General features: G+C 47.2%; 2 protein-coding genes and 1 pseudogene across 2 annotated transcripts; 2 read left to right on the top strand and 1 right to left on the bottom strand.

Annotated features, from left to right (window-relative positions):
- The first annotated feature begins 23,013 nt into the window (after window positions 1-23,013).
- LOC141989855 (olfactory receptor 5AP2-like) lies at window positions 23,014-24,062 on the top strand (annotated as a pseudogene).
- Window positions 24,063-36,466: 12,404 nt separating this feature from the next.
- Window positions 36,467-46,369, top strand: LOC141989854 (olfactory receptor 5J3-like). Its single transcript, XM_074956775.1, has 2 exons — window positions 36,467-36,473; window positions 45,423-46,369. Exons 1-2 carry the CDS (start codon window positions 36,467-36,469, stop codon window positions 46,367-46,369), a joined length of 954 nt encoding a protein of 317 aa, XP_074812876.1.
- On the bottom strand, window positions 39,089-40,030 carry LOC141989787 (olfactory receptor 5AR1-like). Its single transcript, XM_074956701.1, has one exon. It carries the CDS (start codon window positions 40,025-40,027, stop codon window positions 39,089-39,091), a length of 939 nt encoding a protein of 312 aa, XP_074812802.1. The 5' UTR covers window positions 40,028-40,030.
- Window positions 46,370-72,089: the final 25,720 nt, after the last annotated feature.

Below are 72,089 nucleotides of genomic sequence, written 5' to 3'. Positions count from 1 at the left end.
GGCCGGGAGTGCTGAGTGGTGGGTTATCTCTGATGTCACAATGCTACTGCCCAGGCAGCACCAGTGGGCAGCAGATGTGCAGTGTGTGTGTGTGGGGGGGGGGGCAGAAATAGGCTTTCCCAGTGCTCCCGTTTCCCCAAATTTCCTAAAGAAACCTACAACATAACACCGAATGCACACTAGTGATTGTTCCAAACACATACTAATTAGTAGCTGAAATTTGATTCAAATTCCCCATGGCATGTTTAGAACTCAGTGTTCCAAAACAAGGAGAGACCTCGTAAAACAGAAAATTTGGAGGCTCTGGTGTATTTGTGGTTGTGTTAAAATTGAATACTGCGACTTTAAATTTTGGGCACGGTTCCTGGACCTACTTGCATGCTAGGTAGCTCAGTGGGGGCTTAGCAGCAGTCAGTCAGCAGGTACCCAGTGAATTGTGCCTCTCTGTTATAGGCAGTAGCTTCCATTCTCTCCCTCTGATTTTGGGGCTGTTGTGTGTTATTGTTCTTGCTGGAAGTTTGCAATGTCTTGCAAACTTCTCTGCTTGTGTGCAACAAAACCTAAAAGACATAATCTCATTAAAAAATGAAATAAAATTCTGCAGACAAAAGTCCTAACTTCCCCCATACTAATTTTTCCCTACTCTTACTCACAACTTCTTATCAACTGTTTGAAATGGGCCACCCTCATTACCATGACAAAAGTGATTTTTCCTTCCTTGGTATCCTACTCTTAATTCAATTGTCTCGTTAGACTGACCTCCCACTTGGTAAGGCAACGCCCATCCTTTCCTGTGCTGTGTGTTTATACCTGCTATTGTATTTTCCACTCCATGCATGTGATGAAGTGGGTTCTAAACCTCGAAAGCTTATGCCCAAATCAATTTGTTAGTCTCTAAGGTGCCACAAGGACTCCTCTTTGTTTTTGCTAGTAAAGACTAACATGGCCACCACTCTGAAAAAAATTGAAAGTTTTCCAGGTGAACATTTGTTTTCAGCTGGGAAATGTTGATTCCTTGAAATTGACACATTCCTTGGGAACATGTCCATCTCAATGACATTTCGTTTGGTGGAGGTCCCAACCAAAATGGGATCGTGGGGGAGTTCAGCGGTTGTTGTAGGGGGGGTCACAGCATTGCCACGCTCACTTCTGTGCTGCCTTCAGACCTGGGCTCTGAGGGCAGCAGACAAGAATCTTTCTGAAGTTAGATGAGGTTCTAAGATGTGCGAGTGGGTCCCTGCGTCTGAGAGCACCTCAGCTGGGGGCTCCTACCTACTAGTCCCCTGGCAAATTAAGACAAGGGCCAATTTGGGGGCATCCAGAAAAATGGACCCCTGAGCCCCAGAAGGAACTGCAAGGGAAGCCCTGAGCCCCAGCTGCAGATGCCGGGCAGAAGCCCCGAGCCCAGGCACCCAGAGTGCCGGCAGGAGTGGGTAGGGGCATGAAAGTCCTGAGTTCAGCACCCCAGCCCTGGCTGCAACCACGGGGGTCAGAAGCCCTGATCCCAGGCACCCAGAGATGTGGCTGGAGCAGAAGTTGCCAAGGCCAAACCGCTGAGCCCAACGCAGGGCTGATGCAGTGCACTCGCTTCTGCATGCCTCTGGTGCATCTGATATCCCCAGCCCAGCAGACAAACAGTTAGGAGGACCCTACTGGCTGGGGGGAACAAAGCAGGACAGGGAGATCGGATTTCACTGGGAAGGGCTACTTCGATCTAGCCAAGAAAGGCACAACAGGAACCAACGGCTGTCAGTCGAAGCCAGAGAAATTCAAATGAGACGTAAGGCACACATTTTTGACAGTGAGGGAGACTAACCCCTGGAACAAATTACCCAGGGAAGAGGTGGATTCTCTGTTTCCTGGTATCCTCACATCACAACTGGTTATCATTCTGGAAGGTGCCATGGCACCTTTTCGTGAATTACAAGCAATTGGGCTTAATATGGTGGTAAGCGTGTGAAATTTCATAGCCGCTGAAATAGAGGCCGGATTAGGAGATCAAATAGTTTCACAATCTATATCTGTATGGAAAACCCAGTGTGGGGTGAGGAATAGACTCTGCTGTTTTACTGGGTGGCCTGCTTGCTCCCCAGAATCAATAATGAGCGAGTGGGGAGATCCAGGGTGCAGCTCAAACATCCAGCCGGGCTGGCCAGGGGCAGACATCAGGCCTGCAAGGGAAAGGTGAGGTGGCAGTGACTTCACACAGGCCTTTGGCAGGAACTCAGCCTATTGGGCAAAGCTGATGAGGTGGGTGTGACCCCACAGAGCTCCCTTGACAACAGCCAGGCAGGACAGGGATGCGGGGCAGGGGGAACCTCGGAGACCCCTGTAGCCTTGCTGCAGCAAGCCTCCATCTCGCGGTCTCTCGGTCAGGACCAAGAGACGGTTGGTGTGGAGGAGATTCTCTGGGATTGTTTTCATTACTGTGTTGATTTTGTGGAAAGAAATCATCATCTGTGTAGAAGGTAAGAAAAAATATAGGCTCTAAGTAGAAGATTGGGGACTCTATCCTAGCAGATTCAAAGGCATCCCCACCCTCCCAGTGAAAAAGCTTTTCCTAATATCTAAGCTTTCCACACTGCCACTTGAGATCATTGTTCCTTGTTCTGTCGTCTGCCAGCTCTACGAATTTCATGAGAATCAATCTTTCATTAGGAAAATAATTCAAAAATACAAATACAAAAACTTGGAGTGAAATCAATCCACCCTGATCTTTCGTATCTGGGGGTGTGGGCCTCAGAGGCCAGACTGAGACCCTCATTGGCTAGGGATACCCAGGAAGCCAGCAAAATTTCCAGTCCTTTTAGCAACCAAGCCTCCATAATCCAAGGAACACCTGAGGGCTGCAGGAGACAGAGGGGTGCTGAGAATGTCTAACTCATGATTGAAAATACAGAGATGTGTTATTGGCTTTGGAATGGGGGACAAGTGTCAAATCAGTCTGGGTTGTTGCCCCAAACATCACTCATTGTCCTTTAGCGCACAAGGGCTCTAATATGCCTGACATGCTCAAATCTATTGCCTTCTTGGACTTAGAGAATTTTCGCCATCCCCATGATACAGGGGGAGAGAGAAAAGAAGTGACCTTTCTTTGGTCACACACCAAGGTCATGCTAGAGCTAGAAAGAGAAGCATAAGAAAAAAATGTTGTATGAAAATGTTTTGCATTTAAAACAGATTTCTTAAACAAAGGAAATTTGAAGGGTGGTTAGTGAACTGAAATGATACGTTCTGGTCTCCACATGTTTCTAGATTTAGGAACTCATAGATCCATCCCCTGACACCTAGTTTTTATCCATAGATTGAGGGAGGAAAAGAAGTTTGCCTGTTTTGTGAACTCCCAATGGCTTTCTTGAATTTCAACGAACTAGTCATTGAACTGAACTCTTTGAATAAACTGAAAGGAAGACAATATTTTCTGCACCTTCCAAGGAAGCTATTGCTGTCCAAAGCTGGGTTAGTGTTTCAGCTAACTTTGCTTCCAGGGCCTCAGCTATCACATCAGTGGTGTGACTGTCTTTAAAACTTGGCAGTGAACATGTTCCACTTCATGTTATTTTTTCCTCTTCTATTTAAATTATTTAAGAGATTCTCATAAATTTCTCCCTTCATTTAAAATAGATGATTTTTTTCGTCAAGCTGGGCCTTACAAATCTCTAAGGATGAAGATTCCACCACCTCCACAGGACATACTCAGATCCAGAGAGATTGGGAATAGAGGAAAATCACCAGTGAAAGCCAGGAGTCCAGACTCCCAACTCCCTGCCTCAGTCACGACAACAGGTCACACTCAGAGCCAGGGAGACTGGGAATCGAGTCCCGCTGGCACTTCCCAGCTCTGGAAGGAAGTGTTCCTCTCGTGGTTAGTGTGGGAGCCTGGACAAAGGCTCCATCCCTGGCTCCATCCCTGACTCCCTTCGCGACCCTGAGGCAGTGGCTTCTCCTGACAAGGCCTCTGTTTCCCTCACTGGGGCTGGGGACACTCCCCTACAGCCCTTGGGTCATCACGTTTCAGGAATGTGCGTGAGGTACGAGGAGACCTGGAGATGGGAGGTGTGCTGCTGGCCATAGGTCAGTGTTGTGAACCCCCGGTTGCTAGGCTGAGTTTATCCATCCCCTGGCAATAAAACATCATCTTGTTTTCACAGCCACTTTCGATCTCCAGGCTTCTACTCCCTGCTCTGCTGGCAGGGCATTGGGCAGCACCCTTTCCAGCCCACCTGGGAGATCGAGGAGGAGGTCTAGAGACTAAGCATCGTGAGTATCTGCCACCCAGTGCTTTCCCTTCTAGAGTAAGGGAGTGGAGTTCTCCAGAGCCATCCCCAGTGTGGTGGGAATGGCCCAGCAACAGGACCCCCAGCCCTTCCTTTGCAGGAGACTGTTCCCTGTGTCAAGAGTTTTTGGGGAGGGCAGAACCTGGCAGGTGATGAACACCCCCACCCCGAATCAGTGAAATCAGTGGGAACTGAGGACGATTCCTGCCTCATAGGGTTGGCACCTTGTAAACTGTCGCTGGGGATAATCCGGGTGCTGCTCTTTCTCTGGCCTGGGAGGGAGTTGGGCCTGGATGGGTGGAGGGAGCTTCTTGTCCAAACTAACAGAGAGCCGCACTGCTCTGAAAGGACGAGACTCTCCCAGTGTCACAGGGCCCCAGGGGTGAGGGGGAACATTGGGAGCAACCTGTGCTGTGAGCTGCTGCCAGTGAGTGTGGACGGCAGCCCCCATGCCCTGGGGTGGGGTGTGTGGTGAGGAGAAAGCGCCTCAGCAATCGGAGGTTGGCAGGGGTGCAGGCAGGCACGTTAATGAGCGGCTGCCTTGAGCCCAGACTCATGGCTGCTCCCCACTCAATCCCAGGATGCAGCGGCTGAAGCGGATGTTGAGGAGGAAGGCCGGGCAGGTGGCTCCGGAGCTAGTGGTAAGCAGCGGCTGGCTTGCCCAGGAGGAAAGCGGCCCCTCTGTCCCTGCGGGCGGGGAAGAGGTCAGTGGCCAGGCGAGGAAGAGGAGCTCCCTGGCCTTGTGGAGGAGGAGGAAGGCACCAGCTCCCGTCGCAGGCCCTGAGGTCCTTTCTGTTCCCAAATGGAGGTGGCCCAGGGTGATGCTCTGCGGGAAGGACACAGGAGCGGGCGGCATCTAGGCAAGGCGGCTCTGCGGCTTCCTTCACAGGAAGCAGAGGAGCCAGGAGCTGCGCCCCAGTGCCCATCGGAGCCATCCATGAGCCTGGCCACTGAGGAGCCCCCAGCCAGCCCAGAGCAGGAGCTGGGCGACTCTGGCATGGGGACCAGCAGCTCCACCTACTCCCGAGGGGCCAGCAGCCCCTCCGTGGGGTCTGATAGCCCTGAGGCTCAAGGCTCCCTCTTTGCAGGTGAGGGGAGACCCAGGGGACACGGGGGAGGACAGGGGCATTGGGGAGTAGTACCACCGTGTACCCTTTGGCTCACCAACGCACCAGGACTGAGCCACGGGAGCCCCACTGACACCAGTGGGTGTGGCCCAGCCACACTCCATGGCAGGGGATGCTGGGCAGAGTTGGGGGAGCTCCAGCCTCCCCTGATGATTTTTTGGGAGGAGGGGCTGATGGCCACGGGGCCCTGAGGCTGATGGGGCTGAGGGCGTCTCTGGGAGGGGCAGGGTGGGGCCCTCAATGCCGTGGGGTTCCTTGAAGAGGAGGGAGGACATTGAGCCATTTCTCTACCTTGCATTCCCACAGCATCAGCACAAATGACCCTTTCTCCTTCTCTCCCTGGTGCAGAGACCCTCAGTGCCCAGCTGGAGGAGGTGGCGATGAGGAGGAGGAGGAGGAGGAGGAGGAGGATGTGTCCCCTGAACAAGACACCATCAGGGTCATCCAGCAGCACCTCCAGGGCAGAGCTGAGGTACAAAAATCTTCCAGCTGCACTGCCCCCGAGTCTGTCCTGCCCCTTGTTCCATCCCCACCCACACTGGGGGGTCTTGTCCCAGAGAATCCACCCCCAATAGGGGGTACTTCTCCCCTGTTACCTGGCACCCAAAGTGGGGGGATTCGTCTCACGCAGGCCAAGATGTCCGCTCCCCGCAGACACTGTCCCAGTTACAACCCCGTCTGTGCAGGGCGACACAGGTTTTGGGAAGCAGGGCGGCTTTCTCTTTCCAACTCCATGGGGTTCCTGAGCCCTGGAGCTGGTGTAGGTGGGGTGGGGAGGTCCCTACCTAACCATCTCTCTCTCTCTCCACCAATCCCACTCTTAATGGGTGGAGGACAGAGCCAAACAGCTCTGCTTCCTCCATGCTGTCCCATGTCTGTGCTTCTCGGCACAGAAGCAGGGGCGGGACACTCTGGAGCCACAGTTCTCCAAAGCGGCCCTCATGGAGAGTATTGCGGTGAGTGGAACCCTGTGCCCGGCCCCTGGGGTAAGGAAGCCAGACATGGGAGGAAGAGTTAGTGGGGCTGGAGAGGTACAGAGAGGAGGAGGGGTTCCTGGGGATGAGGGCAGGGGAACAGGGAAGGGGAAATTCTGACACTGATGGGGAGCTGGCATTCAGGAAGTTGAAAGGCCAGAGGGACAGCTGAGGCTGAGGGGAGGGAGGAATTGGGTGGGAGAGGGGGAAGGAAGGAGTAAGTTTGATGGATGGGAGGAATGGGGGGCCTAGCTGTTTGGTGTGACACTGGCTGTTTCTGCAGAGCACTTTGGCCTCCTCCCTGGGAAGCGCCTGAGGGTCTGCAGGCCCTGAATCTCACATGGGATTTTATCTCCTTGGGGGTCTCTCAGAAGCTGATTGAAAATCTGACCAGGGAGTCTTTGCTGAGCTCCATCCTCTCCAGCTCCATGGCCGCGGTTTGCAGCTTCAGGTACCAGGACCCTCCCATGCAGCTTCCCTAACCCTGGTGCTGATCCTCTCCAGCCTAGATTACCCCCAGCCATGGCTGTTTGCATCCCCCAGCAGAGGAGGTGGGAACATCCCCTCTTTCCTGGCTGGGGGGTGATTTCACTCCCGTAACGTTACAGTGGCCACAGGGAGGGGATCAATGCAGGGGAGGAGGGTCATGTGCATGGCAGTGCCAGTGCCATTCGGGTGCTGCCAAGCATAACAAGGGCTCCTCTCTCCCACCAGCAAACTGAAGCTGCCACTTCTCCTGGAGCTGGAGTCATGCCTCCTGCGGGCTCTACTCTACACCATCTTCACCATGGGCACTGGGCAGGACACCACCTACTTCCGGCTAGGTCATGATCCTACTTCTCTGTCCCAGGAGCAGGAGTGGCCTCTGGTCCCTGCTCCCTTGGTTTGATGGAGCTGCTGGGAATAGGGGAGGGGTGAGCAGAGCTGGGAACAGGCCCAGGCAGGGTGGGGTTGGGGGGAACAACAGAAACTCTCAAGGAGGACCCCTTTCCCTCCAGAGGGGTTGCGTTACCCCTCTGTGGCTGATCCCAGCCTTTCCTCTTCTCCTCACTCTCTGCTCTGCTGCCTGGACTCTCCCGGGGATCCTATCTCCCACCCATTGCAGTTTGGCTATTCCAAACTCTGCTGGGTACCAGGCCCTGCGCAGAGAACTGCTAAGGGCAAGGATTGAAGAGCCAGCCAGCATCCGGCCATGAACTCTTGCTAAGTGTCCCTGGAGTGATGTGAATGGCAGAGGCCAGGATATGCCTTTTGGGTCTGGCTAGGGCTCCCCAGAGAGTCCTCCAGATCCCCTGACTGGGGTAGCCCCATGTCCCATGACTGATGGGTGCTCCCTCTTCTTGCAGGCTCTGCACAACACCTATTTAGAGAGCCTTGGACACCATGCTCTGGGGCCTGCTCACCGAGACCCCCACCACAGACAAGCTGCACCACCTCTTGGAGGTGAGCAAAATGGGAGGGTCTGGGGGGGAATTTCCCATGAACCCGGTGGGAGGGCTGCAAAGGAGAGACTGGAAGAACCATGTTTCCATTGTGTCCTCCCACCTCGGTCCCAGCCGGCCACACTTTCCCAGAGCCGTCAGTGCAGTGCAATGTTGGGGCCCTTCCGCCATCTGGGGTAGCGGCGGACTGGAAGTGGGGACAGAGGAGAGGAGCAGGGACTGTCCGCCAGAGCTCTGCACGGTTCCATTCAGCACTAACAGTGAGCACCAGGCCTGGCTGGGGACTGAGAGGCTGTAACCCCTGTGTGATCTGGGACACAGGCCTCTGAGAAAAGTCACTGGCTCCTTTCTAGGGAGACCCTGAGATACAGGAGGAGCCTCAGGGAATCAGCTCTTCTGTCCTAGAGACACGGCAGTTCCCGGAGGGATTGTCCTCACGGCCCCTCCATCCATCCTACCAAGGCCTCTGGAGCTGGGGTCTGGGGGACCAGGGCATGTGCCTTGATCCTGATGGGCTGGTCATGGATCAGGGGTTCAGAGCAAATAGACCAGCCCCAAGGCCGAGCTTTGTCCCAGGCTGGAGAGACACTGACAGCTTGTGCCCAGCAAGACGTGGGCAGTGTCATGAACCCCCACATGAGGAGTCAGATATTCCACCCTGAGGACGAGGTCTCAGCCCCGTGTGGAGTGGGAGAGGCTCATTTGTAGAGCATGTACGCCTGCCCGCTAACCCTCTCCTGCCTTCTTCTCCCGCATCATGTCCATTTCTGGCTCAACTCCAGGAACACCAAGGGGAGAGCTTGGGCCATACGGAGCAGCGCTGCCCTGCTCCAATTCGCCACCTCCCTCTCCGGATTTGACGTAAGTGATCATTGACCCCAGCATCTTGCAGAGCCAGGGCTTGAGTCAAATTCCTCATCCCCTGGCTAAGTGGTCCCCCCTGGCTCCGTAAGGGACTGTGATGTTCCATAGGCCACTGGCTGGGAGGGTCGTGCCTGGCCTCAGTGCCCTTGTTACTCTGGAGAAGCCTGGCAGCTAGTGCTCATAGAGGGCCCAGGCCCTGGTCCCTTTGTTCCAAGCTCCCTTGGGGGCAGAGAGTAAGGGGGCTCTAGTTCATCTCCCCCAGCGCCTCCTACAGATGGATGGGAGCAGAGCTCTGGCCCAGGGGAACTGGGGAGCTGAAGGCAGAATTTTGATGGATTCCCCTCTTCTCCTCCTCCACCAGACCTCCTCTGATTTCCCCAAGGCAGGCAACTTTGTGCTGCAGCTGGGTCACTACATCTCTGACCCAGCCAATGACATCAGTGGGCAAGCCAGGGATGGGATCTATTGGCTGCAGAGGCTCCTGCCGCAGAGGAGGGGTAAGAAACCCAGCTGGGCAATGGGACCCCGTAGAAGTGAATCCCTTGGAGACTAGCTTCAGCTGGCCATTGGGACACCAATAGAACTAAGGTCTCGTCTGTTAGACCAACTGCAGCAGGGCAGAGGGACCCCAATGGAAAGAAGGCCCCTGTTTTGGGCCCCCAACTTGCTGGCCAAGGGACCTTACAGAAAGAAGCCCCCTCCTCTGAGACTGACCCCAGCTTAGATGATGACTCACACTCATCTCCCAAATTCAGGAGAGAGGAAGGGGACGAAGATGCCAGGGAAACTGGCTGCTTTACCTCAGAGCCTGGCTCTGTCCCCCAGTCCAGGGAAATCAGCCCACCCAGGGGGCTGCCACCTGGTGAGGGGACAGGAACGGAGCTATTTAGACACATGGAGGGAACGAGCCCATCATGAGGGCAGGGGCAGGGACCACAGGGGATGGACACAAAGCTTGTAGGATGTCACCAGTTGGGTAGCTAGGGTCAGATCCTGATGTCAGTGGGTGTAGGAGGTTCTCAGTATTAGACACCACCATTAACGGGCACCCACTCCCAGAGCACAGTGACCATAAGGGTCACATGATTACTGTGATGAATGAGACAAATCCCACTTGAGGTACTAAACCACCTGGTGGGGACCCTGTGAGTCCATTGGGCCATGGATGCCACGAGGACCCTAGCCAGCATTCACCCAGCAAAGGGTAAAGAAGAAACAGGCACTAAAGCCAGATGCCAAACCTCCCCAATCGGTGTGACTTTCTCCCCCAGTGCTAACATCAGAGTGGCAAGCGATCTGTGGTGTCGGGATGGGCTCCAAGACACCGAGCGCCTGGCCTACAGGAACATGGCCAAGGTAGGGGAGGTAAGGACTCTCCGCCGGTGCATTTCAGCAGCTCAGGTGTGGAGCTGTCTTCCCCTGCAGTGAGTATGTTCTGTAAGGGGAGGGATAGCTCAGCGGTTTGAGCATTGGCCTGCTCAACCTAGGGTTATGAGTTCAGTCCTTGAGGGGACCATTTAGGGACCTGGGGCAAAAATCAGTTGGATGATTTAGTTGGGGATTGGTCCTGCTTTGAGCAGGGGGTTGGACTAGATGAACTCCTGAGGTCCCTTCCAACCCTGATATTCTATGATACTTATTTCCAGCAGAGAGTGTTCAGCTGCAAGAGGCCGAGGACCCTGGGTTGGAGCCTTGCTAATGGTGCAGGCTTGTGTGTGTTGCATGGATCGTGGCAGAAAAAGGATCCCATCAGGGGTTGAGTTAATGGAGGATTGTATCCCCAGGGGTCTGGCTCTGCTCACTGTCTCCCTGGCTGACGCCCTGGTCTCTGAGAGGGGAGCCCCTGGCTCAGTGAGTTGGGAAGCTCACACCAGCGATTGCTGGACCAGATCCTCACTGGTTTCCCTGCACCTGTGGAAGCACAGACAGAGTGTGGGATTTTTCCAGCACCATGGCGGGTCAGGGAGCAGAACCTGACCTGCCCCTGCCCTGGGCGTTGTGTGAGGGACACTGAGCTCCTTTCCTGGGCTGAGTCACTGCACCATATGTGACGCTCGTGGGATTGTTGGTGGGGTGGGGAGCAGAAACGGAAGCAGATCGAAAAGGCCCCTAACCTCTAGCGGGTGAGCTGCAGGAGATATCGCTGCTGGGAGCAGTAGGGGGCCTTTGTTGTCTTTGTGAACTGGGATCCAGAGCGCACAGACACGTTCCCAGCATGTCATGGCACCTGTGGTGAATCCTGCTCCAGAAAGAGCTATTCCTCAGTGCCTGCAACCTCTTACTGAAGGGGGGGATCCATGATCCATGCGACCCCAAAGGTTGGCTGCCCCAGGACTCTTATCCACCTTGTGAGATGCTAGAGGGATTTGGAGCCTGGTTCTGGGCAATTGACAAGGGCTCTGGTACTGTTGGTTTTAGGTCTTCGGAGAGATCTTCACGGAAGGCCAGAAAAGATCTTTCCTCCAGGTGGTGCTTCTGGCCATCCATGACCCCCAGCTCCGTGTCAGCCAGGCTGGGCTTGTGCTGACATATTCCATACTGGGGGAAGTCGGCCAGCTGATAGGGAATGAGGTAACCAAAGAAGGATCAATTGGGGAGGGACCTCCAGGCCGTTGACAGTCACTCCCATCCCATCCCCATGCGCTGACCTGGGAGCCAGGAGAGGATGAACCCAGGCAGGTGCCATTGATAGGAGCCAGCTTGTCCCCTGAGCAGCTCAAAGCAGAGCAGACCCAGCTTGGGTATTTCCTAACAGGCATCACATCAACATGACACGCTGCTATTGCTCATGCTAGGGGCTGCAAACTCCCCCTGTGAGAGTTTCATACCCCTCCGGGCCTCAGGCTGGTTCCTAGGGCCCTAGTATCATGTTATCCCAGCCACCACCTGCTCTGGGAGAACTGGAGGAGTCAGTCAGCAGAGGCTGCTGAAGTACCCCATTCCCCAGAGCTACTGTCCATGGCATCATCTTAATAACGGGGCGGGGGCGGGAGTCCCTTGGGAAAGGTGTCCACGTCCTCTCACCCCACAGCACTACTGCCCAGAGCCTTCCAGCCCCTCAGCTGGAGGGGGAGAGGGTGGCTGAGGGGATTCTGGGGAGAGGAGTTTAATCCCCGGCTGGGTTGGGAGGTAGAACAGCTCTCACGGGGGGACTGAGAGGAAGGGGGCAGGAGTTCATTCAACAATGGTGGGAGTGGGATTGGAGATCACTAGAGAGGAGACAAGATTTCATCGCAGGAGTTGGGTGGGGGAATCCATCCCTCAGACGTGGGGAGTTTTGGGGTGGAAATTTTGGTGGTTCCCGTTGCCGTTAATGCCCTTCGTTGCCATGGTTGTCGGAGTCTCTGACTGATTCTTGTTCCCTTGCAGCAGGACGACTTTACAGTGAGGATAATGGCCCACCTCTTCTATATCCGGTGCTTGCGCCAGGTTCCCAAAGCACTGCAGGGGCTGTGCTGAGTGGGACAGCCTTGAAGGGCCCCCGCTTCCCATGTCCAGAAGCTCCCACTCCCTGCCGCAGGTACTGCTATTTCTCATTGGGCCTGGGGGAGAAGGGCTGGGGGGAGTGGACATAAACCCCACAGCACTGAGAGAAACCCAGGCCGAGCACCTGGCTCCCACCACCATGTCCCACCCCGACCCCTGGAGCTGGGGCCAGGCCAGATAAGGTCCCTTCCCCCATGCCCAGAGGCCAGTTTTGGAAGCATCAAGCTGTCAGGGCCGTGGGGCTGGCCCAGAAATGAGAGCATCCTCAGAGCCAGGGGTTATCCTCAGTAACCACTGCAGTCTGGGAGGGGTGGCCCGATGTGGAGCCCCTCCCCTGTCACCACTGCTCAGACCTCCCCATGGCCCATGTCATCCCGTCGCAGTGAATATCTGACCATCCCCCACCTGGGGCCCAAGACACACACATGGTATCTGAACCCTTCCCATCCACAAATGAAACCCCCCTTAGCAACCTGGGGCAAGGAAGGATCTTCCCCATCTGGCAGGTGGGGTCTGAGACACAGAGGAAGGGCTGTGCTCCTGGTCACACACTCCTGGGGGTAGATCTGGGAACTGGACTGGGTCCCAGGCTAGTCCCTTTCCGGCAGGGGCATCTTTGTTTTCTGTCCCTTTCCCCGAGAGGCACCTTCACTTTCTACCTTTTATTCTCCCCTCCTGCTCGGGGGGTCTCTGAGTGCGAAATGAACAGGGATGGTGATGGGGTCCTGGCTCATAGCCAGGATGAGAGTTCCCCTTGGCTTGGACCCCAGGGTCAGAGACATCTTTGTCATCTTGCTCTCCTTCTTTTATTCCTAGGAAGGGAGTCCCCCGATTAGGGGTCTCTAGGGATCCAGCTGGGCAGTGCCTAGGAGAACCTGTAAGTCATCCTGGTTCCCACCTGCATGCACCACCCTGTCCTGCCCTGCCCTCCGGTTCCTCGTTATTGAATCTTGCTTGACTCTTGGCTCCGGTCTCTGGCTATGACTTTGGCATGACCCTTGGCTCCAGATGTTGGTTACCAACCCTGGCTCAGTATTCTCCTTGCCCTTCTCTAGCCTCGCTCCAGGCCCTCCACCCACCCGCACCCGCATTGCCTTCTCCTCCTGATCTTCCTCAAGCCCTCAGATTTTGACTACCCGGCTTTGACCTTCAGCCTGTATCTGGACTCTGGCTTGACACGGACTTGGCTGATCTTTGGTCTCTGGCCACCCAGCTTCGACCTCTGGCCTGGACTTGGAGTCTGGCTCTGGTTCTGCTTCTGTTTTGTTGTTGGACTCTGATCTCAGTTTTGACCCTGGTGTGTCCCTGGTCCTTGATTCTAGCACCACTCTTAGCCTAGGCACAATCCTGCACCTCAATGCGACCTGCGCTCCAACCACTGGGCCTAATTATCAGATGCAGCACGTGACATCAGGGAGTGCAACTTTTTGCAGAAAAGCAAGGTCTCTGCAAGTAAGTGGCCCATATGCAAGAGGGACACACCACACCAGGTGTGAACTATGACTTCAGTACATGAGCCTGGCCCGGGGATACCCCTACTGGAGTTGTTGAATGGAAATGACTGAAAATGTCGGGGTTCCTTGAACCAGCCTCCATCCCTGGACCTACTCCACCATTCTTGACTCAGACACCCGGCATTCCTGATAAATACCCGGATTACATGGATACCTTTGAAAGAAATGTGGACTCGTTGCCTCTGCACCAGGACTATGACTGCCCTCTTGACCTACAGCCTTGGTTGAAAGTTACCTTTGGCTGTATTTACACATTGTTGGAACCAGAATTTTTGGCTCTCCCAGCGTACAGTCATGAAAACCGGTCCAAAGGGTTTATTAGCTACTCAGTGTTTCCCACGGGTGTCCAGGGCCTTTTGGGGAAGAAGAAATGTAGGACTCTACTATGCTTCTGTTTAGACAATTGCCCCTGAAGAAAGTGATCATTTGGAACCATAACCCCCTGCTGTGAATCCCACAATTGTTGGCTCACAGGAAATTTGCAAAGGTTTTTATCAAACTACATCTGCGAGGATTTGCAATCTAACACTCATTTGGGCAGGGGACAAATGGAAGACAGATTTCAAAACACATTATGGACATTTTAACTCTCTGGTATGCTATTTGGGCTCACTAACAGTCCCCTGCCCTTGCAAAACTTCATCGGTGATGTATCTGGGGACATTGTGGATCCATAGAATGTCATCTATTCAGGTGACATACTTCTCTTTTTGGAGAACCCAGAGCAGCACACGCACCACAGCCAAAACTTTCTACCATTCCTCTTCCCTAATGCTTAATGCAATGACTTCTCCCTAGGAAGAGAGGTGTGTGGGTGTACCTTAGGCGTGGCCTACACCAGAAAATTAGGTTGTCATAAATCCACATCCCTGAGCGATGTAGTTAAGCCAACCTAAATGCCTATGTAGGCAGTGCTAAGTCAAAGGAAGAATTCTTCCATCAACCTAGCTCCTGCCTGTCGGGGAGGGGGATTGCCTACGCCAACAGGAGACTCCCTCCCATCAGTGCAGGTCGCGTTTACGTTGTAGTGTTTTAAGGGTAAACCTGCCCTTACATTAAGTGGACCTAGCCTTGAGCCACACAGGCTATTTCTATACTGCTGCTGGGAGCTCGGGTAGGCAGACTCACTTTAGCTCCTGTAGATCTAGTGTGCTACAACTTGCCATTTAGCTATTGCGGCACAGACAGTGACTCTGGTTAGCCGCATGAGTTTGGACTCAGGGGTCGCGCAGGCTTGGAGACGGCCAGCTACTTTCAGCTGCCACAGGTGCTGCAATGTCCACATTACTATTTGTAGCATGCTAGCTTGCGTGCACTCTCTGAGGTGCAGTACAGACACACCCACAGTTGCTGTAACAACGGGCTGCTTGGAATTTCTCTTGGTTCAACAGAGACCTAGCACAGAAAATAAAATCCAAAGAAGCAATCAGATGTTTAAGCATATAGGAGAGAGGACCTTTAACCAAAAAGTGCTGCTCAAAATTAATTGTAATATATAATGATAATAATGGTCCCTTCTGGCTTTAAAATCTGCAAATCTATCTTATCCCTTACACAATCTGACGTTCTGATTTTGCCTTCCTGGCTCGTGTTGCATATAGGAACATAGGCGCCGATCCCCAGCGGTATTTAGGCACCTAACTCCCAAAGATTTGGGCCATAAGAAATTATCTTAATGCATCAGATTACAGTGGTGCCCAACCTTATTACACAGGAGGGTCACATGAACCAAACAGTGGGGGCAAGCAGATTCTACCCATTTTAATAAGTTTTAAGTCGCCGATATTGATTTATATTTTAAGATCTGTCTGTTTTGTATGTCTTTGGGTTGTTTCTATGTACAGGATTGTCTATTTGCACACCTGTGTAAACTAAAATGATGTAAACATGGCGCCAAAACACTAATGAATTGGCCCATAGGTGCTGGACCTAGGGGTGCTGCTGCCGCACCCCCCTGGTTTAAAGTGGTTTCCATCATGTACAGGGTTTACAGTTTGGTTCAATGGCTTTAAGCAGCCCCACTATAAAAACTGTTCCAGCGCTCCTGAACTGGCCGTCAGTAGATTGTGTTGAAGCAGGCTGCGGACCTTACAAAATGCTCTGGTGGTCCATATATGGAGTGCAGGCCATAATCTGTGCACCCCAGTATCAGAACAATGGGAGGTATAGTCCGGTCAGGCACCCCAGCTCTTTGAGGAGAATTGCCACGTGAGACACCCGAACAATAACTCCCCTAAGGCCACAGGGAAAGTTTTCCAAAGAGACATTTTTAGTTTTCAGTCAAAAGTTTCAGGCTGAACATTTCTGGGGTTTAATATTTTCTTTAAGAAAAAACACCCCCAAAAAGAAAAACACAATTTGCTGTGTAAAAACTCCCCTGTTTTGTGACAAGCACCAGTATTTCCATTGTTCAGTTCTGAATTTGCCAAGTTTCCATTTCACTGGGGAGAAGTTGTCATTCAGCTCTTCATGGGAACCCCAGAGAATGTTTCACTGGCGGTTACTGAACTTAGAACAGAGAACCGTGCGTGAGCTGTTCAAATCCTTTAATGTCACCTGCCACTGAGCTGCCCATTCACACAACTTCCAGCTCGGTCCCTCTGAACTTTTCATGCTCATTCCCCAGCCTGGACTCACCAAAACAATTCCTTGTCATCCGCAAATGTTGCCACCCCCCAGCCCAGTTAGACAGACTCACTTTAGCTCCTCCAGAGCGAGTGTGCTAAAACTTGCCATTTAGCTATTGCGGCACAGACAGTGACTCTGGGTAGCCGCATGAGTTTGGACTCAGGGGTCGTGCAGGCTTGGAGACGGCCAGCTGGTTTCAGCTGCCACAGGTGCTGCAATGTCCACATTACTATTTGTAGCATGCTAGCTTGCGTGCACTCTCTGAGGTGCAGTACAGACACACCCACAGTTGCTGTAACAATGGGCTGCTTGGAATTTCTCTTGGTTCAACAGAGACCTAGCACAGAAAATAAAATCCAAAGAAGCAATCAGATGTTTAAGCATATAGGAGAGAGGACCTTTAACCAAAAAGTGCTGCTCAATATTAATTGTAATATATAATTATAATAATGGTCCCTTCTGGCTTTAAAATCTGCAAATCTATCTTATCCCTTACACAATCTGACGTTCTGATTTTGCCTTCCTGGCTCGTGTTGCATATAGGAACATAGGCCCCAATCCTCAGCGGTATTTAGGCACCTAACTCCCAAAGATTTGGGCCATAAGAAATTATCTTAATGCATCAGATTACAGTAGTGCCAAACCTTATTACACATGAACCAAACAGTGGGGGCAAGCAGATTCTACCCATTTTAATAAGTTTTAAGTCACCGATATTGATTTATATTTTAAGATCTGTCTGTTTTGTATGTCTTTGGGTTGTCTCTATGTACAGGATTGTCTATTTGCACACACGTGTAAACTAAAATGATGTAAACATGGCGCCAAAACACTAATGAATTGGCCTAGGTGCTGGACCTAGGGGGGCTGCTGCCGCACCCCCCTGGCTTGAAGTGGTTTCCATCATGTACAGGGTTTACAGTTTGGTTCAATGGCTTTAAGCAGCCCCACTATAAAAACTGTTCCAGCGCTCCTGAATTGGCCGTCAGTAGATTGTGTTGAAGCAGGCTGCGGACCTTACAAAATGCTCTGGTGGTCCATATATGGAGTGCAGGCCATAATCTGTGCACCCCAGTATCAGAGCAATGGGAGATATCGTCCTGCCAGGTGCCCCAGCTCTTTGAGGAGAATTGCCACCCGAGACACCCGAACAATAACTCCCCTAAGGCCACAGGGAAACTTTTCCAAAGAGACATTTTTCAGTTTTCAGTCAAAAGTTTCAGGCTGAACATTTCTGGGGTTTAATATTGTCTTTAAGAAAAAACACCCCCAAAAAGAAAAACACAATTTGCTGTGTAAAAACTCCCCTGTTTTGTGACAAGCACCAGTATTTCCATTGTTCAGTTCTGAATTTGCCAAGTTTCCATTTCACTGGGGAGAAGTTGTCGTTCAGCTCTTCATGGGAACCCCAGAGAATGTTTCACTGGCAGTTACTGAACTTAGAACACAGAACCGTGCGTGAGCTGTTCAAATCCTTTAATGTCACCTGCCACTGAGCTGCCCATTCACACAACTTCCAGCTCGGTCCCTCTGAACTTTTCATGCTCATTCCCCAGCCTGGACTCACCAAAACAATTCCTTGTCATCCGCAAATGTTGCCACCCCCCAGCCCAGTTAGACAGACTCACTTTAGCTCCTCCAGAGCTAGTGTGCTAAAACTTGCCATTTAGACATTGCGGCACAGACAGTGACTCTGGGTAGCCTCATGAGTTTGGACTCAGGGGTCGCGAAGGCTTGGAGACGGCCAGCTACTTTCAGCTGCCACAGGTGCTGCAATGTCCACATTACTATTTGTAGCATGCTAGCTTGCTGCACTCTCTGAGGTGCAGTACAGACACACCCACAGTTGCTGTAACAACGGGCTGCTTGGAATTTCTCTTGGTTCAACAGAGACCTAGCACAGAAAATAGAATCCAAAGAAGCAATCAGATGTTTAAGCATATAGAAGAGAGGACCTTTAACCAAAAAGTGCTGCTCAATATTAATTGTAATATATCATTATAAAAATGGTCCCTTCTGGCCTTAAAAACTGAAAATCTATCTTATCCCTTATGCAGTCTGATGTTTTGGTTTTGCTTTCCTGGCTTCTGCTGTATATAGGAGCACAGTCCCCGATCCTCAACGGTATTTAGGCACCTAACTCCCAAGGATTTGGGCCATAAGAAATTATCTTAATGGATCAGATTACAGTGGTGCCCTACCTTATTACACAGGAGGGCCACGTAAACCAGACAGTGGGGGCAAGCAATTTCTACACATTTTAATAAGCTTTAAAGTCACCGATATTGATTTATATTTGAAGATCTGTCTGTTTTGTATGTCTTTGGGTTGTTTCTATGTACAGGATTATCTATTTGCACACATGTATAAACTAAAATGATGTAAACATCGCACCAAAACACTAATGAATTGGCCCATGGGTGCTGGACCTAGGGGGGCTTCTGCACCCCCTGGCTTTAATTGTTTCCATCATGTACAGGGTTTAAAGTTTGGTTCAATGGCTTTAAGCAGCCCCACTATAAAAATTGTTCCAGCGCCCCTGAATTGGCCATCAGTAGATTGTGTTCAAGTGGCCTGCAGAGTTTACAAAATGCTCTGGTGGTCCATATATGGACTGCAGGCCATAGGATGGGCACCCCGGTATCAGAAGAATGGGAGATATAATCCTGCTAGACACCCCAGCTGTTTGAGGACAACTGCCACACAAGACACCCAAACAATAACTCCCCTAGGGCAGCAGGGAAACTTTTCCAAAGAGACATTTTTGGTTTTCAGCCAAAAGTTTTAGGCTGAACATTTCTGGGGTTTAATATTTTCTGTAAAAAAAAAACAAAACTACACCAGCAGCAAATTTCCTGTTTAAAAACTCCCCTGTTTTGTGACAAGCATGAGTATTTCCATTGTTCAGTTCTGAATTTGCCAAGTTTCCATTTCACTGGGGAGTAGTTGTCATTCAGCTCTTCATGGGAACCCCAGAGAATGTTTCACTGGCGGTTACTGAACTTAGAACACAGAACCGTGCGTGAGCTGTTCAAATCCTTTGTCAACAGTTAATGTCACCTGCCACTGAGCTGCCCATTCACATAACTTCCAGCTCGGTCCCTCTGAAGTTTTCACTCTCATTCCCCAGCCTGGACTCACCAAAACAATTCCATGTCGTCGGCAAATTTTGCCACCTTACTGCTCGCTCCTTGTACCAGATCGTATTAAATATTTGAAACACCACCAGTCCTAATGCAGAACATTGTGTCGACCCATATTTTTCCCTGTTGCTGTGTTGAAATTGACCTTTTATTCTACTCTTTGGCCCAGATGCTCAAAGGTAGGTAGGCTCCTAACTTCCACTGAAATCAAAGGACGTTAGGTGTCTAGATGTCTCTGACGACCTGTGCACTTGTTTCCTGTTGCGTAACCAGTTTCTCATTCTTGACAGCATTTTGCCTCTTATTCCATGACTACCTAACTTCCTTAATAGCCTCATGTGAGGGACTTTGTCAAAGAAAGTCCAAGTATATTATGTCAGATGGTTCCCCACATATTCACTCTTTTGTCGACAAAATAAAAGAATTATAGCAGATCGATGAGGAATGATTTTCCATAGTAGAATCACAAGTTGTTAGTCTCTATCATGACATGCTCATCCTGGTATTTTTTAATTCCATTTCATCATCATTACTAGAGACACACACACATTATTGCTGATATAGGGTGAGATATGTCCCAGGCCATGCCCTTCATCCCATTACTCTTGGCATCACTCTAGGCTACTGCAGCCCTTTCTGAATCCCTGAGTCTGCCAGTGCCCCTCAGTCCTGATCTCCAGCCATTTTTCCCACTCCAATCCCAGGCTTTTAGACATCTCTTGGGGGGAAAAGAAGCATCTTAATCCTGATCCATTGCATTCTACGTGGTAACTGCTTATAAAGTTTTCTATCTCTGGGCTCTCAAAAAAACAGTGTTATGAATGACTCCATTCTTATTTTCTCTGCAATTACAAAATAATTAAATAAATGTAATGGAAAATGCATTTTCAATAAACGTTCCCACATTTACTCCCGACTGGAAGTAATTCTTGCTGGGGGAGGTTCAGATTTATAGAATGCATAAAACAGGGGAAAGGGATGGAGAGCAGCATCAACACTTCAAAGAACTTGAACAAAGTTAGAAGCCAACAGATTGGCATCCCACTATCTACTGCTCCCATGTGACCTAAAGGGCATTTTAATGATGCCTTTAGTGCCAGACCTGAGATTAACGGCTCTGAGGGATTCTGTCTCCAAATGCCAGCAGACCAAATAAATACGCCCTGCCGCTAATTACATCGTTTGAATCCAGGAAAGAGAGAGGTCTCCCTTGCAACAGGCCGCTTTAATATTACAGGACAAAGACTAACGTGAGTGAAAGAAATGTTTTCTTTTCTTCAACTACCTGGTAAAGACACTCTGATCAATTCTTTTTACTGAGAAACAGCGTTGTTGTTTTCTCTGTTCTCAAAATGGAGACACTTTTACCACCAAAATGTTGTCTTGATGATCCCTCATTGTACAATTTGGAATAAAATGGGATAAAAAGCCTAAAATACCCTGAATGCGGGAAGTGATTTTTTGGGGGGTGTCATATATGGGGCTAGAGACCCTCAGCTGTTGTCGCAATAGAGCTGTGATGAGTTACACCAACTACGGATCTGGCCCAATGTGCTTTAATGAGCTAAGTTATTGTATATGCTCCCCAAAGGAAAAAAAGGAAAAGGTAAGATAAAAATACCCCTTGTTTGCCAGGAATCAAGTTGCAAGGGCTTTTTTTCCTGTAAATGCAGTTCATGCTTTTGAACAACAAATGTTTTCATTTTAAACGTCTTAGAGCAGGTTTTCTGCTGTTGAAATTTTCTAGATTGGCAGCCCTAGAGAGAGATGGTCTCTCTCTACAGAAAGAAGGTCCTGTACAGAATGGGCAGCACTGGCTTCCCCCAACACACCAGTCTCTGTGCTGATGGAAGGTCTCGCGGGTTCAGGGCGGATACACAGAGATAATGGAATGAAAATAAAAAGCTCATGTATATTTCAGATTTTCTCATTAGCTTGAAGTGGAAGAACAAACACATTTGGACACACTTGGACTCCAAGGAAACGTCTCTTTGGACGCTGTCTGACCGACACTCCCTGCTACTGGGGCATCTCATTGTGGAGTTCTCGGCGGCTACCGGGTGCGTATTCACTATGAAGCTGCTTAATGTCTCTGCTTTCAAAATATCTTCTGAGAAAGAAAGGACGGTCCTCCCGCCGTCTCCATGCATGCTGGGTACATGAGAGAGATTAACAGAGCTTCAAAGTATGTCTACACTGCAGAACGGAAAAGTAACCCATGGCAGAGAGTCTTCGAGGCCAGGTCAATTGATTCTGCCTTGTGTGGCTTGCACTACAGGGCAAAAAATAGCTGTGTAGACATTCAGGCCCACACTGGAGCCTGGCCTCTGACACCAGGCGAGGAGGGAGGGTGATCAGATATTGCCATAGTGAGCATGGGCGGGGGGGGGGGAGCGTATTTGTATCACTGTTCAGTAGGTTGTTTTTCTCTTGAATGGTGATCTTTACCAAACCCACTCGTGTTGCCCCGCTGACTTATACCAGTTCCATCTAGTGCCAGGGGCCAGAATGGGTGTGAGAGCTTCTTTCAACCATGCTTTAACTACAGCCTCCCTTTGCTGAACTCTGCTGTTCATTCATACCTCCTTTAGTTATGTGAACACCCCCCTTTGTGAATATTAACTTAGTTTTCTCCAAAATAACTGTCTTTGTTGAATTTACTCTGGGACTTTATTCCAAATGTGAGGTTTTGGCTGCCTTGTCATAAATATATACTGGTTCCTAACTGATGATTTAATTATGGAAGGATACTAAAGCTGCAGTATAAGGCTGGTTTTCAAACACCTCATCCACCTTTCTGCTCTATATTCGGTTGTTGCAGAGTTCAGAGAATCATAGAACCATAGGGTTAGAAGGGACCACATGGGCCGTGTTCTAGTCGAACCCCCAGCCAAGATGCAGGAATTGTTGTTTCTGACCAACCCAAGACTGATGGTGATCCAGCCTCCTTTTGAAAACCTCCAGTGAAGGAGCTTCCACAACCTCCCTTGGCAGATCTGTTCCATTGCCCTACTGTTCTGACAGTTAGGAAGCTTTTCCTGAGGTTTAATCTAAATCATCTGTGCTGTAGTTTGAACCCATTGCCTCTTGTCCTGCCCTCTGTGGCAAGACAGAGCAACTTTTCTCAAACTTTTTTATGGCAGCCTTTCAAGTATTTGGAAAAGAGGAGATTAAGGAGGGACATGATAGCCATCTTCAAACTAAACATACCCAGTTCCTTCAGCCTTTGCTCACATGGCTTGCATTCCATCACTTTGATCACCTTTGTCACTCCTCTCTGGATCCTTTCTAGTTTCTCTACATCCTTTCAAATCATGCCTAGCCATATAATACCATGAAGAGATATTAGCAAATGACAATGCCTGCTTGGGATGCAGACTTAGAAAGATCACTTCAGAATTTTCAATTTTATTTTATTTTATCATCTCTTTTCTTTAAAAGGAGTAAAATCTTGGCAATTATACGGACGCACATGAAATTATTTTAAGTTTGCAAATGTTACACAGCCAGAACAGCATAACTTATTTTTTGTATCTTGGCTTTCTACTGTATTTCACAATGGTGGTGTCCACCTCCCAGCCCCATACGGTTAATTTTAAAAATCATAAGCTTTATCTTGGCTGTGTTTCTTTCTTCTACCCCAACAGTGTTGATGGCATCTGGAATACATGGCGCATGGCAATCACACTGGAGTGTCGGCGTTCATCCTTCTAGGATTCAAAGGCAGCCGATCAGTGCAAGCTGTCCTCTTTGGGATGTTTTTGCTTATCTACACCATGAGCCTTGAGGGGAATCTCAGCATGATCTCTTTAATCAGGATCGAGACGTGGCTACACACCCCCATGTATTTTTTCCTCAGCAACTTGTCCCTTGTAGACATCACTTACTCCTCCATTATTGTCCCTAAGGCACTGGTGAACTTCTTAGCAGAGAGTAAAGTCATTTCCTTTGCTGGGTGTGCTACGCAATTTTTCTTTCACTCCTTCTCTGTGAACTCTGAGGCTTTACTTCTGGCTGTGATGGCGTATGATCGATTCATAGCTATATGCAAGCCGCTGATGTACACACTCATTATGTCCAGGAAAGTCTGTGTACAGCTGGTAGCTGCATCATACTTTTATGCCTCCATTAATGCCACTGTGCATACAGGCTCTTTGTTCAGCCTGTCCTTCTGTGGTCCCAATATCATTGATCACTTTTTCTGTGACCTCCCCCCACTCCAGAAACTCTCCTGCTCTGACACTCGCATGGGTGAGACAGTGCATTTCCTCTTTGCCGCTGTAGCTGCATTAAGTACTATCCTGGTCATCCTCGTTTCCTATGTTTCTATCATGGTGGCCATCTTGCGGATTCGCTCCAACAAGGGCAGACGCAAAGCCTTCTCCACCTGCGCCTCCCACCTGACGGCCGTGTCCATACTGTATGGGGCTCTGTTCTTTATGTACTTACGACCCACATCCAGCAACTCATCAGAGTACGACAAAGTGGTGTCCGTGTTCTATACCCTTGTGATCCCCATGTTGAACCCCCTGATCTACAGCCTGAGGAACAAGGAGGTGAAGGACGCCCTGAGGAAGACAATATCCCAGAAAATTATTCCTCACTGAATCTAACTGAGAGGATGAGTTTCATGATTTAATAAGAAATAGAAGTGAGAGGAGCTGGCCTGAAAATGGAATTTCTCTCCTATGGAAAATGTTGAGATTTCAAAAAAAGAACCATCCTAACTCAGGACAAAAAGTTAACATCTCAAAATACTTTGTGGGACAGAAATTCTGAAACATTTTATTTTGGGAAAACCAAAATGGATTTTTTTGGCTGGCTGGCCACCCGCCAAGAAGGCTCTTCCCAATTTCGCTTTCTATCTGTCGGTAGAACACGAGATTGGCACGAGCTTCGTAAGAGGATAGCCAGGAAGCTGTCCTTTTGACTTCTCCAATGACAAATAAAGTTTTCCTCCCTAAAATTTTGTGAGAAAGGTTTGTTCTACCAGAACATCATCCCAATGGAAAATTCCCAACTGGCTCTAGCAATGTGGCAAAAGTGAGATCTTACTGTTGTTACCCCTGTCACTGGGCCTTGCATGGTGAGAAAGAAGGCAGGAGCAACATAAGAGGGAGATGCCTTTTGGCTCCAACCCAGAGAAGTGGATCCAATGGCCGGAGAGGGCTGAAGGGAGGGGGATCAGCAGAGAGGCTTATATGCTGATGTCTCCTTGCAGAACAGCTGGATCCTAATGGACAGTGAGAAGGGCCAGGGGAGCCAGGGATGCTCCCTGGCAAGGATGTGGGAGTGCCCACTGGGAAGTGGGGGTTTGCACCGGAGAAGGAAGGGCTGGACGGTGGGGGGAGGGAGGTTGGGGGGGGCTGTTCTGGCACAGGGTTGGAAGAGAACAGCTAAGGAGCTGAGCTGTGGTGGAGGACACTGGGGTATGGGGAGAACAAGGACTGTATGCATTGGGATGGTATGGAGTACTTCCCTGGAAGTCAGGGAGATCCCAGATCCTGGGTATGCAGGCACTCACCCCTCCCCCTCCCCCCACAGCACACCAGACAGGCAGCCTGGGTAACTGGCCCCCAGGATGACTACTGTTTGAGTAAGAGTGTGAAATGAAGAATCATAGAATCATAGAATCATAGAATATCAGGGTTGGAAGGGACCTCAGGAGGTCATCTAGTCCAACCCCCTGCTCAGAGCAGGACCAATCCCCAATTAAAGCATCCCAGCCAGGGCTTTGTCAAGCCTGACCTTAAAAACTTCTAAGGAAGGAGATTCTACCACCTCCCTAGGTAACGCATTCCAGTGCTTCACCACCCTCCTAGTGAAAAAGTTTTTCCTAATATCCAACCTAAACCTCCCCCACTGCAACTTGAGACCATTACTTCTTGTCCTGTCATCTTCTACCACTGAGAATAGTCTAGAACCATCCTCTTTGGAACCACCTCTCAGGTATTTGAAAGCAGCTATCAAATCCCCCCCTCATTCTTCTCTTCTGCAGACTAAACAATCCCAGTTCCCTCAGCCTCTCCTCATAAGTCATGTGTTCCAGACCCTTAATCATTTTTGTTGCCCTTCGCTGGACTCTCTCCAATTTATCCACATCCTTCTTGTAGTGTGGGGTCCAAAACTGGACACAGTACTCCAGATGAGGCCTCACCAATGTCGAATAGAGGGGAACGATCACGTCCCTCGATCTGCTCGCTATGCCCCTACTTATACATCCCAAAATGCCATTGGCCTTCTTGGCAACAAGGGCACACTGCTGACTCATATCCAGCTTCTCGTCCACTGTAACCCCCAGGTCCTTTTCCGCAGAACTGCTGCCTAGCCATTCGGTCCCTAGTCTGTAGCTGTGCACTGGGTTCTTCCGTCCTAAGTGCAGGACCCTGCACTTATCCTTATTGAACCTCATCAGGTTTCTTTTGGCCCAATCCTCCAATTTGTCTAGGTCCCTCTGTATCCTATCTCTGCCCTCCAACGTATCTACCACTCCTCCCAGTTTAGTATCATCCGCAAATTTGCTAAGAGTGCAATCCACACCATCCTCCAGATCATTTATGAATCATAGAATCATAGAATCATAGAATATCAGGGTTGGAAGGGACCCCAGAAGGTCATCTAGTCCAACCCCCTGCTTGAAGCAGGACCAATTCCCAGTTAAATCATCCCAGCCAGGGCTTTGTCAAGCCTGACCTTAAAAACCTCTAAGGAAGGAGATTCTACCACCTCCCTAGGTAACGCATTCCAGTGCTTCACCACCCTCTTAGTGAAAAAGTTTTTTCCTAATATCCAATCTAAACCTCCCCCATTGCAACTTGAGACCATTACTCCTCGTTCTGTCATCTGCTACCATTGAGAACAGTCTAGAGCCATCCTCTTTGGAACCCCCTTTCAGGTAGTTGAAAGCAGCTATCAAATCCCCCCTCATTCTTCTCTTCTGCAGACTAAACAATCCCAGCTCCCTCAGCCTCTCTTCATAAGTCATGTGCTCTAGACCCCTAATCATTTTTGTTGCCCTTCGCTGGACTCTCTCCAATTTATCCACATCCTTCTTGTAGTGTGGGGTCCAAAACTGGACACAGTACTCCAGATGAGGCCTCACCAGTGTCGAATAGAGGGGAACGATCACGTCCCTCGATCTGCTCGCTATGCCCCTACTTATACATCCCAAAATGCCATTGGCCTTCTTGGCAACAAGGGCACACTGTTGACTCATATCCAGCTTCTCGTCCACTGTCACCCCTAGGTCCTTTTCCGCAGAACTGCTGCCTAGCCATTCGGTCCCTAGTCTGTAGCGGTGCATTGGATTCTTCCATCCTAAGTGCAGGACCCTGCACTTATCCTTATTGAACCTCATCAGATTTCTTTTGGCCCAATCCTCCAATTTGTCTAGGTCCTTCTGTATCCTATCCCTCCCCTCCAGCGTATCTACCACTCCTCCCAGTTTAGTATCATCTGCAAATTTGCTGAGAGTGCAATCCACACCATCCTCCAGATCATTTATGAAGATATTGAACAAAACCGGCCCCAGGACCGACCCCTGGGGCACTCCACTTGACACCGGCTGCCAACTAGACATGGAGCCATTGATCACTACCCGTTGAGCCCGACAATCTAGCCAGCTTTCTACCCACCTTATAGTGCATTCATCCAGCCCATACTTCTTTAACTTGCTGACAAGAATACTGTGGGAGACCGTGTCAAAAGCTTTGCTAAAGTCAAGAAACAATACATCCACTGCTTTCCCTTCATCCACGGAACCAGTAATCTCATCATAAAAGGCGATTAGATTAGTCAGGCATGACCTTCCCTTGGTGAATCCATGCTGACTGTTCCTGATCACTTTCCTTTCATGTAAGTGCTTCAGGATTGATTCTTTGAGGACCTGCTCCATGATTTTTCCAGGGACTGAGGTGAGGCTGACTGGCCTGTAGTTCCCAGGATCCTCCTTCTTCCCTTTTTTAAAGATTGGCACTACATTAGCCTTTTTCCAGTCATCCGGGACTTCCCCCGTTCGCCACGAGTTTTCAAAGATAATGGCCAAGGGCTCTGCAGTCACAGCCGCCAATTCCTTCAGCACTCTTGGATGCAACTCGTCCGGCCCCATGGACTTGTGCACGTCCAGCTTTTCTAAATAGTCCCTAACCACCTCTATCTCCACAGAGGGCTGGCCATCTCTTCCCCATTCTGTGATGCCCAGCGCAGCAGTCTGGGAGCTGACCTTGTTAGTGAAAACAGAGGCAAAAAAAGCATTGAGTACTTTAGCTTTTTCCACATCCTCTGTCACTAGGTTGCCTCCCTCATTCAGTAAGGGGCCCACACTTTCCTTGGCTTTCTTCTTGTTGCCAACATACCTGAAGAAACCCTTCTTGTTCCTCTTGACATCTCTTGCTAGCTGCAGCTCCAGGTGCGATTTGGCCCTCCTGATATCTTTCCTACATGCCCGAGCAATATTTTTATACTCTTCCCTGGTCATATGTCCAACCTTCCACTTCTTGTAAGCTTCTTTTTTATGTTTAAGATCCGCTAGGATTTCACCATTAAGCCAAGCTGGTCGCCTGCCATATTTACTATTCTTTTGACTCATCGGGATGGTTTGTCCCTGTAACCTCAACAGGGATTCCTTGAAATACAGCCAGCTCTCCTGGACTCCCTTCCCCTTCATGTTAGTCCCCCAGGGGATCCTGGCCATCTGTTCCCTGAGGGAGTCGAAGTTTGCTTTCCTGAAGTCCAGGGTCCGTATCCTGCTGCTTACCTTTCTTCCCTGCGTCAGGATCCTGAACTCAACCAACTCATGGTCACTGCCTCCCAGATTCCCATCCACTTTTGCTTCCCCCACTAATTCTACCCGGTTTGTGAGCAGCAGGTCAAGAAAAGCGCCCCCCCTAGTTGGCTCCCCTAGCACTTGCGCCAGGAAATTGTCCCCTACGCTTTCCAAAAACTTCCTGGATTGTCTATGCACCGCTGTATTGCTCTCCCAGCAGATATCAGGAAAATTAAAGTCACCCATGAGAATCAGGGCATGCGATCTAGTAGCTTCCGTGAGTTGCCGGAAGAAAGCCTCATCCACCTCATCCCCCTGGTCCGGTGGTCTATAGCAGACTCCCACCACTACATCACTCTTGTTGCACACACTTCTAAACTTAATCCAGAGACACTCAGGTTTTTCCACAGTTTCGTACCGGAGCTCTGAGCAGTCATACTGCTCCCTTACATACAGTGCTACTCCCCCACCTTTTGATGAAGATATTGAACAAAAGCGGCCCCAGGACCAACCCCTGGGGCACTCCACTTGACACCGGCTGCCAACTAGACCCATTGAGCCCGACAATCTAGCCAACTTTCTACCCACCTTATAGTACATTCATCCAGCCCATACTTCTTTAACTTGTTGACAAGAATACTGTGGGAGACAGTGTCAAAAGCTTTGCTAAAGTCAAGAAACAATACATCCACTGCTTTCCCTTCATCCACAGAATCAGTAATCTCATCATAGAAGGCGATTAGATTAGTCAGGCATGACCTTCCCTTGGTGAATCCATGCTGACTGTTCCTGATCACTTTACTCTCGTGTAAGTGCTTCAGGATTGATTCCTTGAGGACCTGCTCCATGATTTTTCCAGGGACTGAGGTGAGGCTGACCGGCCTGTAGTTCCCAGGATCCTCTTTCTTCCCTTTTTTAAAGATTGGCACTACATTAGCCTTTTTCCAGTCATCCGGGACTTCCCCCGTTCGCCACGAGTTTTCAAAGACAATGGCCAATGGCTCTGCAATCACATCCGCCAATTCCTTGGAGCTTGGAGTTACCCAAAAGGGAAACTGAGATGGGGGGCCACTTGCAGGGTTGCCTCAAAGCCACAAAGAGACATTCGGGAGGAGGCCACACATTTACAGACTGAATTAAAATGTACCACAGGAAGCCTGGTCTTCTTGCCTGGTCTCCTACCAGGCCACATGCATACTTGCTGGCTGATGGGTGGGTGGGCAAGCCGCCCTGCTCCTCCAAGCTCTCAGGCTCCCCAGCCTACCTGGTCCCCCATTTTCCTGGGCGGCCAGGTGCCCAGGCGGCCTGCTTGATGTGCTGGCGGACTAGAGAATTTCCTGCGTCCCCAGAATCTGAGACTTCCCTGACTTCCAGGATGCCCAGATTGTCTGCTTCCCTAATCGTTGTTTTTTCCATCTTTAACCCACTTTAATTAGTTGGCTTTTTTTAATAGTTTCTCTCTGAAGGGCTTTATATATTTGAAGCTCTTCTTCATGAGGTGCAGACAGGCTGAAATCATTCTGATTCAGTGTGATTTTCACACAGAATTAGGTATTTGAGTGAAATATAATAGTTGATCCTCTCTTCAGTAGTCACTGTGATCAGGTATAAACGGTAGCACAAGAAGCAAGGCAGGAGAGAATCAGAGTCAATAATGGCACCTTCCCCCCCACACTAGCTGAGCAATAGGGAAGGAATATGGCCATTGCAGGCAATGGCATTCCCCCGTTCAACATCCAGTCAGCCGAGCACTCCATAAACATTGGTAGAGCTGTGTTAGAAATAGAACTGGTCAGAAACTGCGATCCCTCTTCCTCAGAAAATTCCCACATTTCATTCCGAATTGTAACAGAGAGCCAATATTTTGACATTTCCCACAAAAACCACAATTCAGAGCAATTTCAGTTTGGGACCATGAAGAAGTTTATTCTGATAATGTCTCAACATGTCATTTTAATAATCTTGAAACTTTTTGTTTCAAGAAGGTAAAAATGTAGCATTTCAATAAGGAAAAATATTTTGGTTCAATCTTATCATTTCCTTTTTTAAAAATGTTTATATTATATTAAAATATTAAATATAATATATTATACACCTAGAGCATAAAACCTGGCAAGTCAAGTGTGAAAGTCTAATTAGGCAGGTGAAAAAATAATTTGAAGAGCAACTAGCAAAAGACTCAAAAACTAACAGCATTTGTTTTAGGTACATCAGAAGCAGGAAGCCTGACAAAGAATGGGGGTGGGGGGGCACTAGATATTTGAGGTGCTAAAGGAGCCCTCAAGGAAGACAAGGCCATTGCAAAGAAGCTAATTGAATTCTTTGCATTGGTCTTCACTGTAGAGTATATGAGGGAGATCCCCACACCTGAGCCATTCTTTTTAGGTGATGGATCTGAGGAAGCATCCCAGACTGAGGAGCCACAAAATCATGAGGTCTAGATTAGCGGTTACCACTCAAGAAAAAGATCTTGGAATCATTGTAGACAGTTCTCTGAAAACATCCAGTCTAGCTGCAGTAGCAGTCAAAAAGCTAACAGAATGATAAGAACCATAAGGTAAGGGAGAGATAATAAGACAGTAAATATCATAAGGCCACTATATACATCCATGGTACACTCACATCTTAAATACTGCATGCAGTTTTGGTCGGCCCATCTCAAAAATAGATATTAGCAGTGGAAAAGATACAGGGAAGGGTAACAAAAATGATCAAGGTTATGGAACAGCTTCCATATGAGGAAAGATTAAAAGGACTGGGACAGTTCAGTTCGGAAAAGAGACCACTACGGGGGGATCTGATCGAGGTCAATAAAATCATTAACGATATGGAGAAAGTGAATAAGGCAGGTTGTTTACCCCAGGAAATGCTATTTCCCCCTTCACAAAGGACAAGAATCAGAGATCAGCCAAAGAAATTAATAGGAAGCAGCTAATGACTCCTGCTGTGTTTACGGGCAGGTTAATTCTACTAGAGATATTTTGTTGCCTTCATGATAGTTTCCGAACAGTCCAGCTTAATCAATGTATGTATTACATCATCCAAGAACGCAGTGTAACTAGTCCGATTTAATCTCACTATCCATGTCATATACAGTAGCTATAAATGATTACGGACGAACCCTCCCAAACTTCACATTGCAACAGGGCTAAGAAATGGTGCCCAGATCCTTGCCTCCAGCCCTAAATTATGGTGCATCTTTACTTAAAATACTACTGCAGCACAGGGGCAGTGCTGCACCCGTAGCACTTCAGTGGAGACGCTCACGACAGGGCTAGGAGGTACGCCCATCTGTGTCGTTAATCCCCCTTCCCGGGAGGCGGTAGCTAGGTTGACAGAAGGATTTTTCCGTGGACCTAGCACTGTGTATGCCAGGGGCTATGTTGGCGTGGATACATCTCTCGGAGGGTGTGTGTGGATTGTCCACACTCTGGAGAGACGTAGCTACACTGATGTTAGTATTCAGTGTAGATCAGCCCTTATACAGGTGGAAATAGAGTGAAAGGATATGAAACAGCTAAAAATCAAATCTCTAGAGAGGGTGGGAGCAGTTGTCAAGTGCTGTTTGTGAGGCTCAGGCTGACATAGCCGAGGGCCCTGCAGAAGGGCCTTCCTCATCTACCCGGGGTTCTGAAGCCCTAGGTGAGACACTCGTGCACACAGACTGGTTTACTGTCTGAAAATCCTTTTGCTCCCATGCTGCGTTGTATTTTTGTTGTTAAGATGAAACACAGATGTTTGTTGTTGGGGTTTTTTTTCAAAAAAGCTGGTCACTGTGTTAATTATTCATCACAGCTCCCAAAGGAAAGACTTGCGGGCTCCATGTCCAGATGGACCAGATGAGAAGTCACTGTAGATACACAGGAGGTGATAACCTAAGAGTGGGAGAGTCCGGGGATTCCATCCCAGGACAGGTGAAGGCAAGAGCCCAAACATGTGAGGGAGTGCACAAAATACTGTGAATACACGGAAGAGCCAGTTCCAAAGAACACTGTGATGGCCACCAGGCGGAAGATGCAGGTGGAGGAGGCTTTGCACCAGTCCTCCATGGATTTGGCCAAAGAGGATTCAAAGGGGCAGCTAGACCATTAACCCTTGACGCGTTTCACGTTGGCTACATTGCATTAGCCCAGAACGGCCTCACCACAGTGGCAACCGTGATAACTCAGTGGGGAAAATATTGTGCATATGACTCCTGTGACATCCTCGGAGATCCTTCAGTGGATGAAATGTGCCAGACAAATACATGGAAACCATAGCTATCACTGCCAAAATGGACCTTCCTAAGGGACAGATCAGCATTTAAGTAGATCCATCTTCCCATCACATGACATTTTAAAGCATCACTTTGAATAGTTTCCAAGGTATAAACAGAGGAACTATTAATGGCACAGATACCATCCAAAAATGGGACATGTAATATCATGTTACCGAGAGAGGAAATTTCATTTTGCTGCATTTACTGGCCCAAGCTGAATTTAGCTCTTCAGATATTTGTGCAAGATGGGTAAATAAAAATCATTTGGAAAATGGAGAAGCTCAGAGAATTCCCTGTCCCCACCCACTTTAAGGGCTTGATTTGCATCAGTGAAATCAGTGGAAGTTGTGCAATTGGCTTTTAAGGCACACTGGATCCAGCCCTATATCATTATCATTGTTAGGATATAGATATTCAGGCCTGTCTGTAAAGGCCTGTACTTTAAGAATTTAGGTGTATTCTTATCACTTGGCTAGTTAGAGGTATAAAAGAAAGAATCAAAATCACTGTCTGCCAGTGTAAGGTCCTTCTCTTACTGTGACAGTCTGAGGCCCTGTTCTTAGGCTCAAGCCTTTGGCTAAGCGACAGAGGCAGCCATAAGCTGGGAAGCGACCGGTCACATCCTCACATTCCAAAATAGTCACATTGAAAGAAGGTGCTATTGGGCTGTTAGGAATACAATCCTGTCCTGATAGTGCCTATCACCTCCAGAGAAAGGGAAGTGCCTAGAAGATGTAAAAGGAAATTGAGGTTGATAGTTTTCTGTCTGGTAAGAACTCACTTATCAATAGACACAGCTGGGAAACTCTTATGTCTTTATAGATGTAGTTGTGAAATCCTCACTTCTTTATTGTTTTGTCATTATAGTTCCCACTTTGCTATTGTTTATTGGCATGGTCTCTGTCTGGTTCTGTGATTGTTTCTGTTTGCTGTATAATTAATTTTGCTGGGTGTAAACTAATTAAGGTGGTGGGATATAATTGGTTAGCTAATCATGTTACAATATGTTAGGATTGGCTAGTTAAATTTCAGTAGAATGATTGGTTAAGGTATAGCTAAGAATATTACTATATAAATTAGGGGCAAACAGGAAGTAAGTTGGGATTCGAAAATAAGGAAAAAGGAACCTGTATTTAAGCTTGCTGGAAGTTCACCCCAATAAACATCGAATTGTTTGCACCTTCAGAATTCGGGTATTGTTGCTCTCTGTTCATGCGAGAAGGACCAGGGAAGTGGGAGAGTGAAGGAATAAGCTCTCTAACATCTATGTGTTATAGGTTTGACTGAATTCAATAATACCAAATGGCTAGGCTTAATCAACTTTTATGAAGAAAAGATTATTAGTAACAGATAAATACAGCATAACAGAGAAAGGAGGACTACATATATTACCAACCCATCTGGATGGTAATAGTGCAGAGGTCACACTGCCTTAAAATCTGAGCTTTACTCTGCCTCTATATATACACTAGAGTTGAGGGCTTTTTTTAATCTCTTCTCTTTGACATGTTTTTGAATGTTTTTGCTAGGCTGGCACAGACTCGAAAGTAAACAGGACAACATGTATAACTACCTTAATATCTATGTTCTGACCACTATATTTGAGAAGTTGGCAAAACCTTAGAAGCATCCTCTACCAGTAAAACCTTGTTATAAAGCCCATGTTAGTGAGGCGTTAGCAAAATTATTTGTCTTGTCCTTGTTCTCTGAGATTACTACAGTTCACATCTCCCCTTGGCTAAATAGCATAACGTAAGTAAAAATCATTTGGGAAGATCTTAAAATGAATACAATTCATACTTGTATAAACATACCTACTATTATATATAATATTGTATATGATATTGGCAAACACTATAAAACTTTTACATAGGTAGGTAGGTAGATATGCAAGACAGAAGATTGCAGAAGCCAAGCATAGGAGAATACCTAAAGGCTGTCAGGTTGAATGTGTTTTTCTAGCCACGTTGAATTCTCCTGCTGTATACAGAGCAAGGGTCATGCAAAGGTTACATCATCTGACAGTACAGTTTCAGCATGAATATAACGCATTCTAAATACAATGTACTTTACCTATTCACTACTTTCTTATTGTGGTTACACCACTTCTCCTTTTTAATTGCACTTATAGCTGCAACAACAAACACATCCCATGATTTCATTAATACATTTTGCCTGTGTGAGGTGAATGCCTCTATTTTCTATTAGTTAGCAAAAGGCAATTTGGATTTGCATTGCTGGTTCATGATTCTCTTTGTTAGACAGGTTTTCCTAATATATTTTTGTGCTATAAGAGCCAGCTGCACAAACCTTGACAAAATCCCCCATTTCTTCTCTGATAACTGTCACTGCCGCATTTAGCAATGTAAGAATTTTGCGAGATGGGTTTTCCCATTTGTGCCTGTGACCTGGCTGGACACACAATGGGGCCTGACCTTAATCCAGTCAACACGTCTCTTGGAAATGGTCGTTTGCCATTTGACATGGATTCCGCTAGAGTAATTACTGATCAGGCCTGATCCAAGGCTGCTGTTGTTGTGAGTCTTTCTTTAAGTTTTAGGATTAAATCCTTCAAATGTTTGGTTGTGGGGTTTTTTGTTTGTTTGTTTTTAAGATTCTGCTCCCATCTTAGTCAACTATTTCTATTCTGGAAATCATTTAAGAGTGTGCTTAAATCGACGGGAATTCAATGGGATTTAATCACGTGATCAATGTCAAGCATATGCGTAATGGATTCACTAGACACAGAGGGGTGGGAGCACATGCTTAAGGGCTTTCCAGAACCAGGACCTATATTTGTAAGGGCTCTATTCTGATAAAATGGGAAATCTTTCCAAACTGGCAATATACCTCAAAAGAGGAGAAAACTTTGAGTGTACATTTTGGGACAGACAGTACAACGTGTCCAGCAGCACCTACAATTGGAGGCAGATTTTCAGAGGTGCTGCTCTCTCCATTAGACACCTCAGTTAGGAAGCCCGAGTTATAGCAGCGGTCAGCACCCAACACTGGGATAAATAGTGCAGGTCCCAAACGAATAATTTAAGTCCCCAAGTGGGAAAAGAGACCTTTGGCAAATCTACTCACTTGTTTGGGTGCTGAAATGTTAGCTGTTGAATACAGAGCTTTTTGGAAAAATCTGGCCATTCGTTTGTTTTTAATGAAAGACAAACACATCTGGTTATTCATATAAAGATAATGACACAGAAAACTCAATCCTCCATCTCGCTTCCGTTTATTGATTAACCGCCATGTCTAACATTTACATACACCAAGGAAAAACCGTTTTTTTCCTATCACCCTCCTAAAGACCTCTTTCACCTCCTTTCAGAGGAGTAGCCAGTAGTCTGTTTCAGCAAAAGCAACAGGAAGTCCTGTGGCACCTTAAAGACTAACACATTTATTTGGGCATAAGCTTTCGTGGGCTGGAATCTACTTTGTCAGCTTATGCCCAAATAAATTTGTTAGTCTCTAAGGTGCTATCAGGACTCCTCATTGTTTTTGCTGACACAGACTAACACGGCTACTCCTCTGAAACCCAGATCAAACAGCTTCCAAAAGAAAGTTGCATTGAAGAGCATTATGGTTTTAGGAGTTAAATATCCAACTAAAAACAATAGGGAGTGGGTGCTTTTTATTTAGGCAGTTCCAAAATTCCACACTCAATATTTAGCTGCAAATCTGGCCTAAATTAAATTCCCAAACTTTTGTTAATGCAGAGCTAAGTTTGCCCACTGGTGTCTTGTGCCATTCAGATATGCAGAAAGAAATGAAGAGTTGAGGTATTTTCCATGCCTGAAACGCAATGTTATCTTTTCTCACTTTAGCTGGCAACAACAACTGGCAATGGTGCATTACAGAGAAAACATAACAATAAAAGGGTCTAAAAAATGCACATTTGGCTTACCAAGGGCCAACCACCATCTACATGGAGATCTGGCAGGTTCCAGTCTTAAAATCCCTCCAGGTAGGTTTTGTGCCCTTGATTAATGGCTCGTGCCAGTTTGCTGGATCAAAACAAGGGCCCTTCTTAATTTAAATTCAGCCTTTGTACCCAAAAGGCTTTCTTTGTTTTTCAGGCCTCCTGGAACAGGTAAAACCAATCACTGCTACTTATCCCAAAGGACAAAGCTTTATAGGCTAGGTTTTGTATAACTCACCCCGAGTGATTCCAGATTCCATAGGAAACCCACTGTGATGGTGCACCCCATAGTGCTATATGGGGAGATGCTTGTAAATGTATATATGATATAACTGGAACATGTTTTGTGCGACATATGCCATGTAACATGTCTCTGTAGAGGTTGTGATCTACTGAATCTATTCCTCCTATTTGTATGCATGTATCATTTTTGTGTTCGAGGTTATGAATATTGGCTGTGTACCCAATTTCTGGGTAGCCTTGGTAAAAGTATTTCATCAGATTTCTGAGAGAAGACTATTCTCAGTAAGTGCCCAGTCAAGAACCACTTAAGCCAACAATGAATTTGGAGACGCCAATCCACATCTGAGCTTTCCCAGGAATGTGGCTTGACTGGTAAGGAACTCAGTCTTGCAGGGACATGTGACTTGCCCATGTGACTCCAAAACTCCATCTTGTAACTGGATTCTACAGAGGGAGAGGGAGGGGCATCCACCCAGAGGACAAAGTCTATAAAAATCCCTGGGAGACCCCTCCATTTTGTCTTCAGCTGGCTCAAGGGATAGCCTCTCCACCCCCAAGGATACCTGAAAGAAACTGGAACAGAGGACAGTGATTACAGGGGGGTGAGAGTGATTTCTGGACCCAGAGTAGGGGGAGTCTAGTCTGGAAAAGGAAGCTCATGGAAACTTTGCTGAGGGTGAGGCTTTTATCTGTATTCAGTTTTATTACAGTATTAGAGATAGATCAGCGTGTTTTATTTTATTTTCTTGGGAATTCACTTTGTTCTGTCTGTTACTACTTGGAACCACTTAAATCCTACTTTCTGTACTTAAAATCACTTTTTACTCATTAATTAACCTGGAGTACGTATTAGTATCTGGGGGAGGGGTGCAAACAGCTGTGCATATCTCTCTATCAGTGCTAGAGAGGGCGAACAATCTATGAGTTTACCCTGTATAAGCTTCATACAGGGTAAAACAGATTTATTTAGGGTTTGGACCCCATTGGGAGTTGAGCATCTGAGTGGTAAAGACAGGAACCTTTCCTAAGCTGTTTCCAGGTAAGCCTACAGCTGTTAGGGGACGTGGTTCAGACCGGGTCTGGGTTTGCAGCAGGCTAGCGGATCTGGCTCAAACCAGGTAGGACTCTGGAGTCCTAAGCTGGAAAGGGCAAGGAAGCAGGGGCAGAAGTAGTCTTGGCACATCAGTTGGCAGCTGCCAGGGAGGTTTCTGTGATCCAACAAATCACACCCACCCAGCGAAACCAGAACACACAAATACATATAACACTTATTGAATACAAAGGGCCATGAATATTTTCTGGGCACCTCTTAATATGACAGTCTATGATGTTGTCATGTTTCCTGAGTTTTTGCTCACCGACTTACAGATAACATTTTTAAAGTTAATGCGATAGTCTCAGCACCATGCCTGTGTTTGCCATTTCTGTCACTGATGTGTGTATGGGACCAAATTCTCAGTAGGCATAACTTACTTCCAATGCTTTGTTTGTATGTAATTTTGTCAGGTGATCCTTAGAAACCTGAGAAGAACAAACCCACACAAAACTTTTAGCATCGACAATCAGGCAACTATCAGATGTAAATTAGATGTGGAGATCCATGAAACAGAAAGGGCTGTTGGTGAGTAAGTAGAAGGTTGTACAAAATAAGTGGACTAGTACTGTATAAGGCAGTGATGAAATGCCCCTAAGTGGCTCACTGGCACATGCCCTTAACTCTAAGAAAGACCCTTTAATGAAATCTTCCAAACATGACCAGAGTTCACCCAAATATTCACTAGTTCGAATAACTCAAATATTCAAAAACTAGAAGGCAAATAATGAGCACACACACCTCATTATTATTATGAAATATAAATGATTTTTCAGCCACTCTCATTATTAGAGGACCCAGCTCATGCTTTTAAAACACTTAATAAATAAATAATAATAAAAATAATGCCTATTGCTTACATCAGTAGCTCTCTGAGCACTTTACTGTCTTTTTCTTTAATGTTTCTCCCCTCTCAGCACTCTGGGAGACCGGGCAGTGCCACCATCCCCGTTGTAAGGATGGAGAACAGAGGCACAGAGAGGCTAAGTGACTTGCCTAAGGTCACACAGGAAGTCCATTGTGGACCCAGAAATTGAACCCAGGTTTTCTATGTCCTCAGTCAGTGCCTGAACTATAGGACCAGCCTGCCCTTCCCTTGAGGATGGCAACGTGGCCTTAGCACAAAATGGTTCTTAACTGGGAGTTGAGCAGCTCTGAGAAGCTGGCTCCTTGACGACTTGCCAAATCATAGCTGTTTGGTGCAGATCTCCTTGGAAAACCTGCCCCTTAGGTTTTTTTGGTGCAAGACAAACAAGGTTGGTAATTCACAAAAACCAAGATAATGATGTAAAGAACTCACTCCCCACTTTCACTCCTGTTTACCATTAAAAAACCCATTCCCAACATTTAAATTCATGGAGAATAAATCTTATTGTGTAACATCCTCATAAAGGCCTCTTTCACTTCCTTGTTCCTCAAGCTGTAGATCAGGGGGTTCAACATGGGGATCACAAGGGTATAAAACAAAGAAATGATTTTGTCCTGATCTATGGGGTACTTTGAACTGGGCCGTAAATACATGAAAGAGCCTGTTCCGTAGAAGATGGTGATGGCCGTCAGGTGGGAGGCGCAGGTGGAGAAAGCTTTGAGTTGGCCCTTGGCAGAGTTGACCCTTAGGATGGCGACCACAATGTATATGTATGAGATAAGGATGATCAAGATAGTAGGTGTTACCACCACAGCGGTACAGGTGAAATGAACAATGTTTGTGATGTGGGTGTCAGAGCAGGACAGTTTCAGGATCGGGGGTACATCACAGAAGAAATGGTTGATGACATTCGAGTCACAGAAGGACAAACGGAATATAAACATAGTTTGAACAATTGCATTCACGCAGCCCACTAGGTACGACCCCAGCACCGGCAGCATGCAAAATCGCTTGGACATGATGACAGTGTAGCGCAATGGGTTGCAGATGGCCATGAAGCGATCGTATGCCATGACACCCAAGAGGTAACATTCACAGGACAATGTGATGCATAAGAAGAAGAATTGCAGAGCACACAAAGGGAACAAAATGACTTTTCTTGCTGATACTAAAGTAATCAGTATGCTGGAAGTGATAATGGTGGTGTAACCAACATCTAAGAGGGCCAGGTTGCTGATGAAAAAGTACATGGGGTTGTGAAGCTGGTAGTCAGTCCTGATTAAGGTGACCAAGGTGAGGTTGCCCACTAGGATCAGCAGGTAGATCAACAGAAACATCACAAGGAGGATGACCTGCAGCTTTGGGTCTTGTGTGAATCCCAGCAAGACAAACTCACTCACTGCAGTGTGATTCCTCTCCGTCATTTATCCCAGATGCACTCTCCACTGCAGGTGAGAAAGTGAGGCCTACACTAAAAAAGGAGACAAATGAGGGCTGAATGCAAACACCTCAAACTTTGTTACTTTCAACAAAGCATACACTCTCGGCAGTGGATCCATCTCAGGATTCCATAAGCCTCACACCCACCATGAAGATCTCTGTTTCCCTCTACTGTCTGACCTACATGTAGTGTTCAGAGTCCAGCACTGGCTTCAAGCTAGGTTTTCTAGCTCAGGGAGTGGTGGCTCATGCTCTTGAGATCAATCTTTGCGGCTAACAACCCACCCACCTGCACAATGTTGTTTCCACGGTCAGATTCTGATACAATCACCCACATCAATTAGTGAGACCACTGGGCAATGAGACTTTTTGCAGGGCAAAGTACTACTTGGGGTGCGAACGTATATGAGGCATGGGTGCTTATGCACTGTCTGTTATGGAGCCAGGCTAGTTGTTTCATTAGCAATAAGGGATATGGGCAGGCAGGGAGTTGCAGGAAAGAGAACTTTATTCAGCAGCCTGGGGCTACCCAGCGTTCTATGCAAAGCCTCTAGCATTTGTGCACAAGTAGCCTGACCCCTGTTCGCACTCCTGAGCTCCTGATGTCACAATAAACTAGGTCCCTCCAGAAAACTGACCGTCTTTCTCCAGTTCCACTCCTCACATTACTGCAGTGACTCAGCTCTTAAAGCTGCACGGCCATGTTTATCGCAAGCCCAGTTTTACAGCCCTGCCTTTCTGAAGAAAAAAAAAAGTTCCTTCACTCAGAGCACCAGATCCAATACCTTTTCTCATGTGAGCAGCAAACTTACCCCAGCTGGGAGGTGGTGCTATTCACTTCGACGGGAGCAATGGTGGGTTCTGATGCTATTTGGCATGTCCATGGGGATGATCGTCTGGCCCTCAGTGTTTAAGTCTCATAGGCTGGAATCCATGAAGGGACTCAGGCATTGCAGCTCCGAGTATCCTGGCACCTCACGTTTAGGTGCCTAAACAAAAACAAGCACAGCAGTGCAATCCAGAAAGCCGAGTTAGGTACCTCCCTGTAGAATCATAGAACCGTAGCGGTCGCAGGGACCGCAAGGGTCATCCAGTCTCACCCCTGCCAAGAGGCAGGATTTGTTGTGCCCAAACCATCCAAGGCAGATGGCTCTCTAGCCTCCTTTTGAAGACCTCCAGCGAAGGAGCTTCCACAATCTCCCTGTACAATGAATGGGGACAGATAGGCACCTTAAAATGCATTCCATAACAGCCCACAGCATGCCAGGTGGGAAGTCTCCTAAGCTTGCCAGTGGGACCCACCGATTTGCGAAGCACTGCCCCTTCCTCACAGATCGGCACCTCCCTTCCACCTGAATTTATGTGACTCTCTCTACTAGCAACCCCCACACAGGTACCCCTCTCCTGGCTTCGTAGCAGTTTCTTGAGGGAATGAATTGGACACCGGCGTCGTTCTACACAAAATGGCGGAAGGAGGCAGCTGTGGTGCTCCTGCCCCCATGATAACTTTTGGCCCAGTGGTTAGAGAACTCGCCCAGGATGTGGGAGACCCAGGTTCCATTCCCCTTCCCTGGCAGAGAGGGAAGAAAGGATTTAAACAGGTATCTCCCACCTCTCAGGAGAGCGCTCTAACCTCTGGCCTCTGGGATATCGTGTCTCTCCTGTTGAAGATGTTCCACTGTGGATAAAGAAAGAATGATTGGCGCAGGGGGACTGGACCCAGGGTCTTCTGCCCATGAGGTGTGTGCCCGAACCACTCGCACTCTCTGGTCCAATAATTTTGGCATCCTCATGTTCCACTGCCCAGCTCTCCTCAGCCACTGCCCCTTTGGCAAGGATTCCCATGGCCACAGAAGGCAGGAGCTGAATGTCAGTCCCTTCACTATCTTTACATCATCTCCTTGTCTCCTGTTTCTCTGTCTGTACAGAGCAGACCAGTCCTCCAATCACGTGGCCTCCTGCAGGTCGGGGATGCAGGACCAGCACAAGGATTAACACGGAGTCAGTGGAGGCAATTGTTTGAAGAGGGGACACAATTAGAGAGCTTGGCTGTGAGGAGGTTTTTCTGGGGGGAGGGAGAGCAGAAGCTCCTGCTAGACTTCAGGACCTGGTGGAGAGGGAGAGCCTGGATCCCCCTACCCTTTTCTTCTCCTCCATCCACCCCCAGAGACCTCAGAGGGATCTACGGGTAGCGGGGAGGTGATGAACTGTGACTTGGCTGCTGGGCCCACCATGCTGCCCAGAAAACCCATCCCAAAACTCAGAGAGATAGTTTGGCAGCAGCCTGACCACTAGGCCTGCTAGACCTCAACAAAGCCCCTCTGCAAAATCTATGATGGGTTAATTCCTCCCCCTCTCCCCCGAGGAAGATGTTATCTTGAAAGTTGAGTTGCTGGTCTCAGTTGTGCTCAGCTAAGAGACTTAGGAACCCAACTTCCATTGAATTCCAATGGAGATTTGGGCTCCGAACTCCCTCAAGCTTCTTTGATAATCCCAGAAATTCCTAACGTTCAGGTATTTATATCCCCACCCTACCTACCCGAGAAACCATAGAGTGATAACTGGCTCTGGCTGGGACCCCGGTAGGCAGCCTGGGCGCAGTTGCGGAAAAGTGAGAGAATGAACTCCCCCTTGTTCCCTTTCCTGATGATTCCGTTATCAAGAAATCTGCTGTCCACAGAGGCAGCGGCTATTTTGTAAGGCAGAGGTGATGCATCACGTGACTGACGACAAAGACATACACCCACTGTGCTGTCGCCTGAGGTCTTACATTCGTTCTTTCTTGTTCTGTTTTCCTTCATCCAGCATGAAAGTCATTCCGGCATTTGGTTCCTCTCTGTGTGTATGTTAAATATATATTCCCTATGAATATGAATGAACTTGTTCCAACCCCCCTACCCAGAACAAACCATCGACCCCCCGCATAGACCCCACCTCTTCTTCATGTTCAGACATGAGTTGGTTTAAGATTCTGAAACACTCGCATACATTTGTATGCCTTAGACTATGTTTACGCTACACAGCTTTTAGTGACATGGCTGGGTTGCTAAAAGTTGGGCAGTGTGAACACTGTTTTTCGGCACTTTTGCCAACAAAATACTTCTACCCCCAATGAGTGGGATTTGCATTGTTGACAGGAGAGCGCTCCCGCCGACAACGCGGTCGTTCACACAGGCACTTCTCACAGCAAACTTTTGTTTTTCGAGGGGTGGGGGGAGGTTAAGTACCTGTGAACGACAAAAGTTTTGTCTTTCAATTACCAGTGTAGACGTGGACTTAGTGTTTTCAGTGTCCAACTGAGACCAGGAGTAGAAGTGCTGGGACTCTCATGAGAAAGTGGGTGTTTGCCACCCACTTTTTGCTCATTGCCAGCCCAGTGTTATAGACTCCAGATGTTTGCTGTGCACAGAAAAGTTTGGATGCTTAAACAAAACAGACATACATTCTGAGAGCCAGAGCCTGGCCTAGCTCTACGGGGGTCATTCACACACAAGGAGGAGCAGGACCCCACAGACTTGACCCTACGTAGGGGACACAATGGGGAAAGTGGGGGCTGCACAGCAGACACACAGGTGGGTGGAAAGTTGGCAGAGCATTGCCTCTTCCCCTCTGTCTCAATGAGCCCACATAGATGAGGGTAGCTATCGGCTCCAGCACCTGAGTCACAATTCAATCCCTGACCTCCTCCTGGGGTGGTGTAGTTAAGCACTGCCCCTTACACAGAGCAGGTGATCAAAGCACAATGTAGCCCTGAACCTCTAGATAATTCCCAATCTCTTGAGCCATCCAATCGGCCCAACCTGCACAACACCTAGCATTGAAAAGTCTCCATATTCCATTCCCAGTGCTTCGAATCACTCAGTCTCAGCGATCTAGGGACACACTGGGACCAATTACCGACACTCATCACAACGGCCTGGCACGGTGTTATACAAATCACTTCTCCACAAATACACTTGGCCCCAGCTACAAGAAGATAGCTGAAGCTCCTTCGTCTGTCTGACGGTCCGAGCCTGGAGAGACTTAAGGTCCCAACAGACTGTAAGGGAATATAAATCAGCCCCCTGCCCTTCCTCCAGATGGGAATCTCTTGGACCCATCACATAAATGATTCATCCTTACGTAGGTAGGTTTGCTTTGTCTGGGTGTAGCACTGCGGGGGGGAGGGGGGAAGAGTAAAAGCCTATTGCGAACAGCAAGAACAATCTCACGATCCACTGGAAAATCGGTTTGAAGGTATAATTTTGACCTAAAACTTCCTAACTGATCTGAGAGCTACTTATGTAGGAAACGACCCCTTCAGCTGAAGCTGCTACATCCAGAATCTAAGGAGCAGCCCTGGGTGCGGACCCACCAGCAGCACACAGCAGGTGAATCGTTGTGTCGCTCGGCTGTAGCCTGGGCTTGGGCTGTGTCTGGGGAGAGGGATGGTGCTGCAGATAACAGCAGAATGTTTTTGATTCATTTCCTGTGCTGTAGTTATTAACTGTCCGCCCAAACTCTGAGTCCTTTCTCCTCTCGCCCCCTTGTATGAGGCCACCTTGTAAGATCCCCATGGGTAGTGTATACATCCCAGTTCATCATCTGAGCTTTACAGGTTCGGCAACTGCCCTGCACTGGGTAGAGGTTAATAATGCCTATGAGATTTCCAGGAGGAGGCACCAGAATTGACCCCGAGGATCATTCACACCAAAGCAACAGTGTTAGCCCTGGCAACACAATACTGGGAGAGTAAGGGTCACAGAAATAATCTTCCAAAGGAGTTATTCTGAAATAAAAAGGTGAACTATTTTAATTTTGAAATTTTTGAAATAATGTGTTTCAAGGTTTTGTTTTGAAATGACGTTTTGTTTCCAAAAATCTGTTAGATTTAACTTGAAAAAAAAGGGAGAAGAGGGTAAAAACCTGACAAAGAAATGATTTATTTTGGGGGAGAAGGGAACAAGTTGCTATTATTTTGGGATTTTTCAGGTCAGCCACTGCACCAAAAAACAAAACAACCCCCCCCCCCCAAAAAACAAACAAACAAAAAAACCCAAAAAAACCCAACCACCCAGCTCTAATGCAAACTCTCTAGATTTCTGCTGTGGGGGGAAAAGGTTTTCCAGCTGAGCCAACAGTGAACTTCACCCTCTGGCAATCAAGTCGGCACTATGCTACAGTTTTTTGCCAATAGTTGCTCTTTGCAGATTGTCCACATCAAAAGAGAAAGAATGAGATACGCACACATGGGTAAAAATATTCTTACTTTCAGCAAACAAGAGTCTCAAATGGACTAAAATGCTGTCATTGGTCATACGGAATTCCATTTCCTCACACTGTTTTTTATTTCTACAGAAATTCCCTCTGTGCAGGTCTCTCCTCAAAGCCCATGTGAAGCAATGGCCCAGGGAAATGACACTACTGTGACTGAATTCATCCTTGCAGGATTCACTAACCATCCAGAACTGCAGGTTGCCCTCTTCCTCATATTTCTGGTGATCTATGTTCTCACCTTGCTGGGGAATTTTGGGATGATTGCCCTAATCTGGACGGACTCCCCATTTCACACCCCCATGTATCTCTTGCTCAGCAACTTGTCACTCGTTGACCTTGGCTACTCCTCATCCATCGCTCCCAGGGTGCTGGTGAGCCTCTCAAGGGAGAGTAAGGCCATTTCCTACGCTGGATGTGCTGCACAGCTGTACTTTTTTGCTACCTTTGCCACCACTGAGTCTTTCCTCCTGTCGGTGATGGCCTATGACCGTTATGTGGCCATCTGTAATCCACTGCTCTATAGGCTCATCATATCCAAGAGGTCCTGCATCTGGCTCTTGGCTAGCTCCTACATGGCTGGGGTTGCAAATGCAACCGTGTTTACCAGCTGCACCTTTCAGCTGTCCTTCTGTAGGCCCAATGTAATCGATCATTACTTTTGTGATGTCCTTCCGCTCATGCGGCTGTCCTGCACCGACACTCACACCAATGAAACGCTGCTTTCTATCTTTACTGGTTCCGTACAACTGACAACCATGCTGATCATCCTCTTCTCATATCTGTATATTACTGCTGCCATACTGAGGATCCGCTTCTCCGAGGGCAGGCACAAAGCCTTCTCCACCTGCACCTCCCACCTGACAGCCGTAGCTATATGCTATGGGACAACGTGTTTTATCTACTTAAAACCCAGTTCCACCTCCTCACTGGAGCGGGACCAGGTGATCTCTGTGTTCTACACGGTGGTGATCCCCATGCTGAACCCCCTGATCTACAGCCTGAGGAACAAGGAGGTGAAGGATGCCCTGGGGAGAATGTTAGAGAGAAGAAAGTTCTCTCAGCAGCTTTGATGAATAATTTAATCATGTTTTGAACTAAAGTGACAATGTTCTTTCCATTCCCTTCCACTCTATGTAATTTTATAATGAAAATAAAAACTCTAATGTGTTCAAGTTTTAAGAATAATGTTTTAGAGGTGGCATTGTCCAACAGATAAGACACTCAGAAGATCTGGTGTGACAGATATTGCCACCCCATGCAGTATCTTTGGGACCATTATATTAACTTGCATTGTATGAATGATTTATGTATGACTGTGTTCTACTCCACCGGGGAGGGTTCCTGCAGCTCCTTCCAGAACTAAAACCTGCGGTGGTGGGTGGGGGGTGATTAAGGCAAGTCCCTGAGACTAAACTCCAGAGAAATTCCAAGGGGAGTGGAGTCTGTCTCATTCAGGACCCTTGAACCTGTAACCCCCCAGCAAGGACACCTGCTTTTAGGTTTTCCAGTTCCTCAGCTGTCACCTCTCTTGGGTGGAGATGTACACCTCTCACCCTCTTGATTGGGGTTTTTTGAGGCTCCACAGTTCCCTACCTACGCTGTGAATTCCCCAGTAAGCCAGAGTGCCTAAGCCAACCTGCTATACTTTTCTCCTTACATAGACAATGGTGTTATAAGTTACTACACCACTCTTTCTAAGCAAACAAATTTATTCTCAAGGGCTCTAGATGCTGAACAGTAATTCAAACCTTACCACCAAATGTTTTTTTCTGTGGTTAAAAGCTCACACCACCTTTTGCTCAGAACAAACACACAGCCTGGGCCATGTCCTTCCAAACCAGGAAGGATTGAGGCAGCCCTTGGACAGACAGTCCTGTCTATTTGGAGCATTAGGAATAAGGCTCTGAATCAGTTTTAACTAAGGCTATTTAACTCAAACTTCCTTCTTTGTCCATTGACCCTTAAAGAATCCAGTTTGAACAAGCATATGTAAGCCTCTCTCCAGGTGGTGGTAGCTCTCTGGAGGTGTTACAACTAGAGTAAATTTGCCTCTCCAACCTGTTCTTAATTTTTGGAGGGTGGTGGTCCTCCTGTCCCATGTAATCAAACACAGTCCCTAGCACACCATGATACATACATTTAATTCAATAAGATTTCACATAATTCAGTAAGGTTTGTGCAGGATATTGTGGGATGCACCATCATAGGGCCTAATCATATCAGCCACGCTATCAGAGGCTCGTTCATCTGCACATCTACCAATGTGATATATGCCATCATGTGCCAGCAGTGCCCCTCTGCCATGTACATTGGTCGAACTGGACAGTCTCTACATAAAAGAATAAATGGACACAAATCAGATGTCAAGAATTATAACATTCATAAACCAGTCGGAGAACACTTCAATCTCTCTGGTCACTCAATTACAGACCTAAAAGTCGCAATATTACAGCAAAAAGACTTCAAAAACAGACTCCAACGAGAGACTGCTGAATGGGAATTAATTTGCAAACTGGATACAATTAACTTAGGCTTGAATAGAGACTGGGAGTGGATGGGTCATTCCACAAAGTAAAACTATTTCCCCATATTTATTTTCTCCCTCCTCCACTGTTCCTCAGAAGTTCTTGTCAACTGCTGGAAACGGCCCACCTTGATTATCACTACAAAAGGTTTTCTTCCCCCCGCTCTTCTGCTGGTATTAGCTCATCTTAAGCGATCACGCTCCTTACAGTGTGTATGGTAACACCCATTGTTTCATGTTCTCTGTGTATATAAATCTCCCCACTGTATTTTTCACTGAATGTGTCTGATGAAGTGAGCTGTAGCTCACGAAAGCTTATGCTCAAATAAATTTATTAGTCCCTAAGGTGCCACATGTTCTCCTTTTCATTTTACAGTTGGGGAATCGAAGTACAGAGAGACTAAAGGCCTGTCTACATAGGGACATCCAGAACAGTTAATCTGGATTAACTAAAGGCATGAATTTAAAGTGGATTTGTGGAGAAAAAAAGAAGTAGATAAATTCATGGAGGATGGGTCCATCAATGACTATTAGTCAAGATGGTCAGGGATGCAACCCCATGCTCTGGTTGTCCCTAAACCTCCAACTGCTAGAAGCAGGGACTGGATGACAAGGAATCACTTGAAATCGCCCAATCCTGTGATCTGAAACCTCTCCTTCTGACCAGGCCTGGCACCTGATTCCACACTGACCATTAGGTCAGACTGCCCACAACCTGGTGGCTGAAGGTCTGGTAAGTGTGAGGGATTCCAAAGCCTTCTGAGACTCAAATGGGATTAATCAGAGAGAAGCAGATGTCTAGGTCTGGATTTGTTTTGGTCCCTGAAATAAAAATAATAACCCAAGTGTGAACTGAGTTATTGTGATTTCCATGTGGTTCCAGGAGAACAGAGAGGCCCACGGGTGTAATTCGTCATATTTGTACAGCTGGGGAAGAGTAGATGAAGCTGGATTTGGATGCTAAGCAAAGACACCAAACTTTAAACCAAACCTGATCTCCTCCCTCTTCTCAGCCTTATGTTCTGAGGCTAGTCCAGATTCTCATTTCAGGCCTTTGCCCAGCCTAGGAATGAGTGCCAGCATTATACTATCAAAGTAATCCAGTCAGGAGGCCTTTATATACTGAGTGAGAGAAACATAGTAAAGACAAAGCTGAGCAAGTGGTCAGCCATTTTGTGTGGACAAAAATGAGATACCTTAAAGGGGTCTAATTTTTCAGAAGGTGGGTGCTCAGTGCTCTCTGAAAATCCAGTCCTTTTGAGGTGCTTCAAGCTAGGCACCCAAAATCACTATTCACTTTTGAAAGGCTTGCCTCTCGCAGCTTCACTCTTCTAGCCTTCGTCCCCCACCTCAGACCCAAACCCATGAAGGGAGCGAGTGCTAATGGGAATCAAACTCAGATTATCATTCTTTAAACATCACTGTTTTTCCCCACTCAGCCATGTGAAAGCTGGATCCCTAGCTGGTCTGGGTCAGCATAACCCTATTCATGCCAATGGACCATGTGTAAATAAGAAATGCTCTATTCAAGTTAATTGCCCAGATCTCCTGCTAATGTACATTGGCCATAAACACTATGTAATTCAAAGGGGCGAGATCCCCAGCTGGCATAAATCAACTTTGATCCACTGAAGTCAGTGGGCCAGATCCTTAGGTGGTGTGAAGCATAGATGCACCATCAAAGTCTCTACACCAGATTATTTGCTCGTGTAACTGACAACGGTCATTTGGAGCTTCTGGGTGGTGTAAATTGGAGTGGTCCCATTGAAGTCAACAGGCTGGAGCCACTGCAGGTGTGACTCCTGAGCCAATTTGCACCCACAGAGGATCTGAGCTAAGGATCACCAATGCACAGCCTCCTTTGGGGAACTTCTATACTATGTCCATAGGAATCAGAGCCGGCCGACAATGGCACTTTTATTTATTAAAACTCTCACAAATTATGGTTTTGGTATTTGGCCATCTTGAGGCCAGGTGTACATTGGAAACTTTTTGCCAGTAAAACGATGTGGGTCAGGCGTGTGATTTTTTTTTTTATATACAACATTTCTGTACCAGCAAAAGCCGTAGGGCTTGTCTAGACTTGGAATGCTACCGTGGCACTGCTGTAGCTCTTCAGTGTAGAGGCTATCAATGCTGATGGGAGGTGTTCTCTTGTCGACAGAGGTAATCCGCCTCTGTCATAAATATAAAGGGAAGGGTAAACCCCTTTAAAATCCTCCCTGGCCAGAGGAAAAATCCTTTCACCTGTAAAGAGTTAAGAAGCTAGGATAACCTCTCTGGCACCTGACCAAAATGACCAATGAGGAGACAAGATACTTTCAAAAGCTGGGAGGAGGGACAAAAACAAAGGGGCTGTGTCTGTCTGGGTGATGCTTTTGCCGGGGACAGAACAGGAATGGAGTCTTAGAACTTAGTAAGTAATCCAGCTAGATATGCGTTAGATTATGATTTCTTTAAATGGCTGAGAAAATAAGCTGTATAGAATAGAATAGAATAGCTGTATAGAATAGAATGGATATTCCTGTCTGTGTGTCTTTTTGGAACTTAAGCTTTTGCCTCGAGGGATTCTCTATGTTTTGAATCTTATTACCCTGTAAGGTATTTACCATCCTGATTTTACAGAGGTGATTCATTTTTACTTTTTACTTCTATTAAAATCCTTCTTTTCAGAAACTGAATGCTTTTTCATTGTTCTTAAGATCAAAGCGGGGAGGGCGGGGGGTTCAGTAGGCTGACAATCACTATCAGAGAATATAGGTATCCTATTACAGCACAGCAACATTTTACAAGCCAAGTTTTGTTTGTTTTATTTCTAACCCTCGGGTGTAAAGTTAGTTAAAAACAGAGAGGTAAAGATGACAGACACCAAGGTACTACACAAATTGGAGTTAGCCAAACTGGAGGCAGTGAAAGAAGCCGAAAAAGCCCTAGAAGCTGCTTACCGGAGAGCAATGGAGGCAAAGGACAAAGAAAGGGAGGTAGCGAAAGAGGCAGACCAACACCAAGCGGCTGCTCACAGGAGAGCTATGGAGACAAAGGAAAAAGAAGTGGAGGCAAGGGCCAAAGAACTGGAGGAGAAGAAAAAAGAGAGGAAGCATGAACTGGAGATGGAGAAGGCAAGGGCTCAGCAGAATATACGAACAAACCCTAGCAATCCTTCTCCAGGTACCACTTCCCATCCCAGAAAGTTTCCCACCTACAAGGCAGGCGATGATATCGAGGCCTTCTTAGAAAACTTTGATCGGGCCTGCCTTGGGTACAGCATCTCTACTGACCAATACATGATAGAGCTGAGGCCGCAGCTCAGTGGACCCTCAGCTGAGGTGGCGGCGGAAATGCCCAAGGCACAAATGAAGCAGCATGAAATGTTTAAAACCAAGGTGAGAGTCATAATGCTAACACCCAAGCATTCCTGTCAGCAATTCAGAGTCTTAAGGTGGAAACCAGATGTGTCATTTACCCGGCATGCCTACCACATTGTGAAACATTGGGATGCCTGGATATCAGGAGCAAGTGTTGAATCTCCAGTATATTTGCCCTTCCTAATGGAAACGGAACAGTTCTTAGAGGGTGTTCCTGAGGAAATAGAAAGGTAAATCCTAGTTGGGAAACCCAAAACTTTAATCGAGGCAGGGCAGATTGGAGCCAAACGGGTGGAGGTGACAGAGAAGAAAAAAACTGGTCGCAGTTGGAGTGGATACCAGAAGGGACAACCTCAGACCACGCCCTATTACCGGGGTCCACCCAAGGCCCCACATACCCCCCAAGGAACCCTCCAGCCACCTTTCTGTCCCGCCACACCTTTCTCCAGCAACCCACCTCGCCCCAGTGACCTGTCAGCTGGACGATGTTTTAAATGTAACGAGCTGGGGCATGTAAAGGCCAACTGCCCCAAGAACCCCAACAGATTACAGTTCATCGCACTGGAATCACACCAGAGGTTCTCAGGCCCAGATACCTCCCAGATACTCTTGGAGCAGAGGAAAACTGTGAGTGTGGGTGGGAAGAAGGTCACCGCATGGAGGGACACCGGAGCACAAGTATCAGCTATCCATGCTTCCTTAGTGGACCCCAATTTAATCAACCCAGAGATCCAAGTGACGATTCAACCCCTCAAGTCCAACTCTTTCAACCCCAACACCAGAGGGCCCCACCGAACCTGAACAGGCAGCAGCCCATAACCCTACACGAGAGGCTCAGCTGGAGCCTGAACCCCAACATAGTGTCCCAGAGGAGAGCGGTTCACAGTCAACGGAAACAACCCCATCCCCTACATCGCTTCCAGAGGGACCAAGCACAGGTCCACAATCCAATGAGGAACTGATGTCTCCAGCATCAAGGGAACAGTTCCAGACCGAACAGGAAGCAGATGAAAGCCTCCAGAGAGCTTGGACGGCGGCATGGAGCAACCCACCACCTCTCAGCTATTAATCGATCCAGGTTTGTTGTAGAAAGAGGACTTTTATACAAGGAAATTCTTTCTGGTGGACACCAGGAAGACTGGCATCCTCAGAGACAGATGGTAGTTCCAACTAAGTACTGGGCCAAGCTCTTGAGCTTAGCCCACGATCATCCTAGTGGCCATGCTGGGGTGAACAGGACCAAAGACCGTTTGCGGGGGTCATTCCACTGGGAGGGAATGGGCAAGGATGTTTCTACCTATGTCCGGTCTTGTGAAGTATGCCAAAGAGTGGGAAAACCCCAAGACCAGATCAAAGCCCCTCTCCAGCCACTCCCCATCCTTGAAGTTCCATTTCACTGAGTAGCTGTGGATATTCTGGGTCTTTTTCTGAAAAAGACACCCAGAGGAAAGCAGTACATACTGACTTTCATGGATTTTGCCACCCGATGGCCGGAAGCAGTAGCTCTAAGCAACACCAGGGCTAGAAGAGTGTGCCAGGCACTAGCAGACATTTTTGCCAGGGTAGGTTGGCCCTCCGACATCCTCACAGATGCAGGGACTAATTTTCTGGCAGGAACTATGGAAAACCTTTGGGAAGCTAATGCGGTAAATCACTTGGTTGCCACTCCTTACCACCATCAAACAAATGGCATGGTGGAGAAGTTTAATAGAACTTTGGGGGCCATGATACGTAAATTCGTAAATGAGCACTCCAGTGATTGGGACCTCATGTTGCAGCAGTTGCTCTTTGCCGACAGAGCTGTACCACATCCCAGTTTAGGGTTTTCACCATTTGAACTTGTATATGGCCGTGAGGCTAAGGGGCCATTACAGCTGGTGAAGCAGCAATGGGAGGGATTTATACCTTCATAAGGAACTAACATTCTGGACTTTGTAACCAACCTACAAAACACCCTCTGAAACTCTTTAGCCCTTGCTAAAGAAAACTTACAGGATGCTCAAAAAGAGCAAAAAGCCTGGTATGATAAACATGCCAGAGAGTGTTCCTTCAGAGTAGGGGAACAGGTCATGGTCTTAAAGGCGCTCCAGGCCCAAAAAATGGAAGCCTCGTGGGAAGGGCCATTCACGGTCCAGGAGCGCCTGGGAGCTGTTAATTGTCTCATATCATTCTCCACCTCCAACCGAAAGCCTAAAGTGTACCAAATTAATTCTCTAAAGCCCTTTTAATCCAGAGAGTTAAAAGTTTGTCAGTTTACAGCCCAGGGAGGAGACGATGCTGAGTGGCCTGAAGGTGTCTACTACGAAGGGAAAAGTGCTGTTGGTGTGGAAGAGGTGAACCTCTCCATGACCGTTGGGCATATGCAGCGACAGCAGATCAAGGAGCTGTGCACTAGCTACACGCCGACATTCTCAGCCACCCCAGGACTGACTGAACGGGCATACCACTCCATTGACACAGGTAATGCTCACCCAATTAAAGTCCAACCTTACCGGGTGTCTCCTCAAGCTAAAACTGCTATAGAACGCGAGATCCAGGATATGTTACAGATGGGGGTAATCCACCCCTCTGGCAGTGCATGGGCATCTCCAGTGGTTCTAGTTCCCAAACCAGATGGGGAGATATGTTTTTGTCTGGACTACCGTAAGCTAAAAGCGGTAACTCTTCCAGACAACTATCCAATGCCACACACAGATGAACTATGACGGGCCCAGTTCATCTCTACCTTGGACTTAACCAAGGGGTACTGGCAGGTACCGCTAGATAAATCCACCAAGGAAAGGTCAGCCTTCACCACACATGTCGGGCTGTATGAATTTAATGTACTCCCTTTTGGGCTGCGAAATGCACCCGCCACCTTCCAAAGACTTGTAGATGGCCTCCTAGCGGGATTAGAAGAAAATGCAATCGCCTACCTTGATGATGTGGCCATATTTTCGGATTCCTGGGCAGAACACCTGGAACATCTAAAAAACTCTTTGAGTGCATAAGGGAGGCAGGACTCACTGTTAAGGCTAAGAAGTGTCAAATAGGCCTAAACAGAGTGACTTACCTTTGACACCAGATGGGTCAAGGAACTATCAGCCCCCTACAGGCCAAAGTGGATGCTATCCAAAAGTGGCCTGTCCCAAAGTCAAAGAAACACGTGCAATCCTTCTTAGGCTTGGCCGGTTATTACAGACGATTTGTACCGCAATACAGCCAAATCGCCACCCCACTGACAGACCTAACCAAAAAGAAACAGCCAAATGCCGTTCAGTGGACCAAAAAGTGTCAGAAGGCCTTTAACCAGCTTAAAGCGACACTCATGTCTGACCCTGTACTAAGGGCCCCAGACTTTGACAAACCGTGCCTAGTAACCACAGATGCGTCCGAGCGTGGTGTGGAAGCAGTTTTAATGCAGGAAGGACCGGATCAAGAATTCCACCCTGTTGTGTTTCACTGCAAAAAACTGTCTGAGAGGGAAAGCAACTGGTCAGTCAGTGAAAAAGAATGTTACGCCATTGTCTACACTCTGGAAAAGCTACACCTATGTTTGGGGACGGCGTTTCCACCTGCAAACCGACCATGCTGCGCTACGGTGGCTTCATACTGCCATGGGAAATAACAAAAAACTTATTCGGTGGAGTTCAGCTCTCCAAGATTTTGATTTCAACATCCAACACATCTCAGGAGCTTCTAACAAAGTGGCTGATGCACTCTACCATGAAAGTTTCCCAGAATCAACTGGTTAAAATCGTCCTTCAGATGTGGAAAATATTGTTAGTTTTTATGTACTTGGTAGTATATTTAGAGGTGCATGTGTCTTATTAACTCTGTTTTTTCCTAGAGATCCAGGAAGAAATCCCAGCCAGCGTTTCACCCTAGCTCTAATTTGCGGGGGCGTGTCATAAATATAAAGGGAAGGGTAAACCCCTTTAAAATCCCTCCTGGCCAGAGGAAAAATCCTCTCACCTGTAAAGGGTTAAGAAGCTAAAGGTAACCTCGCTGGCACCTGACCAAAATGACCAATGAGGAGACAAGATACTTTCAAAAGCTGGGAGGAGGGAGAAAAACAAAGGGTCTGTGTCTGTCTGTGTGATGCTTTTGTCGGAGACAGAACAGGAATGGAGTCTTAGAACTTAGTAAATAATCTAGCTAGGTATGTGTTAGATTATGATTTCTTTAAATGGCTGAGAAAATAGCTGTGCTGAATAGAATGACTATTCATGTCTGTGTGTCTTTTTTGTAACTTAAGGTTTTGCCTAGAGGGATTCTCTATGTTTTGAATCTAATTGCCCTGTAAGTTATTCACCATCCTGATTTTATAGAGGTGATTCCTTTTTACTTCTATTAAAAGTCTTCTTGTAAGAAAACTGAATGCTCTTTCATTGTTCTAAGATCCAAGGGTTTGGGTCTGTGGTCACCTATGCAAATTGGTGAGGATTTTTACCAAACTTTCCCCAGGAAGTGGGGTGCAAGGGTTGGGAGGATTTGGGGGGAAAGACGTTTCCAAACAACGCTTTCCTAATAAAAATAAACCCAGATAAATGTTTGGTGGTGGCAGTGGAAGTCCAAGGGCAAAGGGTAAAATAGTTTGTACTTTGGGGAAGTTTTAACCTAAGCTGGTAAAAGTAAGCTTAGGAGGTTTTCATGCAGGTCCCCACATCTGTACCCTCAAGTTCAGAGTGGGGAAGGAACCTTGACACCTTCCGTTTATATTTATGACAGGAGCCGAGGTGGGTCTTCCCACCCCCTTTCCTCCCTGTGACTGGGGGGTGTTAACAGGCCACTTGCACCTTGAATTGTCCCATGAAATATGTGTGAACTACTTACACTAAACAATCTGTTCCACCTTGTATTTCCCTGTGATATTCTGAGTTAGTTTCCCAGACCTGAAGAAGAGCTCTGCCTCAGCTCAAAACCTTGTCTCTGTCACCAACAAAAGTTGGTCCAAGAAAAGCTATTACCTCCTCCACCTTGTCTCTGTACAGTTCTGGTCAGTTATTGTACCAGCATCCCTGTGCTCTCAATGGCTAAGGTCATGTCTACACTAGAGAGCTTACAGCAGCACAGATGTACTAATGCTGCTGCTCCACTGTATGATCGCTCATGTAGCCACTCTGTGCTGATGTGAGAAAGCTCTCCTGTTGGCCGAATAAAACCACCTCCATAAGAGACAGTGGTTATGTCGGTGGGAGAGCTTCTGCTACCAACATAGAATCATAGAAGATTAGGGTTGGAAGAGACCGCTGGAGGTCATCTAGTCCAACCCCCTGCTCAAAGCAGGACCAATCCCCAATTTTTGCCGCAGATCCCTAAATGGCCCCCTCAAGGGTTGAACTCACAACCCTGGGTTTAGCAGGCCAATGCTCAAACTACTGAGCTATCCCTCCCGCCATTAAATAAATAAATAAATAAAAAATTTAAAAAGTGATGTTAACTCAAAGATATAAGGCCTCCAATGCCATTTCTGTGTGGGGTGATGCTAGATAAGTAGTGTCATTTTTATATGCCTATCCTGGCATATATCCTGCCGATTCTGGCATCATTCCTGCCCATCCTCAGGTCCATACTATTTGAGCTGAATGAGATTCCCTTTAACTTTAATCCATAACTTGACTGGTACTGCTCCCCAAGCCTGCTGCTGGAAGGTCGTACATTCGTGCATGTGTGTGCACGCACGCACACACACACGAAGCCAGTGTAATACATAGGCATAAGGCCTAGTAATTGTTCAGTTACTAACACCACCTAATTACTGTGTCTCTTATTCAGTGATAGCATTTTGAGAGTCGGCACCACTGTGAGGTACATGCACCTAAGGTTAGTAAAGCTTCAAGTCTGTAGGGGAGTACCTGTGTGGTATTGCTCACCTAAAAATTATTAGGCCTCAAGATACACAAAAGAAATGGCACGAGTGAAGGAACCAGCAGAGGCTGTCCAGAAGGCCTTAGAGCTGATGGTCTCCAGGCTAGCAACAGTATGGATTCTCCTATATGTTTAAGACCTAGTTTTTTGACGAGTACATGTCTCAGGCACAAATAACCCTGAAAGCATACTGATCTTTGGCCCAGAAGCATCACAGAGGTACAGCCATGTAGGCCTCATTCCTAATATTTCTGGGGCTAGCAACCCCACACAGAACCTGCCAGCCAGCCAGACAACTTAACAATTACTGGGCTCGAGACACCTCACAAACCCTGCCCTTCAGTCATTAGCGTTCGTCACCTTGGAGCTATTAATGCCACAAAGAAACCAATGGGCAGGTGTAATGAGGCTTTCCTGGGAAAGAAGGACTCACACGTTCAACAAAGATCAAACCGAAGACATCCAAAGATGCTTTTAGCTAAATGAAAGTAATATGCTTTTATAGTGGTTGGGAACTGTCACTGTCAGATGCACTAATTCAGTGTATTTCACAAGCATCCGTTTTAATCTTCAAGCTACCAACATCACACAAAGACACTGCCTGGGAAGGAAAAGGTTTAAGAATCTTTGAAATAGTGGCACAACAGAGCAAACATCAGGCTTTATCACCTTAAAGTTAGCAACACACCACAAGATGGCCCTGTCTACAAAATCCTTATGTCTTTAGGCAAGAAACACCACAAAGGCCTAGTTTCAGAGTAGCAGCCGTCTTAGTCTGTATCTGCAAAAAGAAAAGGAGGACTTGTGGCACCTGTGAGACTAATAAATTTATGTGAGCAGAAGCTTTCGTGAGCTACAGCTCATTTCGTCGGATGCAAAGGCCTAGTAGCTGTTTGGTTAGTCTCATTACCCAACTCAGAACCCTAAAATCAGAACCGTAAAATCAAAAGTTGAATCTTTCACTGTTTGCTAACCACACCAACGTTACCCTTAATACCTCTGGAGCTGATTCCTGGGATGACTTTGAGATTTGCTCCCTGGATTGTCTTTGCTCCCTAACTGCAGCCTGGCCAGGAATAGTTGGGTTACACTCAGGCTCTCACCTCCCTCGGTTATACTGGAGGGTGACCCCAACACATTCCCTCCTTTTCAATTTCTCTCCAGAAATGTATGTCCTGTGCTGCTCAGTCCTCTCCTGGACAATACAAGCTACATTGTCCATTATTTCTTTAATAGCACTAATATGCATGCAACTTAGTTTCTCAGACACTTCTATTAAAACAGACTGGATTAGATAAAACAATAAAAAAAACTGTTTTGATGAGAAAGATAGAGCCTGCCAGAAAGTTGCAGCTCGGCAGGGGAGAGGCCCTCCCTGGGATGCACAGAAACGTACCCCAAAGGTGGAAGTTGGGGTCGTGGTAACAGTGAGGTGGGAACAGACCCCAGGGACTTTGTCGCTGGAATCAAGCCCAACCTGAGGGAAAGAGGGGGATTGTGCTGGCCAGGGAAGGGTCTGTTCTAGCTGGTAGCTGTGAGCCCACAGCTGGACCAGGGTCCCCTTCCCTTTTGGGGGACACAGGAGTGTCTGGCCCAGTGGGGAGCCCAGAGAGGAAGGTGAGGGGAGACCGGAGGGTCTGCCCACATTTTGTAGGGGGGCTTTTTCCCAGGAGGAGGTTGAAAAATCTGCATTTAAAAGGCCAGACCCCTCTCCCGTGAATCAGGTTTTAAGGGAAGACTGGGGGTCAGATCTCCTGGAGGGGAGCGCTCCCCCAGCTGACCTGTTGGGAGCAGAAAGTGGGGTAACTGAGGGGATCTTACTGATCCAGAGAACTCTATTTAAGAATGTTATCCCTGTGACCCTTATAAAAAATAACACTCTGTCTTCAAGGCTGGTGAGAGAAAAACTCTGCACTTGGGAAGCTTCACAAGAGGGAGCGGCCGAGGGCAGGCATGGTTGCAGTGCCCCTTTCCTTGCCAAAGCCTCAAACACAGGCCTGAATTAAAAGCCTTCTCTAAAGATGCAGAAGAATCTCCATCAGAGCCCCTACCAGGGTACACAAAGGAATTGGGAAATGCAACAGACGCTCAACAAGGTAAATTGTGTGAACAAAGCCTGTCAGCTGAAGATTTCCTGTTAATCGTGTGTCTTTTGCTACTTCATCTGTGGGTCAAGACAAAGGAGCTAATACTAGTGGTAAATCCTTTCAACATGTGGGACACACCTGCTTTATGGGAAAAAAAGGTTTGTTCATGCTAGGGATGGTGGCAAGACAGTCCCACAAGCATGTTGCTTTTCAGCTCATACCTGTAAACAGGCTGGAACCTTGGCACCGCAGCAAAAGCATAACAGGCCTACGCTGCTGTGTGGAAGGGGAAACTGAGGCACACCACCTCAAGGCTAAATGCCAAGACAACTCCACTTTAACAGATATTGCTGTCTGCATTCTGTTAGCAATACTACACCCCAAGTTGTTTTCAGGCATCTGGGGACCAGGGGGGAGGGATAGTTCAGTGGGTTGAGCATTGGCCTGCTAAACCCATGGTTGTGAGTTCAATCCTTGAGGGGGCCATTTAAGAATCTGAGGTAAAAATTGCGGATTGGTCCTGCTTTGAGCAGGGGCTTGGACTAGATGACCTCCTGAGGTCCCTTCCAACCCTGATATTCTATGATTCTGTGATACCAGGAACCCCAAACCTTGCTCAAACACCCATGAATGACCTCCTATGGTTTAAAGGTACTAAAAAGGGTTGTGACATGAAACCAACAGGGATTTTACAGGTACTGCCTCTGCCATGGACAGTGTCCAAGTCTCTGGCAATATGTTCAGGAGGAGGGTGTGACGTTACACCCCATAATGCTTTCTAGAAATATGCTTATGAGTGTAAATATGACATAACTGGAATATGTGTTATGCTAGATAGGCCATCTAACATATCTCTACAAAGGTTATGATCTACTGAATATATTCCTTCTATTTGTATGCACGTATCATTTTTGTAGTTGGAGTTAAGAATATTGGCTGTGTATTTTAAGTAGCCTAGTAGAGCATTTGGTCAGCTTGTGGAGTAAGGAATGTGCACGTTAAGTGCACAATCAAGAAACACTTAATAGACAATAGAACTTGGGGATGCCAATCCACATCTGAGCTTCCCCAGAAATGTGGTTTGGCTGGTAAGGAACTCAGTCATGCAGGGGCATCTGACTTGCCCATGTGACTCCAAAACTCCATTTTGTAACTGGATTCGACACATGGAGTGGGAGGGGTGTCCACCCAGAGGAGAAAGTCTATAAAAATCCCTGGGAGACCCCTTCATTTTGTCTTCAGCTGGCTCAAGAGATAGCCTCTCCACCCCCAAGAATACCTGAAAGAAACTGGAACAGAGGACAGTAAGTACAGGGGGTGTGAGTGATTGCTGGACCCAGACTAGAGGGAGACTAGTCTGTAAAAGGAAGCTTAATGGAACACCAATGAGGGTGAGGGTTTTATCTGTATTCAGTTTTATTACTGTATTAGAGATAGATCTGCGTGTTTTATTTTGTTTTTTACTTGGTAACTCACTTTGTTGGGTCTGTTACTACGTGAAACCACTTAAATCCTATTTTCTGTACTTAATAAAATCACTTTTTACTTATTAATTAACCTGGAGTATGTATTAGTACCAGGGTGGTGGTGGTGGTGGGGGGGGCAAACAGCTGTGTATATCTCTCTATCAGTGTTAAAGAGGGCGAACAATCTTTGAATTTATCCTGTGTAAGCATTATACAGGGTAAAATGGATTTATTCAGGGTTTGGACCCCATTGGGAGTTGAGCATCTGAGTGTTAAAGATAGGAACATTTCTTGAGCTGCTTCCAGGAAAACCTACAGCTGTTAGGGGACATGGTTCAGACTTGGGTCTGGGTTTGCAGCAGGCTAGCGGGTCTGGCTCAAACCAGGCAGGGCACTGAAGTCCCAAGGTGCCAGGGCAGGAAAGCAGGGGCAGAAGGAGTCCCGGTACATAAGTTGATAGCTACGAAGGGGGTTTCTGTGATCCAACCCGTCACAGGTGGGTGCTCAGCGCTCTCTGCAAGTCCAGTCCTTTTGAGGTGCTTCAAGCTTGACTCCAGTGAGCAGCTTCACTCTTCTTGCCTTCGTCCCCCACCTGAGACCCAAACCCATAAAGGGAGTGAGTGCTAATGGGAATCAAACTTCTATTAGCATTCTTTAAACATCACTGTTTTTCCCCACTCAGCCATGTGAAAGCTGTATCCCTGGCTGGTCTGTGTCAGCATAACTCTATTGATGCCAATGGACCAGGTGTAAATAAGAAATGCTCTATTCAAGTTAATTGCTCAGATCTCCTGCTAATGTACATGGGCCATAAACACTACGTAATTCAAAGGGGCCAGATCCCCAGCTGGCATAAATCAGCTTTGATCCTCTGAAGTCAGTGGGCCAGAACCTTAGGTGGTGTGAAGCACAGAAGCCCCATCGAAGTCTCTACACCAGATTCTTTGCTGGTGTAACTGACATCGGTCATTTGGAGCTTCTGGGTGGTGTAAATTTCAGTGTTCCCGTTGAAGTCAACAGGCCAGAGCCACTGCGGGTGTGACTCCTGCGCCAATTTGCACCTGCAGAGGATCTGAGCTAAGGATCACCAATGCACAGCCTCCTTTGGCTAACTTCTATACTATGGCCATACGAATCAGAGCCGGCTGACAATGGCACTTGTATTTATTAAAACTCTCACAAATTATGCTTTTGGTATTTGGTCCGCTTGAGGCCAGGTGTACCCTACAAACTTTTTGTCAGTATAGCGATGTGGGTTAGGCGTGTGATTTTTTTTTTAAGCAACATTTCTGTACCAGCAAAATCCACAGGTCCTGTCTACACTTGCATTCTTACAGTGGCACCTCTGTAGCGCCTCAGTGTAGAGGGTATCAGTGTTGTTCTCTTGTCTGCAGAGGTAATCCACCTCCTTGAGAGGTGCTAGCTAGTGCTGCCTACTTGAGGACTTAGGCTGGCTTAACTACGTGGCTTGGGGTGTGATGTTTCCACACCCCTGAGTCACAAAACCGGTTTCTAGTGTAACCCAGCCCCTAATGGAGATGCAGGTATAATGGCAAAAAAAAATTTTAAAAAGTGCTTTTGCTGATTTAGTTATTTCTTTTGGGGAATGGATATAAGTTATAGAGGCAAAAATGCTCTTTTGCTCGCATAAACTGAGGCTACGCTAGGCGGGTTTGCTGGTATAGCTGTACCAGTGTAGCCAAACAGGCAAACCTTTCTAGGGTAGACTGGGCCAAACAAATAGCTTTTTCCATCATTGGTCATTTATGCTTCATCACTCCAGCCTTTGACACTCTCGATGTGAAGAGGTTCTGAAAGAGAAATATTCCATTAAACCTGGAAAGACCAAGATTCCAGCAAATAAAAAGTTCTCTGGGAGCGTTTTGCAGAGGGAAAATTTGGAGTGAATGTAACATACGAGCTAAATGCAACATGCCCCCGTCTAGTGGCTGGTCCGTAGAGAAGATAAAAGTCTATTACGGAGACCAGCAAACGGAGTAACTATGTGCTCAAGGCCCTGTGCTTTGGTGCTGAAGGTCTTGGGTCCTATAAGCAATTATGACACATAGTTTTGGTGCAGGATGTGTTTTCTAGGCCTTGGGATTTGTGCACAGTTAAGTTTCTAGGGGAGTAGTTGCCTGCAAATGGTCACATTGTCCTTGCTTGAATGTGCAGGGTTAAGGAGACAGTGCAAGGAAAGTGTCCACCATAGCGCCCCTGCACAGATATAATGCACGACTGCATTCTCTTTGCTTTCCTGAGACCAAGCATCGCTCCTTGCTAATCCCCTTTTGGCTGCGAGCTATCCCGCAAAAAACAGGGGGAGAAGCAGGGAGGAGATAGGCTCATGTTTCCCCTCCCTCTTAGAAGGCAGCAGAAATGACTGGACCTGGACGGGAGGAGGTGATGTTCCCTATCGGCCTACCGTAAGTCCCACTGAAGTTAATAGATCTGTTGATTTCATGCCTGGGTCCCATTGATTTCCATGTGAATTAGGCACCTAAATACCTGTCAGGATCTAGGATGGCTGTGCCTAACAGGCACAATCGGGGACTGCACGATGCAAGGAACAGTCCAGCTCTTCCTTTTCTGAGATCGAATCTACTGTCCCCACTGGGGGGTGTTGCTGCGAGTTTACCAGTCCCTTCTAGTGAGCTCCGTGTACCATGAGCGCAGAGGTCAGCGCGGTGGGCCCTCCAAGCAGTGGGCTCTTCGTGGGTTCTCCGTCCCTTGTTGGGTCCCCATTAAACACTTCGCCTTCTGAGAGCCTCAGGTGCTTTCATGCTCTGCTTACAACTTCCCGTCCCCGGCCTCTGGTCCTGCTCTCAGGCTGCCTGCTACTTGTCCTTCCACAGGCGCCTCCCAGGCTGCTGACTCTGGCCAGTCCCTGCCCGTTCTCAGCAGCTCCCTGGCTGACCCTCATCCTCTCCTGCCCTCTGGATGTCACCGCCTTGCCTGTTCACACCTGCACTGTCACGATGCGGAACTTGGGTAGAGACAGCGCCCTCTGGTGGACATACATGAACCAGATTCCCTCTCAGAATGAGCTGTGGTCCAATCCTTTTCCTCCAGCTAATTCTGGAGTGGGGTGGGAGGTGGGGCCTGACCATGAGGAGGCAGGTTCATTACACTATCTCTATAGGGCCCAACACCATAACACACACTCCCACTCCTGTCCCTGGACACGCTCTGCTCCACATTCCCTTGTTTCTGTGATGCCTCTCAGATGCACAAGGGTAGTGGGGGAGCAGAGAAATTCAGTACACTCAAACACAATGATGAGTCCTCTGGCACCTTAGAGACTAACACGTTTATTTGGGGATAAGCTTTCGTGGGCTATAACCAACTTCGTCAGATGCATGGAGTGGCAGTACACTCAGTCCATGCAGTGCTTCCTTGCTCAGCATTGGTCCACAGTCAGCTTGGAACCACTGAGCAGACTAAGGCGCTTCTGGGAAGGAAATGGCCTGGGGACTTTAGACTTTCTTTAGGATGGAGATTGCAGGAAAAACCAGCCCCCCTTCAGTACACAAAGCTCACCGTGTATCAACAATTCTGCCCATGAGTTCCATTACATCGCACCTAAGGCTTTATCAGCTGAAACGAATTCAGTGCACTTACGCATGGAATATTTCATGGAAAAGACTTTAGCAGAGCCGTGTGAGGTGTGGTGGGGGGCAAAGACTGAAACATCGGGGTGGGGGGAGCTGTAGCACAACAGGATTGAGGGGTATGGTCAGAGCTGTGTGGACAGGCTATGACTGCAATTCCAGGGGCTCCAGGAAAAGAATTAGAGGGGTTATTACAGGTCAGGTCTCGTTAGCTAAGTTCCTTATGTGGCTGCTATTCTCACAGGGCTGGAGCACCTTGCAATCTGGAGTTGGCGCTGCAGGCGGAGGTAGCTCTCTGGCGCCCTCTGCTGCTGCCTGCTCACATCAGTCAACAACTTCTTCGGGTGTCACGCCCTTCGCAGGTTATGTTGCTCCAATATCATTCTCGAAAAGGTTTTGGGGCACCTAGAAATGTAAATACTATTGACTGTCGAAATCTCATTGACGGGGGTGGGGGCAGGGACATGAACCCACCTCATCTAACGGGCTCGCACCCGAGATGTTGCTCTAGCCAGTCCCCAGCCTCCAGTTGTGTCTTTGCCCCCACTACGGCTAGCCTCCCTGCCCTGCCACAGGCCCCCTAAGTGCTCGGCTATCTATCCTCTCAACTAAAGTGTGTTGGTAGAGATTGTGTGTGTGTGTGTGTGTGTGTGTGTGTGTGTGTGTGTGTGCGCGCGCACGTATCCTACGTATTTAATGTAATGGAAACCAAGGGGATGCAAATTAGGATTTCATGCAGAGCTGGGGGCATGTGTGGGAATCCTGTAGATTCAAGATGAGATGGACAGGACTGGAAGGCCAGGGGATCCAGGAGTAGAAATAGAAATGCCAGGAGGGTTGCGACAGATCAAAGTGAAGTGCACTGTCTATTTGGGGAGTGGGTGGATTTTCAAAATATTCTTTTCTGTCTTTAGCAACTGGTTTTAATTTTTGTTTATTCTGCTCTGAATTCATCCAAACAGTTCTGAACACAGAGTTTTCTCTTTGCATTATTTGCATACAGGTTTGTGGCCTAGTAATCTTTAGGTCAGTTATACCTCGCAGGTGCTTCCATCTAGGCTAAAGGCCAAATAATATTTAGGAGAGCAATACCACAGAGATACTCCCATCTAGGCTTAAGGCCTAATAATATTTAGGGGAGAAATACCACACAGCTACTCCCATCTAGGATCAAGGCCTAAAAATGTTTAGGAGAGCCATACCATGCAGGTAACACATAGGCTAGTGTCCTAAGGGGGAAATGAAAAGTCATGTTGGAACAGAAAATCCAAACGTTCCCAGTCCAATGCCACCAAAACACTTCATTTCAATTGTTTCTTAATGAGTTCTTAACAAGTGTTCATTCTTTATATATAACAATTTTTTCCACCTTGCATTAACTGTGACATTCTGAGTACCTTTCCCAGACCTGAAGCAGTGCTCTCTGGGAGCTTTGTCTCTTTCACCAACAGAAGTTGGTCCAAGAAAAGATATTATCTCACCCATCTTGCCCCTATTATTATTACGGCAGATGATCACATGCAACGATCCTTATTATTTAATCCTAAAGATTATTTGACTTTATGCCTGTGCAACATAGTTAGCCTCAAGCCTCTCTAGGAATTTATGCACGAAAAGATGTGTTGGGTCATGAGACTAACCAAACAGCTACTAGGCCTTTGCATGCGATGAAGTGAGCTGTAGCTAATGAAAGCTTCTGCTCAAATAAATTTGTTAGACTCTAAGGTGCCACAAGTCCTCCTTTTCTTTTTGCGGATACAGACTAACACGGCTGCTACTCTGAAAGTAGGCCTTTGTGGTGTTTCTAGCCTAAAGATATAAGAATGTTGCAGACAGGGCCATCTTGTGGTGCGTTGCTAACTTTAAGGTTATAAAGCCTGATTTTTGCTCTGTTGTGCCACTATTTCAAAGATTATTAAACCTTTTCCTTCCCGGGCAGTGTCTTTGTGTGATGTTGGTAGCTTGAAGATTAAAACGGATGCTTGTGAACTACACTGAATTAGTGCATCTGATAGTGACAGTTCCCAACCACTGTAAAAGCATATTACTTTCATTTAGCTAAAAACATCTTTGGATGTCTTCCATTTGATCTTTGTTGAACGTGTGAGTCCTTCTTTCCCAGGAAAGCCTCATTACACCTGCCCATCGGTGTCTTTGTGGCATTAATATCTCCAAGGTTATGAAGGCTAATGACTGCAGGGCAGGGTTTGTGAGGTGTCTCGAGCCCAGTAATTGTTAGGTTGTCTGTCTGGCCAGCAGGTTCTGTGTGGGGTTGCTAGCCCCAGAAATATTAGGAATGAGGCCTACATGGCTGTACCTCTGTGATGCTTCTGGGCCAAAGATCAGTATGCTTTCAGGGTTCTTTGTGCCTGCGACATGTACTCGTCAAAAAACTAGGTCTTAAACATACAGGAGAATCCATACTGTTGCTAGCCTGGAGACCATCAGCTCTAAAACCTTCTGGACAGCCTCTGCTGGTTCCTTCACTCGTGCCATTTCTTTTGTGTATCCTGAGGCCTAATAATTTTTAGGTGAGCAATACCACACAGGTACTCCCCTACAGGCTTGAAGCTTTACAAACCTTAGGTTCACTTACCTCACAGCGGTGCCGACTGTCAAAATGCTATCAGTGAATAAGAGACACAGTAATTATGTGGTGGTAGTAACTGAACAATTACTAGGCCTTATGCCTATGTATTATACTGGCTTTGTGTGTGTGTGCGTGCGTGCACACACATGCACGAATGTACGACCTTCCAGTAGCAGGCTTGGGGAGCAGTAGCAGTCAATCCATGTATTAAAGTTAAAGGGAATCTCATTCAGCTCAGATTGTATGGACCTGAGGATGGACAGGAATGATGCCAGGATGGGCAGGACTGGCATCCCTAACCCTCTGTTTGCCAGAAGCTGGGAATGGGTGACAGGAGATGCATCACTTGAGATGACCTGTTCTGTTCATTCCGTCTGTGGCACCTGGCATTGGCCACTGTTGCAAGACAGGAGACTGGACTAGATGGACCTTTGGTCTGACCCAGTCTGGCCATTCTTATGTTGAACTGTTTTTACTGTGCCGAAGACCTCATCGTGAGTCTTTGTGGATAATCAAGATGCCCTCATGGCTCATTACACTTCTTGCAAGAAACCATTCAGAATGACGTGGGCATATCCTGGGACCAACATGGGCACAACAACACTGCAGATAATAATAATAGCTATTAATCATTAAAAGGCCTGATACTCTTTGGGTCAGCAACGCCACAGTGGTCCTGTCCTGCAGGCATCCGAGCCTGATAATCTTTGGGAAAGCAACAACGGACTTCATCCTTTAGATATGAATCCAGCTCCAATTCATCACAGTATTATACACATATAAAAATGACACTACTTAAGCTAGCATCACCCCACACAGAAATGGCATTGGAGGCCTTATATCTGATAGTCTTTGAATTCACATCAGTTTTTTAATTTTTTATCTATTTATTTATTTAATGGGGGGAGGGATAGCTCAGTAGTTTGAGCATTGGCCTGCTAAACCCAGGGTTGTGAGTTCAACCCTTGAGGGAGCCATTTAGGGATCTGGGGCAAAAATTGGGGATTGGTCCTGCTTTGAGCAGGGGGTTGGACTAGATGACCTCCTGAGGTCTCTTCCAACCCTAATCTTCTATGATTCTATGTTGGTAGCAGAAGCTCTCCCACCGACATAACGACTGTCACTTATGGAGGTGGTTTTATTCGGCCAACAGGAGAGCTTTCTCACATCAGCACAGAGCGGCTACATGAGCGATCATACAGCGTCGCAGCTGCATTAGTACATCTGTGCTGCTGTAAGCTCTCGAGTGTAGACATGACCTTAGCCATTGAGAGCACAGGGATGCTGGTACAATAACTGACCAGAACTGTACAGAGACAAGGTGGAGGAGGTAATAGCTTTTCTTGGACCAAATTTTGCTGGTGACAGAGACAAGTTTTTGAGCTGACACAGAGCTGTTCTTCAGGTCTGGGAAACTAACTCAGAATATCACAGGTAAATACAAGGTGGAACAGATTGTTTAGTGTAAGTTGTTCACACGTATTTCAAGGGGCAATTCAAGGTGCAAGTGGCCTGTTAACACCGCCCCAGTCACAGGGAGGAAAGGGGGTTGGAAAGACCCACCTCGGCCCCTGTCATAAATATAAACGGAAGGTGTCAAGATTCCTTCCCCACTCTAAACTCTAGGGTACAGATGTGGGGACCTGCATGAAAACCTCCTAAGCTTACTTTTAACAGCTTCGGTGAAAACTTCCCCAAGGTACAAACTATTTTACCCTTTGCCCTTGGACTTCCACTGCCACCACCAAAAGTTTATCTGGGTTTATTTTATTAGGAAAGCGTTGTTTGGAAATGTCTTTCCCCCCAAAATCCTCCCATCACTTGCACCCCACTTTCTGGGGAAGGTTTGGTAAAAATCCTCACCAGTTTGCATAGGTGACCACAGACCCAAACCCTTGGATCTTAAGAACAATACAAAAAAGCATTCACTTCTTGAAAAGAAGAATGTTAATAGAAGTAACAATAAAAAGAATCACCTCTGTAAAATCAAGATGGGAAATACCTTTCAGGATAATTAGATTCAAAACATAGAGAATCCCTCTAGGCAAAACCTTAAGTTACAAAAAGACACACAAACAGGAATATCCATTCCATTCAGCACAACTTAATTTCTCAGCCATTGAAAGAAATCCTAATCTAACGCATATCTAGCTCGATTACTTACTAAGTTCTAAGACTCCATTCCTGTTCTGTCCCTGGCAAAAGCATCACACAGACAGACCCTTTGTTTTTCCCTCCCCACAGCTTTTGAAAGCATCTTGTCTCCTCATTGGTCATTTTGGTCAGGTGCCAGCGAGCTTATCCTAGCTTCTTAACCCTTTACAGGTGAGAAGATTTTTCCTCTAGCCAGGAGGGATTTTAAAGGGGTTTACCCTTCCCTTTATATTTATGACAGAAGGGTAACCACATTTCTGTATACAGTACTATAAAATCCCCCTTGGCCAGAGGCACAAAATCCTCTTACCGGTAAAGGGTTAAGAAGCTCAAGTAACGCAGCTGGCCCCTCACCATGATGACCAATAAGGGGACAAGATACTTTCAAATCTGGTGCGGGGGGTGCAAATTTTTTCTGTCTGTTCTGTGTGGCTCTTGCCGGAGTCAGATCAAGAAAGCAAGCAATTCAACTCCTATAGAATTAGTAAGCACTAGCACGGGGATGAATTAGATTATCTTTTGTTTTGGCTTGTGATTTTCTCTGTGTTGAGAGGAAGGTATATTCCTAGTTCTGTTTTTTTTTTCTTTTTGTAACTTTAAGGTTTTGCCTAGAGGAAAATCCTCTGTGTTTTGAATCTGATTGCCCTGTGAGATTATCTTCCATTCTAATTTTACAGAGGTGCTTCTTTTACCTTTTTTCTTTCTAATAAAGTTCTCTGTCCTAAAAAACCCAAGGTTGGTCTGTGGTCATCTTGTTTATTCTCAAGCCTCCCCAGGAAAGGGGGCGTAGCGCTTGGGGATATACTAGGGGGAAGATAGGGCTCCAAGTGGCCCTCCCTAAATGTTTGTTGAATCACTTTGTGGTGGCAGCGTTTACCTAATCCAAGGTGCAAGGGAGAATTTGTGCCTTGGGGAAGTTGTAACCTAAGATGGTAAAAATAAGTTTCAGGGGTCTTTCATGTGGTTCCCCACATGCGTACCCTAGAGTTCAGAGTGGGGAGGGAACCCTGACAGCTCCTCAAGTTCCTGTGCTCTGACACTTCCCTCAATCAACTCCTTCTCTATAACTATGGCAGCTCCGTGGAAATCATCTCCGTCCTCGTTATCCTCATCTCCTACATTTTCATCGTCATCTCTGTCCTGAGGTTCTTGCTCAGTGAATCTCTTGATTAACGTAGTAAAAAGTCACCAGTGAGGAACTGCAGAATAACAAGGGGACTGGCTAAGCCAATGAGATATAATGTCCTATAGCAACAGACATGGGTACATAACAGATGTAAGGGATAATTAAGTTGTCATGGGATAAGAGGGAAGATCCTTTCATGGATTGAGAACTGGTTAAAAGACAAGGAACAAAGGACAGGAATAAATGATAAATTTTCAGAATGGAGAGGGGTAACTGGTGGCATTCCTCCAGGGTCCTTCCGAGGACCAATCCTATTCAACTTGTTCATAAATGATCTGGAGAAAGGCGTAAACAGTGAGGTGGCAAAGTTTTCAGATGATACTAAACTGCTCGATACAGTTAAGACCAAAGCAGACTGTGAAGAACTTCAAAAAGATCTCACAAAACTTGGGCAACAAAATGACAAATGAAATGTAATGTGGAGGGATAGAGAATAAGATGGAGAATATCTTATTGCCCTTACATAAATCCATGGTATGCCCACATCTTGCATACTGTGTACAGATGTGGTCTCCTCATCTCAAAAGATACCCTGGTATTGGAAAAGGTTCAGAGAAGGGCAACTAAAATGTTAAAGGGTTTGGAACAGGTCCCATATGAGGGGAGATTAAAGGGGCTAGGACTTTTCAGCTAGGAAAAGAGGAGACTAAGCCCTGGTCTACACTAGGACTTTAGGTCGAATTTAACAGCGTTAAATCGATATAAACCTGCACCCATCCACACGATGAAGCCCTTTTTTTCGACTTAAAGGGCTCTTAAAATCAATTTGCTTACTGCACCCCTGACAAGTGGATTAGCACTTAAATCGGCCTTGCCGGCTCGAATTTGGGGTACTGTGGACACAATTTGACGGTATTGGCCTTCGGCGGGAGCTATCCCAGAGTGCTCCATTGTGACCGCTCTGGACAGCACTCTCAACTCAGATGCACTGGCCAGGTAGACAGGAAAAGAACAGTGAACTTTTGAATCTCATTTCGTGTTTGGCCAGCGTGGCAAGCTGCAGGTGACTATGCAGATCTCATCAGCAGAGGTGACCATGATGGAGTCCCGGAATCACAAAAGAGCTCCAGCATGGACTGAACAGGAGGTACGGGATCTGATCGCTGTATGGGGAGACGGATCCGTGCTATCAGAACTCCGTTCCAGTTTTCAAAATGCCAAAACTTTTGTCAAAATCTCCCAGGGCATGAAGGACAGAGGCCATAACAGGGACCCAAAGCAGTGCCGCATGAAACTGAAGGAGCTGAGGCAAGCCTATCAGAAAACCAGAGAGGCGAACAGCCGCTGCGGGTCAGAGCCCCAAACTTGCCGCTTCTATGATGAGCTGCATGCCATTTTAGGGGGTTCAGCCACCACTACCCCAGCCGTGTTGTTTGACTCCTTCAATGGAGATGGAGGCAACACGGAAGCAGGTTTTGGGGATGAAGAAGATAATGATGATGATGATGAGGTTGTAGATAGCTCACAGCAAGCAAGTGGAGAAACCGGTTTTCCAGACAGCCAGGAACTGTTTCTCACCCTGGACCTGGAGCCAGTACCCCTCCAAACCCACCCAAGGCTGCCTCCTGGATCCGGCAGGCGGAGAAGGGACCTCCGGTGAGTGTACCTTTTAAAATACTATCCATGGTTTAAAAGCAAGCATGTGAAAGGATTAATTTGCCCTGGCATTCGCAGCTCTCCTGGATGTACTCCCAAAGCCTTTGCAAAAGGTTTCTGGGGAGTGCAGCCTTATTGCATCCTCCATGGTAGGACACTTTACCACTCCAGGCCAGTAGCACGTACTTGGGAATCATTGTACAACAAAGCATTGCAGTGTATGTTTGCTGGCGTTCAAACAACATCCATTCTTTATCTCTCTGTGTTATCCTCAGGAGAGTGAGATATCATTCATGGTCACCTGGTTGAAATAGGGTGCTTTTCTTCAGGGGACACTCAGAGGTGCCCGTTCCTGCTGGGC

Source organism: Natator depressus, chromosome 6 (genome assembly GCF_965152275.1).
Source record: "Natator depressus isolate rNatDep1 chromosome 6, rNatDep2.hap1, whole genome shotgun sequence".
Lineage (NCBI taxonomy): Eukaryota > Metazoa > Chordata > Testudines > Cheloniidae > Natator > Natator depressus.
Note: the sequence above shows the minus strand (reverse complement) of the source record. Positions and strands in the feature narration are given on the sequence as shown.

Bases quoted from the DNA above. Each gene is read 5' to 3' on its own strand.
- LOC141989787 (XM_074956701.1), bottom strand. From the start codon at position 40,027: ATGACGGAGAGGAATCACACTGCAGTGAGTGAGTTTGTCTTGCTGGGA.